Genomic DNA, 72,089 nt, shown 5'->3' with positions numbered 1-72,089 from the left:
TCTCATCTCTGTTCGCCTGGCTGTTGACTATATAAAAAAACTAACGGAGTAACGCACCATGTAGTAACGGTAACTGAGTTACTGAATTTAAAAAGTAATGCGTTAGAGCAGTGGTTCCCAAACTTTTTGTGCCCAAGGCACACCAAAGGACAAGTAAAAATCTCAAGGCACACCTATTGTGCAAAATAGCCCTTATAACACGTGTTATCACTCATATCATGTAAAATATCTGTAAATGTGCATAATTATTTACTAATGCCAAATAAAATGTGACAAAGACAACTATATTACTCATGAAATATTTATTAACGAAATATTTCAGAAATTAATTTGAAACTTTATCAAATTAGGCTTCATCAAAGCAGCAACACACTCATTTAAACCAAACAGGTCACAAAATAAAAAATGAGGCAAAGGAAACTCAGCAGAAATTCAGCACAGAGAACTGTCAATGCAAGGAAGCTGCATTGTCCATGGTCCTGAACTACAAATTATAAATGTAACATTTCAGCAATCAGCATTGAAACATGTGCTATTGTAAATATGTTTGCCGACTTACAAATTAGTGAGATACATGTGCCTGTCGGGGCGCGCAGATTTTTTTAATCCTTGGTGGCACTGAGGAGAGGGGCACTCGCAAGTCCTGTTCAACAGAGAGCCGTGACCTCCTGTTGTTCTTCATGTAAATCAGAGAAGAGAACGCCAACTCCAGAGATGGGGTCGTTACTAAAAAAATGTAATATATTACATATTACTTTAAAAAAAGTAATATATTACACTACTTCGTTACTATCTACATAAAGTAACTCGTTATTTTACTCATTACTTTACTCGCCGAGCACGTACGAACTGCACATGCGTGAGTGGCAATAACTTTCCTTACCAGCAGGCGGCGGTAGTGTGTATTTGTCATTCAAAACAGGCAACAACCGGAAGACAGAGAAGAAGGACAGATTACGTGATATAAACAAACAACAAATAGCGTGTGCGGTAGCTTCACCTTAGCATGTGTTCTTTGCAGGTGTTTGTTGAGGTTTGACGTGGTGTTTACAGCAGTGGTTAACAGCTTCTGGCCTGGACACAGTTTGCACCTCACCGTCACATTCCTGTCTATTCTTCGGACGAACTCAAAATAATGGGCATACCTCCACCACCCCTCGAAAGTTATCGCTGACTCAGCCATGTTTATGCAGCACTGCACGTGGAGATGTGGACGCACAAGTCGCGCAGATTACGTACATATAAACCTACAAAGTACTGATATAGTAAATAAAAAAATAATTATTTTTGTGTAGTTTTATATTGCAATAATAACGTATGGTTGTGACAAAATCCCACGGCACACCCAGACTTGCCTCACGGCACACCAGTGTGCCGCGGCACACCGTTTGGGAACCACTGCGTTAGAGTACTAGTTACTGCCCAAAATAACGGCGTTACAGTGGTAGCTATGGCGAGTTCACACAACACACAGCTAGAAGACCCACCTGCTTCTTTTAAATCAGGTGTGTGGGAACATTTCGAGTTCCCTGTGGACTACAACAATGATGGGGTGCGAGTTGTGGATCGGACGAGGACGGTGTGTCGGCGTTGTTCGACAGCGGTGCGGTATGTTATGGTAACACGTCAAACATGCTCAATCATGTCTCAGTCCCCAGCTAGAGGGTTTTCTTGACGGCAGGTGACATAGTTACCACCAACAGATCTGCCCTCACTACTGACAACGTAGACAAACTCATATTTTTGAAGAAAAACTTGAAATAGAGTAAAGCTTGAGTACCTTTATTTAGGCATAATGGCCTCACACACTCACAAGTTAATTACACATGTTAGACATTGCTCCTAAAGGTACATATTTTATTTTGTTTTATATTTATCATTGTATTTATTTTATATTTTGACATCAGGAGATGTTATAAAGTTCTGTATTGCCTTTTATTGATTGTGATTGAAACACTTTCTTATTATTTATTTTAATATTTTCAAGACATTCTTTTTAGTTGTACAGCTTATTTAACCTTTTTGTTTGACATCAGCCAATATAAATAATATGGCCTTCTGAGTGTGTGTGTTACTGTTTGTGGTTTGTTTTTAACTGTGTAATACATAATGATTCCAAATGTTAGAGTTCCTTATTTTCATACCAAAACGTGCACTACTGTTAAAAATAAATAACAGCAAAAAAAATTATGCATTTGGGACTTTTTGTTGTTGTACCGAACCCGTACCGAACCGTGACCCCCAAACCGAGGTATGAACCGAACCGTGACTTCTGTGAACCGTTACACCCCTAGTATGTTAGCATTTACAGTAGTTTGAGGTCTTGCATTTGTCCTTAGGCTTTAACTGTTGGTAGTGGTTTCAAAGAACTGTTAATGTCTACATGACATAATAAATATAAGGATTATTATTATTATTATTATTATGAATTGCTTTCAGCCAGCTATCTCTCTGTCCTTTCTGTACAGAGGACATTACCATGGTCTTTGACCAGACTTGCAGCACAGGCAGATGAGGTGTACCATTCAACTTGATCAAACTACTGCCTCATAAACAGTTGGTGCAGCGTCATCACTTGGTGTAGGGCAGGGGTATTCAACTAAAATTCAACGAGGTCCAGTTAGAGAAAATCTCCCCATGCAAAGGTCCGGAACATCAAAATGTCTAAGTTGCTTTATGAATTAGTGTGATATATATTGAAGTGACCTGTAGCTTTATCAACGACTGCATGTAATCAACTACTGACTGCCAATCAAATAAAGAAAGTACAATTCAAAAACAACAATATTTATTGTCAATTAACATTACTTAAATACTGTGGATATGTGTAATGTTCCTCTCGGGCTGCATTTACAAATAAAATAGAGAAAATAAATAAAATAGCTTTTGAAAATATGTGCATCTTAAAAGTGCTTAATTTTAGATAAATAAAATAAAGTGTAGCAGCAGCTGAAATAGAACTGCGATCATTCATTTCAAGTGTTATATTTTTTGACTCTATAGCTTAGGGCTCCAAAAAGCTGGCAGGAGTTGTTAGGGTTGTTTATCTGACCAGACGGGGGTGACAGTATCACCTTCCACCTCCACACCCACTGTCCTCAGACACTGTACAGTATCTCCTCATTATGTCAGGTCTGATATGCAAAGTAGCCCCAGGAACCACTGTAGCATGACAGAGGCAGACAGGGGCAATGTTTGTGTGTTTGTGCACAAGCAAGGCTGTCCTCCTCTGTCTGTATTTGTGTGTCTGGATGGGCTCCCCAGCCAGTGGCAGCTCTTTAGCTATGATTTTACATAGAGAGGGTATCGAGTTCGGCATCACCACCCCAAGCAGATTAACACACACCTTATCCTCCTCTTGCAGGCTCAGCCTCAAGTGCAGGCTCAATATGGAAATGTAGTCAAATGGCCAACTGGCATCAGCGACAGGATAAGAGACTACAGAGACTTGGTAGACAGGGTGATTTTCCTGCAATAACCATTTAGGCTTCATTTCTTTTAGAATGTAGGCTGTGTTGGTTTACTGGAAGAAAAGTGCATATATGTGTGTGTGTAAACAATGACACATATACGTGTTTAATTTGGACAGCCCTGTTTATTGCATATGTGTATGTGCATATGAGGGTGTGTATGTTTGTGCTTGATGCAGAATCAGTGAGTGAGAAAACAGAAAGCTCACCCAGGCATTTGGCTGCAGTCCTAATTGGCTGTGTGCTGTTGACAAGATGCTGACAGAGCACATCGCAACGACAGGTACTCTGTTTCTCTCCGTTTCATCTTCTGGGTTTGTGAAAGTATTTCCTTGGAGGAATTCCCCACTCTACTCATTTCAAGGCATGAAAAAAGTGCTGCCAAGTTACAAAGCTTGTTTTTCTTGTGTTTGGATACAATAGAAAGGGAATGCGGAGGCTGGAGATAGCCCAGCCTTAATGAGAGTGTTCTCTGCCTCTTATCTGGCCTGGGTGTTTCCTGCTCAGTGACCTGCTTGACTACCTAATGTATGTTAGAGGCATGTTACTACTGGAATTTCTTTTGTGTATAATATACTTATATATACTCGCCTGCTAATTAGCTTCACACTTAAATAGAAAAATACAAACGCCTTGGGTTCTATAACCAATAGTACCACCCTTCATAATGGCACACTTGAATCACTCACACAGGGCTTTTGATGGACAGCAAGCACCACTGGGATTCAAGTGAAAGAGGGGGAGGTGCAGTAAAGCAACAACTGAAATGAACCATGTCTAAAGACGGTAAAGATAGCTGCCTCGGGCTGCTTTTATCCAACACTTTGATGGCTCACAATGATATCAGTTCATGCACTTTTTCTACTCATAATTCACAAATACATTTACTTAATACGAGGTCCCTTCAGCTGACCTTTCCTATTGTGTACACTTGATGTGAATTTATGTCACAAGACAATTTTTACCGATATTACAAATCACAATTAAGCCTCAGGGGGCTTTACGATCTGTAAAGTTATTTAACAGGGGGGATGGCAGGAACCTCAGGAAGAGCAACTAAGGAGGAATCCCTCTTGAAAGACGGAAGGACGTGCAATAGATTGTGTGCGTACAGAATAGTCCTGATAAACATAATCAAAAATAGAATATAGACACTATATTAGGCCTCCATAGCTGAAGCCTGTGTTAAAAGAAAGAAAAAAAGGCAAAGAGAGAAATAGTAGTGCTTGTGTAACACAAACAAAAAAGGGGTTATTGAAAAATGCAATGTTTTTTTACACGTCAAGTTCATATTAATATTATTTATTATTAATATTAAGTTTATATAATTCTCATGTGCATCTACTAGCAGGGGCGGACTGGGACTAAAAATCAGCCTGTGAAACTCGACCGGCCGACCGGTCGAGCAATCAGCAATAGATATGAAAGACCTGATTTTGGCTATGTTTAGTAGATGTAAGAAGGTGGACCTGGAAATATCCTTAATAAAATGAGTGAAAAGGTAGGGTTTATTTATTAATTTGGGACTGATTGCTTCATAGGTAGATACATTATAATTGTATTAGTACATTTTTAAAGTAAAATCTATTTCATGAATTAATGTTTAAGAGAGAAGATCATAGGGCCGAGAATGTACTCTAAATGTCCTCATGAGCAAATATAGATGTTGTATTACTGAAACATAAACGTTATCTTACATTTTGTTTTTAAATGTACAGTTTATGTATGACAATTAATAGATGAAATATAACATGCTAATTTTCTTTAATTATGTCTGAAGGCTTATTAGTTTTTGTTAGCACTCTAAACTAATCTTGTAATCATGTCCAACATTATACCTGCACATTCAATCCTTACAGAGTCATAGCTTGTAGACTCTTTGTCTTGTTGGTAAGTTATTCACAACAATAATAGCTAAAATACAATAAATGATGGATTAAATAATAGTTTATCACGGCCTGAAAATAAAATGCTGAATTTCCTTATGATCAAAATATACAGGATGTACTATGACACCAGAACATATTGAAGGAGAAGGAGAGGAGAGAAACATCTGAGGCTTGTGGTGAACCCAGCATTGAGAGTTGCTGAAGCGTTAATAATTCCCTGGAAGGAGAGTTTAAAAGTTGAAAGTGCTGTGAGGCTGAGTGCAGGCAGGGAGGCAGACCAGCGTCAGAGACCCATCAGGGTTGACCCCGCATTTTAAAGTACAGTCTCTTTCTCCTTTCTTGCTGTTATGCCTGCCTATTTAATGTTACATCACTTCTTCTCTTTCTTACACTCTCTTTCACTAAGCCTTAGCCCCTCTTGACATGTTACGTTTATAAGTGAAGCCCACCTTTGTCAGATAGGATGTACTTTTTTGACGATTCAAAGCTTTCATTTGGGTTTTTAGCAGTTCATTTACTGACTATAAGAGAGGAAATAGCTTGAGAGATTTAAGTTAATCTCATGTTTCTTTACATAGAGTAATAATGAATAATTCATTTGAACAACACTCTGAGCTGTTACTGCGAACCCAACGGATCTAATAGCATAATGTTGTTGGTGATTTTTTGCTTTTCTTTTTTTTTAAGATATGTGTTTTTTAGGTTTTCATTTGGAAATCTAGCAGCGATAAATATGGCATCTGCTCATGATATAGAACAAATTATTCAGTGTGAAATGTGTGTGTGCCATGAAAGAAAACATAAAGAAGAAGGGAAATTGGGTAAATAACATGAATTAAGCATTTAGCATTAGTAATCACCAGTGTTTTGTATTCCCTCCATTCTGAAACTCTGTTGTGTGTCTACCACACATGCTTTAAATAGGTTTGCACCATAGAGCTCCTAGATTTAAATAGATGTGGCCATAAACAATGGCTTACACAAGTTATACTACACCATCTTTGCATGTTTTCCATTGAGGTTGGCCTCACTCTAGTCCAGCGTTTCTCAAAGTGTGGGGCGCAGAGATGTGATAGGTGGGTCGAGAAATACAAAATATATTGTTTGTTTTTTATTAAAAATAAAAAAATAATTTTCTTTTTTCTTTTTTTTCACACTGGTGGAATATAAAAACAACGGCCCGGGGTGCAAAACGCATCAATGAAAGCGACCCTCTACCACACAAAACAACACCTGTAAATAACCCAATTTGTGTTCTTTGAAATTGAAAAGGATATTGCATTGTGTTTGTTACTTTCGTTGCAGTTGTATGTCTTAAGTGTAATTTGGCATGCTTTTATTTTGAAGGCGAGTTTACGCTGTTGACAGTTGTTGTTGCTATGGAAACAAGAAACGTTTCACAGCGGGCGGAACTTGTCATAAAGTCTGCGATAATAAAGCCCACCCATTTAGAGGGAAGATATGATTGGTCAATTGTACTGTCATTTGACATTACTCTCTCGTTTAGTTACTATAGCTGGCCCTCTGTGAATTCATAGCTGGCCGTCCAATCAGCTCCTGTCTTCACCTCGCAGAGACGAGCTTCTTTCATTTAACCCTTCACATTCAAACAGAAACTGAATAGGCAGATTCAAAGGATTTATTTCTTTGGAAATAAATACAATTAAATTGAGTTATTTTTGGTAAAACTAATGACAAATATTACTAAAAACATATTTAAAAAAATTATATAAAGAAAAATATAATTTGTTTTAATGTTTTTAAATATTATTTTGTAGAATATCTTAGGCCCTCAGAGACAGGCTTGCCACTGGTAAAAATCTCTCATACACACATGTGAAACGCTCTCACAGACACACACAACAGCGTTGCAGTCGGGAAGAAAAGCAATGTGGAACGAGAGAGCAAGAGAGAGAGCGAGAGAGAGAGCACACCTTTATCTATTTAATAAAGTTGTAAAAAATAAAGTAAGAAATCATTCCAATGTGTACTATAGGACAGTAAAAAGTTTAAAAGGGGAGGGATTAGTCAAATATGCATAAATAAAGAATGCTAACTAGGTAACATAAGATAAGAATAAACAAGTTTAAATGATTTGTTGTGATCATATTCTAAAGATGTTTGGATTATTGAAAAGTATACAGCTCCCTTTCATCTGAGTGTTGAGTGCTCCCATAAATTCATGTTGTGCTCAAAGTAGGGCTGCTCGATTATGGCAAAAATCATAATCTCGATTATTTGGGTCAATAATTGATATCACGATTATTAAAAACGATAACTTTGAAAACATCAATTTATTGAAGAAAATAATTTGAAAAGTATGTTTTTAACAGTTGATTACCCTGAACTTTAAGTATAATTCAACTGAAAAACCTATTTTAAAAAAATAAAATCGATTTATTTCGATTATGTTGTTTTCATAATCGTTGCAAGCCAAAATCGTAATTGCGATTAAAATACGATTAATTGCGCAGCCCTAGCTCAAAGTGCACCAGATTGATGCATTTAACTTCAACATTTAAAAAAAAATCTTCCTGGGGGTGCATATCCCCGGACCCCCCTAGAGGAGGTGACATCCACCACCAAATAAAGCAGGTTAAAATAATTTAATTGAATACATTTGATTTTAGTAAACACTGAAAACAGGTCCCACAGACCCAAACAGCACACAAAGGTTAAAGGTAGCATATAATAATGTTAAAATGTGCTAAAAATATACACTGCAAAAAAACAAAAAAGAGGAGTAAAAGTAGCTCACGACTTGTTTTATTTTTTGAAAGTAGCCCTCGCCCTAAAAAAGGTTGGTGACCCCTGTTATAGAACGATACATTTGACAATTTTAAGCTTGGCCTACCATTTTATTGGAGCGATGAGGAACAGGTGGGGCTTGAAAAGGCCCACCTGTTCAAAGTGGGGAATGACAGAAAAAGTTTGAGAACCACTGCTCTAGTCACAACAGCTCGTTATCTTCTATATGACAATGCTTCTGACAGCATGAACATCATCTTTATGATGAGGCCTGCTGATGATTCCACTAGTTATTCAAGAATAATGAATGGAAATTGTGAAGAATCACAGTTTTCTAAAGATGAATGAGATTACTTAACTTGTGTCCAATCTCCAAAGTATTCCTTCACTTTCCCAAACGAAAAATAATTGCAACAAATATTGATATGTGAGTTAAAACTAGAGAATGTTTGCCATTTTTGCTTAGAAAAATGCAAGGAATCAGAGTAGATACAATTGTTTTAAGCCAAGCTCGCAGCATGGATGTCGGGGAAGCAATGTCGGTCCACCACTTGGTAACCTGACATATATCATAACAACTATTACATTGGTGTCATTACATTTTGCAGAGCCATTTATGGTTCTAACAAGATGAATCCAAATTAATTTGGTGATCCTCTGACTTTTCCTCTTGTTTCTTTACGAAGCTGCCAATTGTGGTATTTAGTGTAATGTTTCGATAATGTTTTGTAATATTCAAGTCCCCTTTAGCATGGGTTGCAACTTATGATTCTTTGACCTTTCATCTCCCACCATAAGCTGTACTTTGTGTTTAAATGCTAGCATGCTAACATAATTCACTAATGGCAAACCTGGTAAACATCAGCATGTTAGCCTTGTCAAAGTTAGCATGTGACGTTTGGCATGATGACAAAGCACAGCTGTGCTAAGTGCAGCCTTAAAAGCTTGTTGATTGATAGTTGCAGGTTAATCAACGGATTGTTTCATCTCTCTTGTACAGTAACACATATTAATGCTGACACTGCTGAAAATGATTAAAGCTCAAGGAATGCTTTCCAGCAGCACCAAACAAATTAACTGTTAAGAACAGTAGATTATAGGCTAGGTAGGAAGTACACTTTTTACACATCCAGTCAATATGTTGAAACCGTCCTCTGACCCATGCCCTCAGAAATACATCTTAGATAAACCAATTAGATTAATGACAACTTGAGACAGTATATCGTTGATTTCCAAATGTAACCTTTTGTCTCACCCACATTTGACTTAAACACCAAACCAAATGGCCAGCTGTGAGCTGAGCCACGCTGCCAGGGGATCACAGAATACAGCAGTAATACGAGGGTCCTCATCACTGTCTGGGCCCATAGGTTCGACCTCGTCACGACTCTCAAAAGCTACCATCAGATGGACTGTCATCTCCTCTTATCATCAAGAGCCTCTGCCTCCGTACTGTTGAAGCTACTGTATCAACTTGCTAACTGTGAAGTTGAAAGGCAGGTGTTGAACACGTGGTGCGCGGAGCCAAGCGAGGACATGATGGGAAGCACTGACTCATGAACACGAGGGGGAACGAAGTGTGAATTTGTCCAAGTGCTGCGACGCCTTCCCAAATCAACTCATTGGGTTGTGCAGAGGTCAGTCTCGCTGCAAATCTAGCATGTGAGCGCTTTATAGGCAGATATAAATAAAGAGAAGAAGCAGCTTTTGAAATATGGATTCATCACAAATAATTCACTTACACATTTGAATTTCATCTTGCTTCTGAAATGTGACACACAAATTATCCTGTGTTAGGAAGGAGGAGCTCATAATGAAGAGGAGAAGACCACAGTATTCCAGACCGCGTAAACATGAAAGCATGTAGGTGGAAGTCTGCGCGTTTGCACGTGCGTACGTTTCGACATTTGGATGTGTGTGGGCGGGCAGTGTGTCAGAGAAAGACAGAGAAATAGAGAGATAGCAGCACCACCATGCATGCATACTGTACTGCACTGGTGTACTTGTGTGTTTTCGCACGATGGGGATTTCTCGGCGCTGATCTCAGCAAATTCTGTTGCGTCTCCAGCAGTGTTGGTGACATGAATATTCATGAGGTCCTCTTGTCTTTGGTAAAAGCCTTGTGTTGTTGCACAGGGGCTTGCCGGAGGGACGGTCAGTGGGGGTGCAGGCTTTTTGTGTGCACCGCTGAGGTGATTCCATGTTTCATAGCAGGCTCACCTCGTGGCGTCTGGGGGACCTGGGGGAGGTCGTGTCACTCAAAACCGTGCAGGAAGCATTTACATTTTGCATACAAGCGTTGCCTCTATCAAGCTTACAATGAAAATATATGGACAATTATGTGTTCTACATTTCACCTGTTACCTGATTTATACCTCATGTACACGTGTGGGTAATTATTTCTGCTTTACATTTGAAAAAGCCAACACGTGTTGAAAAGCAGCCCTCGAGCGCTGAGTTTATGAATAAGTCAATAGAATTTCCTGTCCAGCAGTGGCTCCATTTGCGTCAGTCCAGCCCACCGCTTCTAGCTGTTTTTTCCTCTAACACACAGATATGCAACCATCACCCCTTTGGCTTAACAGGCCTACTTTCACCTCCGGCTGCAACAGCACCGGTATGCCTGCGTCTTCCATTCTTATGTAACCCTCAGAAGGAGGGCGAGCAGAGGAGCAGGCTCTTTATGTGCTGGCTTCATTGAGCCTCAGAGATGCCCGGGGGGGGGCATGTTAAGCCCCGCAGACTGCGCACTGAAACATACATAAAGACATAGCGCCCTCCGAGCAAAGCTCCACCTAACCCATTCATCCACATGCATGTTTTAAGCAGAATAGGCTGATGTGTTTGCATTTTCTTTGGAAGGCAACGCTCTGTTCCCTTTATCTGTCAGCGGGCTAATGCAGCGGGATGGGGAAGGGGGGGAAAAGGGCTTTTATTGTGAAATGGGTGCAAACTTGAATGGGATGGAGACTACATAAGCAGGAAGAGGCAGTTAAAAGAAAGGAGGCACTAATGGAATTTCCTATCATCCAGCCATTTTCAAGACAAATCTGCTTTATATAGCAACACATTTGCTCTGCTTCCGAGGCAATTTTAACCGTAGACAGTCTCATGTAACTATGTTTTATTGTTGCATTATAGTAATTGGAGTGTGCACTTCCAAAAAGGATGAGATTCCAGTTCCAGTGGGGTTATTAAGAGTACACCTGCCCTCATTAATGTTACATGGGGTCGGTCAGGGTTAACCATACCTGCTCATTTGCTTCAGGTGTCATGTGTAAGACAATATAGCAATAGTGTGAGCTGAATTGGAAAATATTTTTCAATAAGATGCGAGTATGAAGGTTTGGGTGCAGTGCTGAGAATCCTCAGTAAATAGCAGAAATCAACACTTTTAAAATTATTTTGTAGATGATCTATCCTTTAAAAAGCTAGTTTAGCTTATCAATGTGAGCATTTGCAATAACTTAGTCTAAAATCTTGGAGCTCAGATGACAATTTAAAGACTTTGCTTTGGAAACAGTGGACTTATAGTGATCTTCACTGAAAAGAAATGGCTCTTGCTATTTTCAAGCACACATTGACATAGATTTAAAGGAAATATGAACACTTCGTTTTTATAAAACCCATTTTCTTCTAGGAGAAGCACATACATGTTAAAAATTGTCATAAGTTGCTATATTGCTTTAAATGAACTTAATACAATTCAATTTATTTTTCTAATTTTAAATCAGGAACTATCTTACTATACTGTATATGAGTGCACATTTCCATTACTACCAACAACTAGAGCTTCAATGCCTACATCTTCTGGTGTCATTTTATGTTGTTTGCGGCCCTTCATACTTCTGGGTCTCATTATCCCAGTTATGTGTCGGTGACCCTGGTCCTGCCGGGTGCCAGGTACTGTCCCGGGCTCTGTGGCATTTGTTTGCCCCTCTCACTCGATGCCCCTCTCCTGAGGCTGACGGAGCCTCTAAACGTTGGCCTGTAGCTGCTCCGGCCCTGAGCTGAGTGCTAACCACAGCCCGGTGAGTTCACCTGCCCTCACCAAGCTCCAACCCCCTTTATTATTCATCAGCCATCTCCGGTGACCTCCCATAAACATTCTGTTATCATTTAGGATCCAATATCTCATTAGTGGTCCATTCAGCTGCCTCAAATATTGCTTTTGTGACTTCAGCGGGACACCACCCGCTGCACTCTCTCAACCGATTGATCCTTGGCCGTCTGTCATTCGCCAGTCGGGGCCGGGCAAGCCGTTTTGATTGGCCGGCGTCAGAGAGGCTACCCACGGGTGCTCCGGCGGAAATTATTATGTGTGAAATTCATAATTTGATAAAGGATTGATTCGAAAATAATATGCTACAGTACAAGTACTCCTGTGTCCAGGGCCGGACTGGGACAATAAGTCAGGCCGGGAATTATACACCCAGCCAGGCCACTACCAGTTTTTTGTGCCATTTTGCTGGATTTATTTGTTAATTTTTACAGCGTTGCTGCCCGTAGTGATAGCCCTCTAAATCTACTACACAAAAATAAACATATGGACATGGGTTACTATTTTAAAAAATGTGCAAATCTATTTAGGAACCTATGTGAACATATTTTAAGTGGGGGTGGACCTCAAATCCTATGGGGGGGTCCGGGGGCATGCTCCCCCGGTAAGATTTTTTTTTAAATGTTGGACTTAAATGCATCAATCTGGTGCATTTTGAGGGGGAAATAAAGAGACTACACCCATATGAAACATAACTGTATACATTTAAATAATCATAAAATCATAAGAACATGGCCATAACCAATAAAATACCATATCCAAAATGAAAAAACATTGAAACTTGTTTATTTATTTGTTTTTGGTTCATTTATAGTTGTGAGTGTGTCTGTGCTCCTGAACCAGCCTCACCTGTCTCCCTCTTCTCCCTCCTGCTCCTCTTTGAGGCAGAAGCAAAGACTAGTTTTAGCTCTCAACAAGTTTTAATAGTTTATCTTGTCTTTTTTCACCTAGTTAATGTTTTTTTTATTATTATTCATGCATATTTTACTAATCACTCCCCCCTCAAATGGAAATATGTGTTTACATAAATGGTGACCAAACCGTTTGAGACCCACAGAGATAACTTAGACTAAGTTAACTATCTAAACACTCAGAGAGTCCTTTACCTCACCTGAGCTGTAGTTATCAGTCTCTCAGTCTGACTGGAGAGGACTCTCCCCCCACCTTGTTCTTGAAAAAGCTCCTTATATCCGTTAGCGCAGCTAGCTAGCACCAGATGCTAACAACAACAATACACGTAACCGGTGCGTGCGCTTTGTCTCACTCGCTCGCGCCACACATACACTAACTAACACACACCCTCCCGAGCTTGAATGACATACAGAGACCAATCGAGGGCATTAGTATGATCTGTATGAAATAGTGATGGGAATTCCGGCTCTTCTTGGTGAGCCGGATCATTTGGCTCGGCTCACCAAGAAGAGCCGGCTCTTTCGGCTCCCAAACGGCTCTTCAGTTTACCACATATTATACCTTTTAATTAAATCAAATGTAGCCCTGTTTTGACTAATGATTTATATGTGTACACACATATATCACTTAAATTATTCAATACATCCTTTGTACTGAAGTATTCAAAAGTAAAAATGACATGTTTAATATAAATGATTTGCTGTGGCCAAATGTTTTCATTGCATTTACAGACCCGTGTAACTCTCTGATACCACCCAATGAATGCACTGACTTGCTTGTCGAACCACGCTACACAAAACAGATAGCAACACCTATAAAAACTATTTAAAAAAAGGGGCTACTGTATCGACATTTTAAAATTATATTTAAAGAAAAGGCCCTGACAAAACAGCAGGGCTCTATTTCAGTAACTATTAGCTATAGAAAAAAAGACAGCAACAACTGACATCAAATCTTTGCTGAGCCTAAGGATAATCATAAATAAATAACATAGTGAAAATAAATATATTGCAATGCTCAAAACACGGAGCAGCTGTAGCGCGGAGATCATCATCATCATTCTGTCTTGTATTACTTAAAGTGGACCTATCATGCTATATTTGAACAATATATTGTAGGGCCATATCTATATAAAGTATATGATTCTGTGAGCTGCAGCTGACCACGCTCCCCTGCAGGAGAGGGGAGCATGCTCTGAGATCAGCTGCTGGGCTGTCAGAAGAGGGGGAGAAAAAGAGATCTCCCTCCTCCGTGTTTTATTCTTATTGAAGTAAGAAGAGAAGTAATGGGGCAGAAACCCTCCTTTTTACGCAGCGGTCCAGACATAGACATCAAACGGCGACACATATTCAGTTGCCAGTTACTTTGGCATTAGGGCAGGGATATCTAGATACTTTCCAAAGTTTGACATAATGAATTGTGCTACTTTTAAAGCAAGCAACGATGTTTTCAAATCTGTAATCAAAAAGCTCCTCAAAAACACTCTCGAAGCAGTTCCTGCCGTTGCTACGTTAGTTCAAACAGTAACAACGGACTATTTTTCTTAGCGGATGCATGTCAATTTGAATACATACAACTCAATAAATCAATAAAATCATTTTCTAAATCCATAAAAGCATTTCAATTAATATTGGGAGTCATGTCGTTAATTTGTTGAGAATGCGGCCATGTAATAAGCGGGATAATGTGCACATTGCATAATGTGCCTTCATGCCGATCTAGATCCCTCCGCAAAAAAATAAATCCGGCTAGTTCGCGGGCGCGAGCCGGCTCCCGTCGTTCACTTAAAAGAGCCGGCTCTTAGAGCCGGCTCGTTCGCGACCGACACATCACTAGTATGAAAGTGGCCATGTCGGCAGGCCACATCATACAGCCAGTCACACTCTGTGAGGCAGAGTCAGACCCACATTTGCGCAGCGTTGCGTTCACAATACATACATAACAAAAAAATCCTCAGGCCAGCAGGCCACTTAACAGGCCAGGCCATCGGGAAACCTCCCGGTCCTCCCGATGGCCAGTCCGGGCCTGCCTGTGTCTCTGTGTTTCATTCAAGCTCTGCTCTGTGTATGTGTGTGGCACGAGCCATTTTGTGTGCGTGCACGAGCGAGAGAGAGAGAGAGAGAGAGAGAGCGCGCACCTGTACCAGAGATCTTTGTGGTTAGCATCTGGTGCTAGCTATGCTAACGGATATAACAAGCTTTTTCAACAACAATTGTGGAGGGAGAACTCTCTCCTGTCAGACTGAGAGTCTCAGATACCCTCAGCTCAGGTGAAGTAAAGGACTCTCTCAGTGTTTAGTTAACTTTAGTCTAAGTTATCTCAGTGGGTCTCAAAACGGTTTGGTCACGATTAATGTAAATAAGTATTTGAGGCACACGTTTATATGATCATTATAGGCAGGGCTGCCAACATTTGAGTTCAGCTTGGAGTGAGATTTGTTTTGGTTAACCGAAAAAAGAAACGTTCATGTGTACAGTGTTACAAATGTATTGAAGATGTACAAACTATGGTTTCCCATTAATGTACCGGGCGCTACAGTGGAATACGCACATACACAGTGTACCCGCGACTCTTACAATGAAGGCTCGATAATCAGCTCACAGCATATGACATGGCATATAGGTGTAAGCAGAGGTAAAGTGCTATTTTACAAGTGGGGGGGGGGGGGGGGGATCCTCACCTCACCTCACCTCCTCACCTCCTCACCTCCTCTAGGGGGGTCTGGGGGCATGCTCATATTTTTTAAATATTGAAGTTAAATCTGAGTTAAATGCATCAACCTGGTGCATTTTGAGAGCAAAATGAATGTATGGATACATCTCTCAACACCCATATGAAACAGAACTGTAAACAGATTTCCTTTTTCTTTATGGATATTTTACAAATAACTCACCTTTTAAACTGTATTCTTGTTTTACTGTCATATAGTATTTCATAACTGTTTTTCATTTATTCTCATAAATGGTGACCAAACCGTTTGAGACCCACTGAGGTAACTGGACTAAAGTTAACTATCTAAACAGAGAGTCCCTTACCTCACTGAGCTGAAGTTATCTCTCAGTCTGACAGGACAGAGCTCTCCCTTTCCTTGTTTTAGAAACAGCTTCTAATATCCGTTAAGCTAACCAGATGCTAACAACAACAATGCAAATAGTGAGTTTGGTAGAAATATACTGTATAATAGTAAAGTTATTTAAGATGATGCCATATTTATTGAAGATTTTACATTATAAATATTCCCCAAAATTATTAAAAAGCATATTCTTCCAAACTCCTCTGCTGTAGTATGACACACAGGAGACTATTGATGTGTGTAGTGAGTTTGGTGGTAATAAGCTGTATAATAGTGATTGAATATTATTGTATTCTCTTTTTTCGGAGTTGCACTTTGCAGACGGTCCCTGAGCACTCGTTTCTTCTCCGGCTGCAGATAGAGACCAATGTAATGTGTCCAACTCGGAGGACGGCGCGTATTGTCAACCTTACCACGGTACTTAGGAGACGTCATTTGTGTCTGAATAACGTTTTGTTCATGAGTTATTGATCCGTGAAATCAGAATCTCCCAATATCGTTCCAACTTTACTGAACTACACCCCCAGGCTATCTGTACATCCAGAAGCCCCGCTCCCTGGGCCGTGGCGGTGGATTGGCTGTTATCCACCGAGCCGGCATCCTGGTTAAAGAACTCTCAGTACCTACTACCACCTCATTGGAGTGTGTTGTCTTCAAACTGGCTGGGTCTGCTCCGCTCCAGGTTGCCCTCATTTACCGCCCACCTAAAGCTTCCACTACCTTCCTGTCTGAGCTGTCTGAGTTACTCACCTCTCTCTGCTCCATGTCTCCATCAACTCTCCTGCTCGGTGATTTTAACATCCACGTGGACTCGAGTAACTGCACATTCGCTGCTGAATTCCTCTCACTTTTGGACTGCTTCAACATCAAGCAACATGTCCAGGGCCCCACCCACATCAAAGGCCACACGCTGGATCTGGTGTGCTCTACCGGTTCCCCGCCACCCGACCTACAGCGCCTCGACCTGGCTGTATCTGACCACCACGCCATCCTCTTCACTGTTCCGGTCTCCCTGCCCAGGCAGCATCTTAAACGCACCATCATGTTTAGGAACATTAAGACTGTGAGTGCACCGGCCCTATCCGACCTGATAGCTACCCACATGGCCTCGGGTCCCTCCGACTCCACCGTGGACGGCCTGGTAGCCCACTACAACACTGCCCTATCCCTCAGTTTCAACTCTCTCGCCCCCATTAAAACCCGGACTGTTTCCTTCACCCGCCCTGCGCCCTGGTTCACCACTGAACTCCGCCATTTGAAGGCCTCTGGTCGCCAGCTGGAGAGGCTCTCCAAAAAAACTGGCCTCACAGTCCACCTCCTGGCCTTTCGTGAGCATATCAAAACATATAAGGAAGCTCTCTCCCATGCCAAGACTCACTACTACTCCTGTCTCATTGGTGCTCAGCAAAGCAACCCCAGAAGACTGTTCTCCACCATCAACCACCTACTACGGCCCCCTGACGCCCCTCAGCCCTCAGGGGCTCCTGATCTGTGCTCCAAATTCCTTGACTTCTTCCAGGCGAAAGTCGAGGCCATCCATCAGCAGCTCCTGGTGACTGGCCCTTCCCCCCTACCTGCACCTCAGCCACCTGGTAATGCACCCCAAGCGCCGCGCCTCTCCCACTCCAACCTCTCCTCCTTCTCCCCTGTGGATGCTCTCCAAGTGGCCAAACTGGTCAGCTCGGCCAAGACCTCCACCTGCTCCCTGGACCCCATGCCCACAGCCCTGGTCAAGGACTGCCTACCCACCCTCTGTCCCTACATGGTGGTCATCATCAACGCTTCTCTGGCTCCTGGTATAGTCCCCACCAGCTTCAAACTGGCCTCAGTCACCCCCATACTCAAAAAACCTGGCCTGGACCCCGACGACCTCCAGAACCACCGGCCGATCTCCAACCTTCCCTTCCTCAGCAAAACTCTGGAAAGAGTGGTCGCCAGCCAACTCCATCAGTACCTGTCCAACAATGAGCTCTATGAGCCCTTCCAATCCGGCTTCAGACAGCAACACAGCACTGAGACCGCCCTCATCAAGATCACCAACGATCTCCTCATTGCTGCTGACTCTGGCCGCCTCAGCATCCTCATCCTCCTGGACCTCTCTGCAGCATTTGACACCATCTCTCACAACATCCTCCTCACCCGCCTCTCAGACCTCCTAGGTGTCACTGGCACAGCGCTGTCCTGGTTGACATCCTACCTCCACAACAGGAAACAGTTTGTCTCCATCAGTGGCTCAAACTCAGCCCCGGCCCCAGTCCACCACGGTGTACCCCAGGGCTCTGTGCTTGGCCCCCTCCTGTTCACCATTTACATGCTCCCCCTCGGCCAGATCATCCGACATCATGGACTCAACTTCCACTGCTACGCTGATGATACCCAATTGTATCTCAGCACCACTCCATCCTCCCAGCTCCCCCCTCAGTCTCTCATCAACTGCCTGCATGACATCAAAGCATGGATGTCATGCAACTATCTGAAACTAAACAGCATGAAAACAGAGCTCATGGTTGTGGCACCCAAGGCCCTGCTCCAGAAGGTTGGTGACTTCGTCCTTGAGGTTGACGGCTGCTCCATCTCCCCATCTCCTGAAGCCCGCAACCTGGGTGTCATCCTCGACTCCACCCTTTCCTTCCATTCCCACGTCAAATCTGTGACCAAATCGGCCTTTTATCACCTGAGGAACATTGCCAGACTCCGACCGTCACTCTCGGAGTCGGTTGCCGAAACCCTAGTCCATGCATTTGTCACCACCCGCTTGGACTACTGCAATGGTGTCCTGTTCGGGGTTCCCAACAAAACCCTGGACAGGCTCCAGTATGTCCAAAACTGTGCTGCTAGGGTACTCACGCACACAAAACCGTGGCAGCACATCACTCCCACCCTCATCCACCTACACTGGTTGCCGGTCAAGTCCCGCATATCCTACAAAATCCTCCTCCTTACCTACAAATCCCTCCATGCCCTTGCCCCCCAGTACCTATCGGACATCCTTCACCCACATGCCCCACCCCGGAACCTGCGGTCCTCAGACTCTGGCCTGCTTACCACCCCCCGCACCAAACTGCGAACCTACGGGGACAGAGCCTTCAGTGTGGCAGCCCCCACCCTCTGGAACGCTCTCCCTGCGGAGATACGCAACATCCCCACACTTGAAGCCTTCAAAAGGGCTCTCAAGTCCCATCTGTTTGCCAAGGCTTTCGGCCCCTAAATCGATCTGTTGTTCTGTTTGTCTGTCTTTTGTTTTGTTATGTTTGTCTTTGCACTATTACTTGTGAAGCGACCTTGGGTCCCCTGAAAGGCGCTATAGAAATCGAAGCTATTATTATTATTATAGAAGACCGTCTCATTTCGTAGACCGCTCGGTTTGCTGTTCCTTCACTTTATTTTTATATACATTTATTTTGGACGAAGATTTAGCGTGAGGAAAGGCAAGTGTGGCGTGAGTGCGTGAGATATGGGTTAATTGCGTGACTCACACGCTCAATGCGTGAGTGTTGGCAGCCCTGGTTTTATGCATGAATTTTAGCTAGCTATTTCAATTGTCCATTACTTTTAGCTAATGATTTTTGAATTAACTTTAAGCTAACGTTGGCTATTTCAACAGCACTACGGTTAGCTATTGTTTTAATTATGTTTCAATTGATTTTAGCTTTCTTTAATTAAAAATGTGTCCATGACTTAAGGCTTACTATTGTTTAATTTACAGTAATTGTTGGCTAATTGTTTGAGTAGTGTGTCCATACTTGCATCTCTAACTATTTTTATTTTTGCTGTTAGCTAACATTAGCTTTTTTAATAATTTATCCATTACTTTTGACTAGTTATTTATTTTGGTTATCCATTACTTGTAGCTACTTTTATTGACCATTTAACATAACTATCACTTATAGTTATAAAAAAATACCTAAGAGCATAAAGGAAAAACAGGTATGAAATACTATATGACAGTAAAACAAGAATACAGTTTAAAGGGGGAGTGATTTGTAAAATATCCATAAATAAAAATAAAATCTGTTTACAGTTCTGTTTCATATGGGTGTTGAGAGATGTATCCATAGATCTCTTCATTTTGCTCTCAAAGTGCACCAGATTGAGGCTTTTAACTTCAATATTTAAAAAAAAAAATCTTCCCGGGGGAGCATGCCCCCGGACCCCCCTAGGAGGTTAGGTCCACACCCCACTTATAAAAAAATAGCACTTTACCCCTGCTTACACCTATATGCCGTGAGCTGATTATCGAGCCTTCATTATAACAGTCCCTGTTATAACACTGTGTGTGTGCGTGTGGGGAGTGTTGCAGTAGAAAATTCCACTGTAGTGCCCGGGACATTAATGGGAAACCCTAAATGTTTGAGCAGGTTCAGTACCAACCACATCATAAAGTACGCGGACGATACAACAGTGGTGGGACTCATCAGGGACAACAACGAACAGGCCTACAGGGAGGAGGTGAAACATCTGACAGACTGGTGTAACACCAACAACCTGATCCTGAATGTCGATAAAACAAAAGAGATCATTGTCGACTTCAGGAACAAAAAGCACTGTCACCCACCACTCCACATCAACGGCACAGCAGTGAAGACTACAGACAGCACCAAGTTCCTGGGGGTGCATATCACAAGCAGTCTGACCTGGTCCACTCACACGACATCACTATTTAAGAAGGCACAGCAGCGCCTACACTTCCTGCACAGCTCCCCCCTCCCATCCTCACCACATTCTACAGAGGAACCATAGAGAGCGTGCTGACCAGCGGCATCTCCATCTGGTCGAGAGACTGCTACGCCAAAGACTGGAAGTCTCTGCAAAGAGTGGTCAGGACAGCAGAGAAGATCATCGGCGTTTCTCTCCCTCCCATCAGAGACACCGCTCAGAAACGCTGCCTGACAAAAGCCCAGAACATTTTGAAAGACCCCACTCATCCTCACCATGCTCTGTTCTCCCTGCTGCCCTCCGGCAAGAGGTTCCGCAGCATTAAGAGCAAAACAGCCAGATTCTGCAATAGCTTTTTCCCCCAAGCCATCAGACTGCTGAACAGCAAGTAGACCAGTAACATAAAGATTATATTACGCTGTGTAAAGAGCACATATTTGTTATATAGTATGTCTATTTTATTTATATGTATAGTAAGTCTTTATATTTTAAACGCACACTTTATCTTTAATTTTATCAGCACCACGTCACTATTATTTATTTATATGTACAATTTTAGCAAGTTTTTATATTGTCCTGTTCCTGTAAGCCAGTACAACGAAATTTCGTTTTAATAGTACACTCTGTGTCTCGTTGAAATGGCAATAAAGTATGTCTATGTCTTATCGATCCGGTCCTTTAACATTACTTTTATCGGTTCTATTGGAGAAAAAAATAAGGTAAACTAACTAAACAAATTGTGAACAAAACTAACATTGCTTTTTATTTAAATAAAATAAATAATATTTCACATCAAAAGAAACAACAATGTTTTAACAAATCGTATTAAATAATCTGATGACAGAACTGTAAACAGAATAGCTGAAACTTTAACAAAATAAATAACTCAGTTACCTCTAATCATTAACCCATGTTTGTATAACTGAGTTAACTCCGTGTGTTGCTGCTAGCATACATAACACCTGACGTGGAAACGTTACTCGTGGATGGGGCTACAGAGCTACTAGAAAGACAGTCGAACCCGGTGCATTCCTCCGTCTGAATGTGGAGCACTTTTGCTAAATGTTTAGACAAATTGCTCGTGTTACCGCCCTTACATGCTAAACTCTTATTCCACTTTAGGCAACGAGCATTGTCCACATCGAGACGAGTAAAGTTGAACCACACCTCGGAGCGCGTTCTCTCCGCCATCTCCTCCGTGTGTGAGAGAGATCTCTTGTCTGGATTGGAAAGATCTAAAATACTAAAAATAATCAGACGCATTTTGCTGTCTTTTTGCATGTTAGAAACGGAGTTGGCGAGACTTAAACTGCAATATAATGTTTGTGTAGCAATAATACATACAACATATATCGGGGGCCACAGGTTGTTTATCCTTGACAGTCGCACAGTGGGCACACACTGAGTGTTTTCATATTCAGCAAATGTGTACACGCTAAACTGCAGACCTCAAGAAGAAATAATACTTTCATTCACTCACGGCAAAAGTTACTTTACTTACTATAAAAACTCACGGTAAAAAAATGCACTCCCTATTCCATTGTCATGAAGGTGGACTCTAACTATATCCAGAATAAGTTTAATTGGATCCAGGCTAGAAACATGTTTATTTCTGCTGTAAAGTTGGGCATTTTAACATGGGGTCGATGGGAATTGCTCCTTTTTGCATCCATCCCCTGTTGGCCACTAGATGAACTGCAGTTTGTGGCACTTCCTTCTGGGCTTCCCGGCTCTGCGCTATGAAGCGCTGATTGGCTGTGGGTGGGCCAGACGTGCATGTGGGTGGGCCCAGGCCCTCCCGGGCCCACCCACAGCTACGCCACTGCTCCTGGGTATAAGTATTGCATACTTTTGGAGTGCCTATCTACCTAGACCTGCATGTACTGGATTATGATTATTTGGTGTATACACAAATGATAGTGCACTTATTTTTGTAGCTTTAACTATGAACAGAGAATTATAACAGCCTAAGATATCCCTCAAAAAGATATCCATTACAAAATGATTCTGTCTACCTTTTATGTTTCTTATTGTCTGCTTTTGCTGTACAGATTCAAGGATACTTGAATACACTGCTTACATCGTATTTGTGTCTGAGTATAGACCATCAAATCTTATCTTTAAGGTATGAAGCTTTACGTTTGTGGATGTAAAGGGTTCATTCATTCCACCAAACAATGATGTACTTCACAGCGTACTGAGTCACAAGATGTATCTTACACACTGCACATTATATATACATAAACTCCCCAAAACAGTGATTTCCCCCCCTATTTTAATGTTGGGTAGCAAGGCCCTTATTTGTCTTGATGTCAGCTAGGACTGAGTCTTTATTAGAAGCTCTATTCTCTTCCACTGTGTTTTCAAAAAACAAGCCAGAGAGGCTGCTAATTAAAGGCCAGGCTGCTGTTTGCATTTAACCAAAGTATCCTCCTCCTCCGCAAGGCAGTAATTAGGGAGAGGGAATGAAAGAGAGCAAGACAAGGGATGAAGAAGTGACTGACTCTGCTCAGCACAAGGCACTGTATAGTATTGAGGGTTTAATGAAGAATGTATGATGTTATGTATTGTGTCAAATCAACTTGAACATCATTGGGTTTTTTGATCGACTTTATGGTAGTGGATTGAGTATATTCTTTATTTTGGACTAGTAATGCTACAAACTATATACTGTACCTAACTTTTAAATAACATGGGGTTTCCTTGGTCCAATCTCGGAACCACGCTATTGGTCTGAATTACGATTTAGCCTCTAGTAGAAACAGCCAATATTTTGTAGGTTCTGGTGTATCCAGCATAAAATACAACAACAGATATCCAGGCAAATATATCCTTTTTTGTGTGCTGGTTATTGTTTCCATTTGGATAGTAACAAAGGAAACAAGCGAATTAAAAAGCTAGCGCCAGACGATTGCAGCAATTGCATTCCGCCTCTTTTGACATGCATTTTATTCTGCAAAGGATTGTTTAAAAGCTTAACAGGATCCACTGCTATGTATGTCAGGATACATTTAAGACATGTGTCAAAGATATGTGTGTAAAATGTGTGGTTTTGTAACAATAAGGAAAATAACGCCTCTCATTTTGAGTGCTTTTAAAGTTTCATAAATTTCCAGGGTAATGAAAGTGTCAGATTAATCACTTTTTGTCCAACCAAAGGCAATGTTTAATATAAAGCAAACCACTTAGGGAGTTGTTTTTAATGCCACCTTGTGTTGTTGTTTTTGACCCCATTGACTTCCCTTTGCAATAATGCGTCTGTTTCCATTTGCTTAAACGATCTAAGAATGAGCCAAGGTCTGACAGGCCTCCCGAGCTCGGTATGACTCATATACATTTCTCGATATTCTAAAACCATCGCTTTAAATCCTAGGCGAAGGCTCATCAAAGGAGGAGGGTGGCATAACTATTTATATCAAGGTAATTCTCTGTTCTGAATCAGCCCCTGCTCATCACTGCAGCAGGGGCACATTTATGTGGGGAGATGGAGATCATCTCCTTTTGGCTGGGGAAACCATGCTCTCGCTGTTTCCAGTGGACAGGAGGCCTCAGCTGGCCAATGAGAGTGGACTGCCAGCCGCCCACCTGGTGACTAGGCCTCTGTGTGGGTGGACACGGCGGAGAGGACACTGCTGCTTTCCAGCCTTGTCTCTGTGGTTGCATCTACAGACACATTTGTTTTCATATGCATAAGGCCTTAAAACAAGTCTCTGGGGTTCCAATTATTGTATTTATTTATAAGCAAATAATTGTCAACCATTTGAATTTGATGGGTTGAAGCTTTATTTCTGACAAAATAATCAAAGATTAGATTTTCGGGATCAGATTCTGTATTGGAATCAGTTTTTGATCTGTATTAATGCCTATTATGCCCCTTTCACACCAGCGCTTTTTCAGCTCCGGCTCGGAGCCTGAAAAGCGCCGGTTTTTCCTGTTCACACCGCAGCGGCGCCGGCTCTTAGCTCCGGAATCGGGTTCACTTCCAGCTCCAAAAAATTGTCGGTCTAGAGCAGTGTTTCTCAAACTTTTTCATACCAAGGACCACTTAACCAATAAAAAAACACTCGCGGACCACCTAACTCCACAAATATCCCAAATCACATCGTTTTTCTAGAACAGATTACAAATCGCCTGAAAATGGTACGAACAGGTGGCAACATGTGTGACGAAGGTGTTGCGCTGGGCTATATCATGCAATAGAAAGTGAAACTTAAGCTCGCTCCATTGCGGAGATATTCCCGCGAGAGTGCGGAAAACTTAAATGTATTTATTTATTTCAAATGTGAAATGTTACCAATATACTCACGGACCACTAGGGGGCGCTCACGGACCACCAGTGGTCCGCGGACCACACTTTGAGAAGCACTGGTCTAGAGGCAAGAGCTTCGGAGCTAAGAGGTGGCGTCGCTTACGTCTCTCTTACGTCGAGGCGTGCAGGAAACTAAACCCTCCTCCCCTGAACATGGGTCGACTGTCATGCCTGCCTACAAGCAGTAGTGCTTATAAACACACTTTATAAAGTCAGGCAACACTAACTAGGCTTCGTGTGATTCTGTTTATTTGTACCTTACTTTGACCATCCGTTCATTTGTATTGATCATTGTGGAGAGAGGCAGACGTTTTGTTTTGTATTATAGGCTATAATAACAGTGCTGGAATAACCAGTGCTGGAATTGGGCCGGTACTCACCGGTACGCAGTACCGGCACTTCTGGTTCTGACCCATGGAGTACCGGCACTTCTTGCTCAGTACCGGCATGCTGGCGGTACTCCGGTACTCATGCACCGTGCCAGTACTCAACACTCTCCCGCCGTTCTTATTATACATCCATATATATATATATATACAGCCGCCCGGTACTCAGTAGATGCGTCATGAGGTGCCGAACGGACATTCTCATCGCTCTAACCGCTGGAGTTTCACAGCGGCTGTCAGCTGTTTACTCCTGTCATTCAAACAGAACGTGCTGGAGAGGGGGCGGGGCTTATCTTCTCCATGTAAATACTGTGGTGGAAACGACTATGTCAAAATTAACCTATTTGACCGTGATTTAATAGTAATACACGTTTCAAAATAATAATAATAATAATAATAATAATAATAATGCCGAAGTAACAACATACTGAAAACTGTTAGTAAAACCATGTTTTAATTCTTTACAATGTACATACCTAGATGCACGTGTGTTGTGTTTATGCAGTGCAACTCCCACCCAGTGGGTGGCTATGTAGAGTGATAGAACAGAGCAGGCACGCCCCCGAGAGAAGGAAAGCAAGTCACGTCACAAATTAGCATTTCTAAAATGTTAGCGTGGATTAATAAAAGTGCAAAAAGACAGCGGTTGTTGCCGGAAGAAACTTCAAATACAGAGAATGCTGTGCCTGTGTTGGAAATTGTGTCTGATGGGGAGCTTTCTTTGGTTGATCCTCCTGCTCCAAGTTCTAGTGCATTAGCATTAGCACTAGCTCCGCCGCCTCCTCCAGAGCCTCTAACGTTAGCTGCTGCTGGCACAACTGCCACCACCAACACCGGGCAAAGCGATGCACCTGACTGCTGGACAACGGACCAGGTGCAATATTTTTTGCAAGACCAATGCATGGCTCCTTCTTAAAGATAAGAAGCTAGGATGTCGGATATGCAGAGATGTCAAATCTTTGGGAATACACACTGGACAAGGACTGAAACTGTCAACTGAATGGGGTGAGTGTGCAGTGTCTCATTTCGGTGTTGACAAGGGCAAACAACAAGCTAGCCTGAGAAAAAAAATCAAAGAACATAAAGAATCACAAGCCCATGTAAAAGCTGCTGACATCCTTACATCTGCTTCACGTGAAACTATTCAACATCAAGTGCAGTCTATGCATAAATCTGAATTAGACACCACTATCAGAGTTTTTCGAACGGCATATAAAATTGGCAAACATAGCCGGCCATTCACAGACATGCCAATTGATTTGAATGTACAGAAACTGAATGGGCTGAACGTGGGCAGGGTTTTGCACTCCAATAAAACCTGTGGCGAAATCATCGACCACATAGCTCATGAGCTGAAGAAAAAAATGGCAAAAGACATTACAGAAAACCAAAGAAAACTCTGTATTTTGGTCGATGAATCTACCACTATTAGTGGTAAAACGGTGCTTGTTGTGTGTCTACGCTCAGCATTAGCTGATGCTGAGCCCGAAACGTTTTTTTGGGAGCTGATCGAGTTGGATGGAACAACGGCTGATGACATCACAAAGGCGTTAATGGAGTGTCTTGGAAGAGATTTTAACAAGGACTTTTTAGGTCAGTGTTTCGTTTCTTTTGCATGTGATGGGGCTTCAGTCATGCTAGGGAAGAGAACAGGCGTTGCTACCCAGTTGTGTAGTAAATTCCCAAGCCTGTTTGTGTGGCACTGCTCCAATCATCGTCTAGAGCTGGCAGTTGGGGATGTGGTCAAGGAGGTCTCAGGGCTCAATCATTTCCAGATCTTTTTTGACAAACTCTATTCCTTGTTCCATGCCTCCCCCAAAAATCAGAGGCAGTTAGCGCAGTGTGCGCAAGCAGTCGGACAGCGTCTCCTGGTGATAGGGCGTGTTTTGTCCATCCGCTGGGTGGCTTCAAGTGAAAGGAGCGTCAGAGCAGTCTGGGAAAACTACCGAGTGCTTCATGATCACTTCACAAATGCTGCAAACGACACGAGCAGGGATTCCAGAGACAGAGCAAAGTACAAGGGCCTGGATGATGTGCTCACATCTGCAACGTTTGTCAGCAATCTGGTACTGATGTACGATGCGCTCACAGAGCTCAGAGACCTCTCTCGGCAACTCCAAAAAAGAGAGATGACACTGCCTACAGCAGATAGGCTCTTAACTCGAGAAATACGAGTTTTTGAATCCATGGTCACCATGCCTGGCCCACACATGACTACAGTTCATACAGCTCTAGCTGAGAAGTCCTTCAAGGGTGTTGCCCTGCGTGAGAATGGCAGGCTTGTACAGATTCATGCAGGTCAGTTTTTCCGCAGTATGGTAGAGAATCTGAGACACAGAATGACTTCCACAACCTCCTCTCATGTCAGCACAAGAGAAATCCCATTACATGGCCGGGAGGCCCGGGACAATCAGCTAATCCAGGACATGAAAGTTATCCATCCTGGAAGTTGGCCTGAAGAGGAGTTAGACGTACAGTATGGGGACGTAGAGGTGCTACGTTTGTGCGAAGTGCTGAAAGTGGACAGAAGAGAGACTGTTCAGGGCTTTCGCGAATACAAGGAAACCAGGGCATCCCGTACACCTGCTGCCATGGAGCCTCTACTGAAAGCAGTCCGAACCATCGCTGTCTCCACTAGTGAGTGTGAGCGGGCATTCAGCTGCATGAACGATATCCTTACTGCAAAAAGGAATGCTCTCTCTGTCAGCCGACTGTCCAGCCTGGTTTTCATTAAATGTAATGGACCATCACTAGGACAGTTCAATCCGGAACAGTATGTGAGGTCCTGGCTGGCAAAGGGAAGGAGAAGTGCTGATGAAAGAGCCTGTCCAGCTCCAGCCCCTGATACTGATGTCCCCAAGGCCTTCTGGAGCCTTTTCTAACAATGTGAAGTATATTGCAAAGCAGCTCACCCAGTGAGAAGACTTTTGGCATAATGTGCCGATTTGTACAGATCCTGGAGATAGAAGGACTTCAGACCAACCAGGGAGTTATCTGATCAGCTTGGTGTTCAATGTAACTCTTTACCATGGCTCAGACTTTGTTACTTGCAGTTACAGTTTCTCATTTTAGATTGTGCAAATTTTGCATTTGTTTTTACATGTTCTTTGTTCATGCTCTTTATCATTTTTCTGAGTTGGAAAGTTAGATTGCATCATAGTTTACTTTATACATATTTGTATTCTTCAGTGGTGAAGTATATTGCAAAGCAGCTCAGCCATGTGAGAAGACTTTTGGCACTTTTTCGTTTTTCGTTTTCTGAGTTGGAAAGTTAGATTGCATTCAAAATGTACAGAAATACTTAATTTTGTTAAATCTTTTTATAAAAAATGCTTCTGACCAGAGCTTTGTTTCCTTGTCATTAATGTTGAACACCACCAGAGGGGCTCTCACCTGAAAGGTCTCTGCTTCATGTGTCTTCAGCAGAAGATCTAGACTTTGATTGCTATATTTTCAGTTAATATTGACCTTACTGAGCTTTAGCCATATCCGCTGCCTATCATAAAAAATGTTAAGTACAGTGAACCTTTCTAAAATATACAGTAGTAAAGAGACAAACCCACCAGCATTATAGTAGCCAAATTCTTGTTTGTGGGCTGTATATATAAAATTGACTTGAAAAAGTTGCTGATTTTAGAGTATTGGCACCTTTTTCATTCCAATTCAAGCACTGATTATAGCAGCTATCGGATGGAATCAATACATGGGCTGCACAGGTTGTCGTGTCCGACTATCACAAGTAGAATCATAATAAAAATACGCCAGTAAAATGTGCCTGTAGAAAACGGTTTATGCCACAATACAAATACTGGTTGTAGTGATGGTGTTGAAAGTAAAGATATATATGTGAAGGAAACTATATTCTTAAGAGGGACTGATGAAAATGAAATTATTGACACAGTTAAAAACTTAAGAGTAAAAGGTCTACAGACTCTCATGATATTGACATGTATACAGTTAAAAACATTATTGAATGTATAGCCAAACCACTAACTCACATCTGTAATCAGTCAATACAAACCGGTGTATTTCCAAATAAAATGAAAACTGCTAAAGTCATACCAATACATAAATCTGGAGATAAACATGTACTGTCAAACTATAGACCAATTTCATTGCTCTCACAGTTTTCTAAAATACTGGAAACAAATCTACTATACAAGACTAAATGACTTCATCACCAAACATTACAGACTCTATGAACAACAATATGGTTTCAGAGCAAACAGAACTACATAATTTTCAGTTATAGAATGTATGGAACACATTACTAAGGCAATAGAAAAGAAAGAATATGCAATAGGGATATTTCTGGACCTTAAAAAAGCATTTGACACGGTTGACCATGAATTATTAATTAAAAAACTACAGAGATATGGCATTAGAGGTGTTGCACTATCATGGCTATCCAGCTACCTACATAACAGGGAACAGTACATTGAACTACAAAGCCAGAAATCACAACTACTGCAGGTTACATATGGGGTGCCTCAGGGCTCAGTCTTGGGGCCATTACTATTTATTCTGTATATTAACAATATATGTGAAGTATCAAAAATTATTAAAACCATTCTTTTTGCAGACGACACAAGTCTACTCTGCTGTGGGGACGATTTAGAACAGCTATTGGTCACAATGGAGAAGGAACTGAGCAGGATGAAGATCTGGTTTGACCAAAATAAATTAACATTGAACGCAAGCAAAACCAAACTCATAATATTTGGGAATCGATCGACCAATACAGAGAAGAAACTCACTATAAATGGCGTCCAATTAGAAAGAGTATCGGAAATAAAATTCCTTGGAGTAATCATAGACAATAAATTAAGTTGGAAACCACATATAAGCTATATCAAAGCCAACATTTCCAAATCAATAGCAATTCTGAATAAAGCCAAATACCTAATTAATCAAGCTTCTTTGTTTATGCTGTACTGCTCCTTCATACTTCCATACATGATGTATTGTGTGGAAGTTTGGGGGAACACATATAAAACAAATACACATCCTATCTTCATCCTGCAAAAAAGAGCCATACGAGTTATACATAAAACTATGTACAGAGAACCAACAAATAAATTGTTCATCAAACTAAAAACACTAAAACTACAAGACCTGGTTGACTATAAAACTATTCAAATTATGTTCAAAGCCGCAAATCAACAATTACCTCATAATATCCAGGGACTTTTCACACGGAGAGAAAGCATGCACATGTTGAGAGGAAACTGCATTTTCAAAAAACCACCTCAATCTCATCAAAAGGTGTTAGTCTGTGGAATAACTGTAATGATGCACTGAAATATTGTACAAGTCTATCTAAACTGAAAGTATTATTTAGGAGCCAAATCATGAATGGTTATGAACAGGACCTGTAAAATCCCATTTGTTGTTATTTCTTGTAATTATAAAAGTAATTTCTTTCTGACTGTTTTGTAAAAAAACAAATTAACAAGACAAACATGTCGCTGATGACGATGACCTAATGTTTTATTTATAAGAAAAATATATGCTAGAGGGGGTAGGACCAGAAACGTTTTTTTAAGCTTCTTCTTGCCCCTGTTGAACATGACTATCATAACATGACTAAAGAGACTATCTGAGAATTATTATTTTTTTGTTGTTGTTATTATTTGTTTTTTTGTACTTTGTTATAATTATTAATTTGAGTGAGAAAAAAAAAAAGGAAAAAATAGAATATATATATATTATTGTTGTATGTTTTTGTTTCTGACATGTTCAATAAACTGACTTAAAAAAAAAACGTTATATTTTGCTTGACACATGAGTATTGAAAACGGTACGTGGTCATTTGAAGTCTTGGCCCTTTCCTAACCTGCAAATAGTCACCTCCCATTTCTGCTTCAGGCCTGATGCTTTATACATGACAAGTGTTGCTCTCCGGCAATGCTATTGTGCAGAAAAGACTTAGTGTGGTGTTGAGTCCAAGGCTTTTTCACTTGCTGACAGTTGGCTCCCTGTCAATCAACAGAGCTGTGGATGAGCCTGCGATGAAGGCTGGCTGACCGACCCATCCTGGAAACGAATGCTCTGCCATTCCCACACTGTCGCCTGTCAGCACCTTTCACATACAATATTATACAAATGCAGAGCCTCTCCATTCCCATCACATTTCTCCCCGCTGTCTCTTCCAGTTACCCCTTGACAGCAGGTTTTCTCTTTTTTTTTTACCCCCACAGCACAAAATGCGGCCCACGGCTCGTCACAGCGGGACAGAAAAAGTCTGACTCGACTTTCTCTGCGCTCTGATATACTGTCAATGCAGGGCGAACTGACAGAAAGAGAGAGGGAGGGAAAGACGGAGAAGTAGTTGGGGCTGAGGGGTTATACAATACAACCAACAAATAAAGGACCCAAGCATAAACCAGGCTGTCACAACACGTTGTTTGGTTAATTTAATTGTTCCTGGCAGCCCTGAGAGAGTGCAGACCCTTTTAAGTTTAGCTTTATTGAATTATTAAATCAAAAAAGGAGGACGTAAAACATTTAAGGGAACATTCTCCAGACTGAGGGAGGAGGAACTCATGCTGTGGCTCCGACTGTACGCTCTATAACAAGACTTGAAACAAGATTACTTCTGAAAATTGCATTACGAACTGCGTCAGCGTAGATTGCCGTGTCTACATTACCTAAAACCTCAGCCTATTCCTGTAATGACTTCCTTTGTGTCAAGGTACATTTGAGCCGGTTGTGTTCTGTTCAGACGGTGCGTATATTGATCGTGAATAATTGAGCAGTTAGTCATGTAGATTGTTATATGAGTGTGTGCATGAGTTGATAAATGTTTATGCGCGTGCTTCGAGGCGGGAGAGGGTAGAAGTTGGATTTGGATGCCAGGCCAAATCAATCTGTTGTCAGCTCTCACTTTCATTTGTGGATACTGTTGCACATTTTCCATTGCGTACTAATATGTAATTCATAGTATACGTCCATCAAGGTCGAGGGTGTGTTTCAGCATCATCCGTCGTGCCCATGGGGGCTTGGAGTAACAGCCTTCCCTCGCTTGTCCTTGCCCTGTCTCATCTGCAATGCCTCTCCCAACACCACTGCATTATCTTGCATTTGCATCGAATTGCCTCTGCATTGCCTCCGCAGGAGTGGCCCTCTTTTCACTACCCCCCCCTACTTCCCCTTTCTTCTCTTGCCTTTTTATATCTCCTTCCCCTTTCCCACTCCGTCATCTCTCTCTCCAATGTCAGGGTGGTTCAAATCTGCAGGGACTTGGCAGGACCGGGGCGGGGCGGGACCACTCGGGAGGTCTGCAGCAGTAGTAGTAGTAGTAGTAGTGTTTGATGGGAAGGTTGCGGTGTGCAGCAGCACTTGGGTATTGACAGGGAATATGCAATGAACCCAGGAAAGATTACGTTGCGGTAAAAAAAAAAGAGGGGGGCGAAATACATCAGAGGGAGGAAATCCCTTGCAGGAGGATCCCAGCTCAGCGCTTTCTCTCTGACAACCCCCACCCTCCTTCCATCCTTCTGCTTCATTTTCCTCACACTCCCCCCTTTTTCCATATTCCCCCTCTGCATCTCTTTCCTGTCTCTTTGGATTGGTCCCCCCTGCATTGATCTTTCTCGCTATTTCTCACTCTTTTTTTTTTCTTCCCCCCCAGTTTCTTTTTTTCTCCCAGCCCTATTGGTAGAGCTGCTGATGCAATCCAGTGCCACTAAGTCCCCCTCCCCTCAGGTCTGCTCATGTGTATGGAGTGTGTGCATACATGTGAGTGGGTGTATTTGCTTTTTGCATGTGTGTGCATTCGTGCATCAGTAGGCAAGCACAGGACATTTCTAGCTTTACTGGCTCTTCGTCACTTTGACAATGTTTCCCAACCCTCGCAGTACAATATATATTTCCAATGAATGGAAGTGAACTCCCATGCCGAAAATTGCCCCTACAATGCTGATAATGGCGGCTGCAAATGGGACCCGATGTAGCAAACAGGTCCATGGGGACCGGTGCCTTCACCCTGGGGGCCCAGTGTTGATTTACAGGGTCTCTCAGCCTCGGACCACAACCAGCTGACTGCACTCTTGAGGCTCAATAGGGAGCAAGCTGTTCTGCCAGGCCGTTATTAAAGGCTGTTTGCATTGCCTGCTGTTTTTTTCATTAACAGGAATCTTATATCATCGCCTCTGAATATTGCATGAGGTTCAGGGAGGCTTGGTTGTCGTGACACCGCCGTAATATTTCACAACAATCAAAGATGGATGAGCCTATTCTTCTAAGGTAAATAGAGGAAGGCCTGGCGCCGGTGAGGAAAAGCCCAAAGACGTTGACGGGGACACTGACGCACCATAAAGGAGGGTGGAGGAAGAAGTAAAGGAACGAGAAGAGTGATTGGAGTCCATAAAAATGAAAATGCAGTGTAAGACAAATGGAGCAGGCAGAGACGAGAGAGCTGGACAAATGAGGGGGAAAGAGAGAGGGAGAGGACAAGGGAGGGAGACAGAGCGAGAAATCAAGATGGAGGGAATGACAGAGTGGGGGGGATAAAAAAAAAAAAAGAACGAGAGATGGGCTATTAGAGGTTGAGAGAAAGAGTTAGTGAGAGACCCACGCTGCTCCGAGTAATTGAAAAGGCACTGGGACTGATTTAGAGGGGAGCTAAACTGGGTTTGTTGGGATGATGGTGGTGGTGGGGAGGGGGTGACACGCTGCATTGCAGAGTACGAGGAGCAATAAGAGCCAAACCCCCTGCAGTGCTTCGCTCCACCACCTCTACAGTCGTCATTAGCGCAACACGGTGAAAACAACCCTCCAAGGCCCATAATAAGCAGTGAGGCTGTACAAACATTATGGCTAAATCCATGCAGGCTAATTACTGTAGGTGCTTCTGCTTTTTGGTATTAATAATACAGTGAAATAAAGAACAGCAAAGCATGGCTTTATAGGTACAGATTTGGCGACGGAGTGGGAGAAATGTTCTGGTGTCCGTGTCGCCCCAGGTGATGCCCATACTTGCGTGAAATACAAAGACATTTTCAAGTAGATTATTGTGTACTTGTGTTCAGGCAAAGCATGAGTGCCAAAGTGTGAAGATTAAGCCTTTAAAACAAATATTCTCTGCCGTACTTTATTACCGCCCTTCTGACACTGGACCATTTATTTTAGCGAGATTTGGTCCATTTCTTTAAAAATGTGGACACCTTCAGCTTCACAACCACTAGAAAGAATCACATGCTTGTTTAGCTCACTATAACAACATCCAAAATGCATTAAGCTGGTGCTAATGGACTTAGGGTGTGTGTGTGTGTGTGCGCGTGTGCGTGTGCGTGTGTGCGCGCGTGTTAGAAAGTGCCAGAAGCTTCCCCATATTGATGTTGCTCCTGGCTCAGCTCACCACGTCCACTTCCTTAACTTGCTAAATACTGCTGGACACTAACAAACAAACAGGGCTCCATGTCTGTGCACACATGTCCTGTCTGCACACACACACACATGTAGGATACACACCCTCTCACACAAGGACATACACACTCCTGCTTTATGTCACAGGCCTGTCTCATACGTGTGCCTGTTCTTTCCAGGGGCGCTGATACGTGATACCTCAGCCCAGTCAATCCTTCTCGCATTACTGCCTCCACAGTGTGCTGCTTCATTTACACGTGAAATATTGATGTTCCTAATTTAACCCCCAGGGTGCTCAAGTGTCCCTTCCTTCTTACCAGAGAGGAGGGGAGGCCTTTTCTGGGAGTCTCATCCAAACCACCACCTTTCAGTCTCGGGATTGGTTGACAGGGTGCATTTGGGTTGTGGCTTATTGGTTGGTTGTTGCATTTAACAGCAGTCACAAACCTACCAGCAGAGTCATATAAAAAGTGGGTTTGTCCTTGGGTTGTGGGCCCACCTGTTCTCTGGGTGCATGTGTGAGCTTGTGATTGTAGGGTTGGTATGTACTTTTACTGCAGGGTGGCCAACTTTGGGTACCTGGTTGGAGTGAGATTTTTATATCCTGGGTTTAATTACACATATGCGCAGTTGCGCACTAAATGACAGCTATCGTGTCAGTAGCGGGACCATAGCATATATATATACAATATATACAAATACACAATATTGGACACAGACTATAAAGGGCACAAAGTTTCATTCACTAATGAAAGTCAAACACATGTTTGTTTCCACTGTTTTATTGTGTGCCTGTCGCGATAAACAATTAATTGACTTATCGTACGATAAATAAAAATGAACTCGATAAATTGCCATTTACATGAGGATGTGACTAGCAGTTTGAAAGGATGTACTTGAATTATTATTATATATTATCATTATTTCAGTGGTCTAAAATGGTCAGACGACGGTGCCGACAATATTATCGTTTATTGCAATAATTTCCGGGAAAATGTATCCAACAAAATTAATTATCGTGAGAGGCCTATACATGAAACACACACACACAAACAAATCTACAGACTTACTCCAAACTGCCAAATATATTAATTAACACACTCTCACTCTCATATACTCTTTGACTCTATTTTGGCCTAGTGCAGGGGTCGGCAACCCGCGGCCCTTTAAGCCCTCTGCTCTGGCTCCCTTGAGCTTAGACAAAAATAAGAAGGAAATAAAATAAAAGTATTTGTAGGACTATTTATATTTTGTTGCATGGTTGAAAATGTTTCGTATCTTGTATTTTGAGGTGATACTGTGACACATAAATAAAAAACAAAACGGTTTTAATTAGGTCAACTAAAATATGCGTCACATCCTGCTACGGTCCCGCACGAGCGCCTTTTCTTGGAGGCGAATAACCTGACCCCCGGCTCGATGAGCGAACTATGGATAAATCAAAGAAAAGTACCGGAGGAACACAGGATTTAATTCTGTGTGGACAGAGTTATCTGCTTTCACAGCAAACGATGCTGGTTTACCGGTATGTTTGATATGTAGAGAGAAGTGGTCAAAGGTGCTGCAGCCTTTACGTATCGAGGAACAACAAGGGAGAGGAAGACAGCTGACGATCTTCAGTCATAATTCAATGGGGTATGTAATTTATTTCAGAAAACACTTTTTGTTATATTCCATGGAATGCTCTTAACGTCCCGATAGCAATGAATATATTAAATGCTTTGACAATAAATACATACAAAAATTAATCTCTGGAAGCCGTAGCGCTGTAAAAAGCACGACCAATCATCTGAGCCGGCCTGGCTAAAATAACTGGATGGCCTAACTGCCTGTCAGCCTTCCATCTGTGCACAAACTTATCTCGTGCCCTCATTGGTCATGTGCGCGTTCGTGTGTGTTGGAGGAGGGACTCTGTAAGAAAGCCAGAAGGAAGAGGCATATTTTTTCCGGTGTGTACGTTCAAATTCTAGCGCACTCGAGCTGGTTTCTCCATTCTTACCTACCCTACCTTTAACTCTTTTTAGGGTGCAGCTATATGTTTTATTTATTTCAAAGTGGGCCCATTTTAATAATATTGTTTTCCCCTTCAAATGTGCAGAGGACTCCCCAAGTGCTGTGTTTAATTTATTTTAAAGTAGGCCTGTGTATTATTTTTAATTCTCCTTATAAGAGTTATTTGTTTCTTATTAGAGGTTAACAGTTTTATATCATGTAATAAATAGCCTAATAAATGCAAAAAAACTAGTTTTTGTCTGATATAACAATAAAAAACTATGAAATATGTTTTGCGGTTCCAGACAAAAAAATGTTTTGGAAAAAGGAGCAAAATGGCTCTTTTGGTCAAAAAGGTTGCAGACCCCTGTCCTAGTGGAACAATACGCAGCAGACTTTTACTTTATCATTTCTACTGGATCTTAGATCATCTACGCATGCGCAATACAGGTCGGGGATTGACCAACCGGCTCCCGCTGCTCTGCTGTCTGTTAACGTTGTAAGAGTGGTGGGGGCGGGGAGGGAGTGGATCGAAAGCTTGAGCAGCTGTCAACTCAACATTGTAAATAACCAACCAAAAACGATCGCCGGTTCATCTTGTTTTTGGCGTGAGAATAGTTTGGGCAGCGTGAGATTGAGAGTGAAAGCGTGTGTCACACGCCAGATGCGTGAGAGTTGGCAACCCTGTTTTAATGTAGGCCTATGCCTACTGTATGCCTGTCAGAACATGCATAATTTGAATAAGTAATGGCTGTAGTTGTTGGGTGAACTCCATGATGTCCTTCAGAAGCTTAGATAGTACTCTGCCATGCAATGCATATTCAAATTAATATGTAGTGAAACTAACATGTTAAACGTACATGTTAAACATGACGTAAAAATCATTCTTCTTTTTCTAGATTTTAATTTAGTTGTAGAAATGTATATTTGTAAAGCCGCTATTACTTAGAGGTGTCACATGTGCCCATCTCATCATTTTCACATTAGCCGAGCCCCCTGCCTCCCTTGGCAGGGCTCAACAGAAACCACATTGTGACCAGCTAGCTAGCCCTTCTTAGCGATAGCAAGTTCAACAGTATTAACTAATTCCAACTAAACCAACTAGCTGCTGCTCAAAATAACCCAGTTCAAAGACAGGAAATGCTGCTTGTATTTAGTTTAACAGGCGCACAGCTGCCATCAAATGAACTAGCTAACTAGTTAAGTTGTGAGCTTCTTTTTAGCAACAAATTGAAGAGGCTGTGTTGACAGTTGGAGCTAACTGAAAAATTAAACTACTGTTGTGATTCTAACGACTTAATTACATACAAAGACACACCCTTTTGTGAAGAGAAAAAAGGCAGTTTTTATTGTTGTATGATGGTTAGCTATCTCGTTTTGGTACACAAGCCAACTAGCTAGCTAGCTGGCTAAAAAGCTCTGGCTCTCAGCTGATCGCTGGCCAAGATAAACATTCAAATGTTTTTTTTTATTTGCACATAAAAAATGTCACATTTAGTAGTGTAGTAGTCATAGTGTAGTGCCAATTCAGTGGCTGTTTAAATGTGTCTTTTATTTGTTTCCTGTTAAATTAGGAAATGAAAAGCAACGTGAAGCAAAAAAGTATACAACAAAATCACTTTTGTTCGAATAATTAACTGAATTAATTTGCAACATATTGATTAATTTGTACATCTCACTTTATTTATTCATAGGACTGTTTATTTAATTATGTCTTAAATGTTAAACACATTAGGGATAAAAAAAAGAGCTCTGCTATTTTCCCTCCTATGTTCATTTCCAGGTTTGACCACCTGCCTAGTTGAGGTAGCTTAGAACAGCAGAGCTTCAGGGCCAGCTGTCAATCAACTTCACAACTGCTCCTATTGGCTCTTCTGGTGCTGCAGGGAGGGGCGAGGAAAGCTGAGTGCATTAGTTTCAGAAATAAAAGGGCTGTAATTAGAAGATGAGAAACATACTTCCCAGTTACTGGCAGCATTTGGGCAGGGCTTCCCCTCCTGCTTATCACATTTTCCTCCACTGAACCTCGGTTTATCTGATTAATAATAAGGCAAGGCTCATTCCACAGTTGGTAAATGGCATCAAATTTAAAACAGATCAAAAATAATGAGTGTATGAGGAATACAGTGTGTTTAGTGTTTTTCCCTGAAAGCAGAAACCCACCCTATCTCTGTGTTAAAAGGATAAGGTGTGTACTGTATGCTTATGTTTAGAGCTCTGATTAGGGGAAGTGCTTCCTTCCACGCTGTAGGTGGGCGGAGAGCTTTCTCAGGCTATCTTTGCTCCTTTCTAAACATGGTCAAATTACAGTCCAAATATAGTAAACTTGACTTTTTAAGACATGAAGGTAGTGCAGTGTCATGGCAGAGACCTTGCTGTGCTCTACTCTGTGTGTCGTTTAAAAAGTGCATACGGCAGTAGCATTGTGGCCTGGTTTGCCTTACTAGGACAAGCCGACATGGAGACATCAGCAGAAGCAGGAGGGTTTATTCAAACTCCCACTTGCCTTTTAAAAAATAAAAAAAAACATCCCAGTTACAGCATGTTCCTGTTGCCTAGCAACCCGCTGGGACTTGAGAGAAGAGAAGCGTCATAGATGTGTTTGTATATTCACTGCTGAGCGCGAGAGCAAACACTCTGCTGCCTCTCCCTCCCCCTGTGTGTGAGCAGCTCACTCTCTCCACAACCGCACTGCCATGTAATGGAGCACAGAATTACACACCGCAAGTCCTCTTCTGCTAAACATCACCCAATGACACTGCACATGGTGGAGAGGACTAGGCTAGTAATCCTCTATTATTGACACATTTCTCCAGTTGGTAAAACACAAGACAATTGTTACAATAGCGATAATTTGTACAGATCATGCATAAGAGAAATGACATAAGACGTGATAAAGTTCATGGTCTTTTATTTGAAAAAAAAAAATAAAGACTAGCATGTACAACTTGGAATGAATGTAAACTGAACTCAGACGAACAGTTGCGAAGAGCGGTGCGCTGACACTCGGAACAGCATGCACTGCGAACACAGTACACCCATCACTATGCTCTTGTCTGAGTCGAGAAACAGAAGAAGAAAAAAGAAAAGTGAAGGCCAGTGATTCTCTCTTGCAAGAAACAGACGCTCCATCTCAGCGAAAGAAAAAGAAACAGAAAGCTCACCGTAAGACTCTTTAAGTCCCCCCTCGTTTAAGAAGGGCGGGACGCACAACTACTAAGATGGCCGTCCAAATAACATAACAAAAACAAAAGAACATGCCAAACATTTGAAAATGTATTTTTTGTACATTGTTTTTTTCTCTTTATCTAGCATACAATTAAGTCCCATTCCACTTTAACGCTTGAGTTAGAACCTGGTAAACTCTCATCTTAACAGTACAGGGTTCCTCTCCAAATACAAAAAAACTGTACCAAACCAACAAGAGGACAGCTTATAGTGGAATCAGCACGCTCTGGTAGCCCGGAGGAGGGATGGGGGGGCGGGGGTTAGTGCTCCGGTCTCAAGCTGCATGCATGAAGAACAGAAAACAGAGAGAGAAAGAAGAGATGGCCAGCCCAGACATTTACCACTATGGAACTGGAAGTAGTTCGCCAAGTGCTTTTGTTTTAGTCTGAAGGTCGTAGTTACAGGGTTCCTTGATATTATTATTTTACTTGTTAAGTACTGATGCTAAACTGATCTCCAGGGGGGAGGGGACAGGATCACTAACCATCATTTTCATGCAGATATTTTTTGTATATTTTTATATTTTCCTGTGTGGACAGAAGGATATTTTATTTCAACATTCAATTATTTTCTATACAGAAACAGTATGAATAAATGAACATTTTTTTTCCAAGAGGTAAGTAAAACATTTTGATTTTTTTTTTCCTTTTTTTTTTTCTTCTAAGAGGGGACAGGACGGGGCGGGCAAGCTTCACTTTGCAGTCATCATCTGTACAAACTCTGCAGAGAGAGAGAAAGAGAGAAGACAAAAGACAATGAGGACATTGGGTTTAAGGCTTTGGCACAGCCCGTTGCCAGTAAGAGCACTCACCTGCTAAATTATTAAATGCTTTATTAATTTTTTTGTCAACTTAGGCAGGTTCAGAACACACATCCTAATTAGTGTCCCCTTTCCAAACGGCTTCCATGTTCATCTCATTAAACCCGGTTGATTCAAAAGCTTACAGTTTCGTAGAGCATGCACGCCGCACATATAAAATAAATAAATAAGAGAAGGCTTTCATTGTCTGACTACTTATTCTGTCTGCGGTACAATGGGAGTATAGAAGTGGGGCACTTTTCAGACAAAACTTATGGACTGTTCATAATATATCAACAGCCTTCTAGAAAATGAGCGCAGTCTCTCGTGTAATGTGCCAAGGGAGCGAAAGTAGGGGGAAGGGAGAAGGCAACAAGAGAAGAAAGAGTGAAAAGGCTCCTAGCACACTGATGATAATTCAGAAGGATGGCTTTCTCCCATCTCATCAGGCTCCATCTATAGCCCCTATCTAATAACTGATATTATGTGTGGCTGGTTTGTCTCGCAGGCGCCCTCAGAGAAATACACAGCTTGGAAAATGAAGAGCTCTGGTCCCCCTGTTTAATAAAAGCTTACACTGTGGCCTAGAAACTAAAGCTATTTGTGCACCGTGACACTTTACTTTGTTTTTTACGACTGTCTTCAATTTACCTTCATAGTTGACCTGTCCGTCTCCATCGATGTCTGCTTCTCTGATCATCTCGTCCACCTCCTCGTCCGTTAGCTTCTCCCCCAGGTTCGTCATGACGTGACGGAGCTCTGCGGCGCTGATATAGCCGTTTCCATCCTGGAAACATGCGGCATGGGATTACATTTGTGAAACCAAAAATCCTATCTGACTAATTTCCACCGGGGTGAGAAATGAGGAGACCCTGAGGGCCCTTGGGTGTTAATTGAGCAGGATGTTGGAAACGGATTACTTGGGTAAATCTCTTTATCATAATTACCACATAATTAAATTAACGAGGAAACAAAGCTAAAACTTTACTTTGCAAAGAATGGAAACTATTCACATATATTACATAACAATGTCCCTTTAATATACTCTTATAAGATTTATTTACCTTATCGAATACCCGGAAAGCCTCGCGGATCTCCTCCTCGCTGTCTGTGTCCTTCATTTTTCTGGCCATCATGGTCAGGAACTCGGGGAAGTCGATGGTTCCATTACCTGCAGTGGGTGACCAATGAGGCACATTTAATCAGCAAAAATGGCAATTACTTAAAAAGCGAACTCGGATAAGTAGAGATAATGTGACCCGGCATTTAGCTGATGAAAAGCAACCAAGTGAAAAATATTCCGAGAGGATTTAGTGCTCATTAATTACTCCGGTCCTCTTTTTTCTTGTCGTGTATTTGACACTAGTGTTTATCGCATTACTATACTGGCCATGAGGGGAGCGGCGCTAAAATAGTTTTCGTATACACCTTCCTTCCTGTGATAAACAGCTACCACAGGCTGAGGGGAGGAGGGAGGGCGGGTGTTCCTCAGGGAAGCCCTTGGAAGATGTTGCTTATGTTATACACAGCTCAGCAGGATTGCAGGGGGGACCCATGGCCAGTCATCCATAATGTAGACGTATAGTTTACAGTGCAGCTTGGCCCTAAGGAGCCTGGATAAATCAAAGGATCTCTCCTGGTGTTCCTGGCTGCAGGGAAAGGGAGCAGGGGAGCTTCTATGCAGATGCACCATCCCATCCTTTTTTGTGTCCCTTTTTTCCTCTAACATTTTGCACTGAGTTGTGGTGGTGCTAATGGCAGCTCGCTGTGCTGGTGGTTGCGTGTGTGTGTGCGACCGGATCAATATCCATGTTACTGTTGTCAAGACGGGATTACCAGGGGATCAGACCCTCCTGACAGAAGAAGGATCTATGAGGAACTCAGCAGCTCACTAACAGCAACCACAGGGAGGGAGGGTGTGGGTAAACCCTGCATGTATGTAGAACTGGAAATGGGAGTGAGTATCTCTGTGAGTATCTCTGTGTATAATAATTAAAATCCGAACAAAAACAATTGTCAGGGGATTGAAGAGAAGGTCAGGGACACCGAGGGCAAAGCACCCGGGAGGATTAGCCCCGGGTGGGACTGATGGGGGCAGAGGGATTGTACGCAGATTAACCAATGGTGGCGCATGCCTCACAGAGCTACATAGAGGCAGAATAAGAGAGCGAGAATGGATGTGGTGTGTGGAACGAGTAAAAAGGGATGCAGTAATGTGATGGGGCAGATGGTGATCTCATAGCCCGGGGGTAACAATCTAAGGACCTGTTATCTAACACACAGAGACAGCCAGCAGCACCGAGGGAACACATGCTGCCACTGGGGGTTGGAGCAGGGGTGGGTGAGGGATTGTCCCAGTCTTGTAAAAAGGGCAGGACTGCAACCATCATCCGGGGGGGGGGGGGATGGAAGCAAGGAGGGATGAAGATAGGGAGGAAAAGAGAGAAAATGGTGGGAGGGAATGAGAGAGAATAAAGCGAGGGAGGGAGTGGGCGGGCGGTAGTGAGGGAGCTGTGAAGAGGAGAGAATATAAGGAGTGAACCGAGTGGGAGATGGGTGCGATTACACATAAGAGGCGCTGACGCAAACTATAGAAGGCTTAGGCATCTCTGCGCACTTGTGCGTGTGGTCATCGCTTTCCCTGCATCACAAAGCCAACTTCCATCCCTGAGATGGGAATGAAGCGCAGGGTTGTGTAACGATGACTTGCTGTGACTAAAGCTAATACTTTTGTCATACACCCATATTTATCTTTTGACACATTTCAGCTCGGTGGGGTCTGTTACATACTGAAATGTGGAAGGCAGTGTATTATTTGAAGCAGCTGTGGTTTTCTGTGGAAGATAAACAGCAGGAATGCCATTCGATACTGTAACCCCAACTGCTCATAAATTACGCCTCGGCTTTTACAATCAAATCACCCGCGAGACTATTTCTTTCAGCGGCTCCCTGTCTGTCTGCCTTCCATCTGCTCATTTTTATTCATTGTAATTCCTTGCCACAGCCTCCTTGTTTGGTAAATAAAGCTGATTTTCAATGGGCCAGCTGACATCCCATGGCTGCCGATTGTTGGTACTGGATGTGCAGAGCGAAGAGAGGCCTTATGTAACCACTTTTATTTTCCATTACTAGCTTCATTGCTGTCTGACCTAGATTGCATCAGCCAAGGGAGGCAGAGGCTGAACAAGGGGATGTTAGTGATGGTGTGTGTGCTCTTGGGTGAAACTTAGGGGGAGGGGGGCTGAGGATGTTGGGAGGGCGTTTCAATAAAAAAGAGGCAGCCAAGTTGCGATGCAATTGATTCCTCCTTTACCTCGAGCACCGCTGAGGTAAAGGTCCACTGACGGCTCACATCCTCGACTCCACAGCCCAAGGACGCTGAGCACGGGAAGTACAGGCCAACTGCTCTGACTCCTCTCTCTTTTTCTCCTGCCTTTTATTCTCTCGATCACTCTCTTATCACAATGCCTTTTGGAGACAGTGGAGGTTAAAGACTCAGTGAAGAATCTGACGCTGACAGCCTTTCTGACACTTAGCCTGCTCCACTCACCAGCAGTGAAAGCATCTCCTGCGCACACATCTCCCTGACTTTGTCAACTCTGATGGAGCTGAACACACAGTGACTAAACTGCTGACAGAGTCACACGTCATCCGAGGATAAAGCTGGCCAGACAGTTGGTGTGGACAGTTGGTAGGAAAGGGGGAGGGAGGTGGGCATCGGCACCGCTGATGTGTTTCTAGATGGGGCTGTAATGGATGCTATTCGTAATCCCTTATGCATTTGTAACAGAGGTTTTATCACAGAAGTCATGCAACATGGAATTAGGGTCCTATTCCACGAAAACGACTGGCATTAATGGGTAAATCGCCCAAAGAACAGTGCCACACGGTATTGAACTAAAACTGTAATCATTTCACTGATTTAAAAATGGGTTTGTTTGCTGGAAAGGTTAAACTTGATAGGAACTGACTCACCTTATAAACCTAAATGTCAAACCATTCCTACAATAGATTTTGTTAAATGTGATTACAGTTATTCATCTTTTTACATTTTACCTCAAATTAAAGCATTATGTATATCCAGTGACAGATTTTCACCTACTTAAATAAATAATGATTCAAAATATCATGCTGTCTTTAAAAAGTCATTTCTGATGATTTAGTCCAATTTTATTTGTATGATTTAGCAGAAAATATGAGTATCAGCACTGTATATCTCTAGGTGTTAAATAATATGAACTACTGAAGCAGTGTGTGACAGTGTGTGTGACAGTGTATGACATCTGACAAGGTAGGTAGTTCTGATTGTTAACCTCTTTTGGACCAGTCAAGAGAAACCTACTAGCATTATTTTCAAATTTGAAGCCTGATATGAATTGATTAAGAATGACTCATGTCAGTAATGAATAACTCCCAACTGTTGGTACATGACTAAATCAAGCATGTTTACTGACCGTCAGCGTCCACCTCGTTGATCATGTCCTGCAGTTCGGCCTCTGTTGGGTTCTGGCCCAGCGACCTCATGACTGTGCCCAGCTCTTTGGTGGTGATGGTGCCGTCGCCATCCTTGTCGAATAAGGAGAAAGCCTCCTTGAACTCTGTGGGGAATGGAGTTAAGAATGAGCCGTTAGATATCCGTTACGCTGCGGTTACAAAATAGGGTTATGTTAGGACGCTGAAGTGGGGTAGAAAAGGTTAATCAGTCCCTTACTAAAAGTGGCCGTGTTGACTAAATCCATGCTTGTTTCTTAACTGACCCAGAGGTAAGGTTGTAAATAAGCTGAGCTCTAAAAACACACAGTCTTATCTCCTACTGTGAAAAACGTAACAATGGTGCATCATTTTGAAAGCTGAGTGAATTTACTGTAGTAACTGTCTGCACCGGCTTGTACAAGCGTGCTTCTAAATATAAATATTTCCATATCCATAAAAAGCCATCAAGGGAGACGCAGGCAATATTGAGCATCAGCCTTGGAGCCTTAGCAGAAGCTAATTAGCCACAGAGGGGGTTTGACTGAGAGGAAACTGTGTAGACTCCAATTTTAGTACAAGGGCCACATCATTTATTTATCAAGAATTTCAAGGTGCCTTAGTGATTGAAACTTCTCATGAGCTCGCCTGGAAAACTGTTCAGTGTGTTTTCCTCCTGACTCATGACATCCTGTAAATGCTTTTTCCGTTTATTTCCCTTTCATTTTGAAAAGCTAATGATCTACCAAGGGAGGGCGGCTGCTTAATTTCATGCTCTCTATATGTGAGGTGGAAGCAATCAGAACAGCTAATGAGATGTATTATCTTGGTCATGTGACAAAGATACTGTATGGAATAAGATAATGTGGATATGTGAAGGCAAGACTTGGGTATGAGGGACAAATCTTAGGAGAACAAATCTTTCTGTTCTTACCTGCGATCTGCTCCTCTGTTAGTTGGTCAGCCTGTGGTAGAAAAAAAAGGGAGAGGGTTACAAACAATGAAGTTTCTCGACAAGGCAGCTATTGCAAATGCTGAACTGTTGCGTCATTACATTCCTCATCGTCCCCACTCAACCACAACCACGTGGCTCGACACTGGTCAGTGTTTAGGGGTCTGCTGGCCTCGGTGTTTGAATCTGACAGGGTTAACCAATGAAAATAACCTAAATGAATTACTAGCCCCATTAGCTAGCAACAAATGCTAGCATTGGAGCGTCAACAAGTTAAGAGTATGCTTCGATGTCACTTTCTTAAATGTATTTTCAAAAATGTTTGTATCTATTCAGACTCAAAACCATTTGTCCCTGTATTATTTTAGAATCTATTGGATTCCACATTGACTCTAGGCAGACGTTGATTTGTTTTAAAACCAAGTCCGATGCTAACTATGAGTTATCAGACTCAGCTAAATTAACCGAAGCCTTATCAAGATGCCTCGTAAAGCTACCACATTAAAGAGTTCCACAATGGAATTGCACAAAATTAAATTTCCGGCTGATGAGTGGCTCTATGGGATTGACTCACACGAAAAGTAGGCTACAGCATGGCGGTTCACCCAAGCTTGGCAGAGGGATGCTGTAATAAAAACGGATGAAGTGTTGTCTCCAGACCAGAATGGACTGTTTAGGCGGGGTTGTTTCGGGACATATCAGCATGGGAGCGTTTTCCACGGTCATGCTGACCAACAGGAAAAACGGCCTGCTGGGTTGGCGCAGATTGGTTCCCCTCCCAGCCTGTTCCCCTTCACTAGCTGGGGCTTTGCGACGGCTGATAGTGACTCACACAAGCTTTAAATGGCTTGCAGGCGAGCATCCACTGCCAGGCCTTTTGCATAGAAGTATCAAGCTTCTTTGTGAAGCTGTTTTCAGACCCTCAGCAGTAAAGTTTGAATACAAAGCTTGAGGGGCAAATAAATCCCACAGGTACCCCTTATATTGTAAAACGACAGTTTCTTTAATTATTATGGTTAGCAGACCACACTTGGCAGCAAAGGAACACACACAGATAAACATTAGCAGTTGCAGATGTGCACATAAGGTCACACACAAACATGTGTGCAGTCCAGCTTAAGGTGCATTTTTCCTCAACACCAACACTTTCCATCCCCATGTTTCCTGTGAGTTAGTCATAGAACCAGTTTGCCTCAAAGAAAATTCATCCATCACATTGGTGTGTTTGAACAAGCAATGCAGCTGTGGATACTGCCAAGAAAACCTTCAATGCCCATGGCTATGGAAATCAGAGCCTTGTAAAATCTATGTTTGGAAGTGAGGGTATTTTATTCTGTAAATCTAGGTAGTAAATCGAATTTCTTGCTCAATTACTGGATTGGGTTGGACTGGATAAGATTTAGCAGATGACACACTGCGAGCTGACCTTTAACATGTCAAAAACAAAAGCCTCTGCTGAAGGCTAACGTAGCAGCAGCCAAAGGATGGATTGATCCAGCACAGCGAGGGTTTTCACGGATAACATCAGTGGCGCTCATACAATTAGCTGACATGATTCAATGCTTTTCTTCTCCCTCAATTCACCCTTTTCCTTTCTCCATTTCCACCGTGAGAATCGGGAAAATGTCAAGAGACAAAGCCGTTCTCCCGATGCTAAAATGCCACCCAGCTCGACCAATATTCTCATCCTCGTCTGTGTTTTGTGTTGCCTCTATCTTTTGTACATTTCTCAATCTTCTTCTGTTGATATCTCCATTCCTATCTTCCCCTTAGTCATCCTCTTTGTCATGCTTTGTCGTTCCTGTTGCCTCTCTCTGTCCCCTGCTGTCTCTCTAAGTGGACTGGGTGTGGGGTTTGGTGACTCAGTGCTATGGATCCTCCCCTGGCTTAGGCCCAAGCTGTTGGGGCCTCACGGTGCTGCTGCACCACCAGACCAGCTACCGGCCCATCCCTTCATCTTTCTTCCTACTTTCCCTGGCACTTTGGCCTACACCAACTCCTCCTCTAGACCTTTCCCCTCTGCGTGTTTCTCTCACCAGATATATGACATACTGTGCAGAGGAAACTCCCTGTGATTCACCATCCACACTGTCCTTTGGACATGGCTTTTCACTGCCAGGCTTATGACAGCTTGTAGAGGAACCGGAGTGTGAGTGTTTGGGGATTGTAGGGGACGGGGGGACGGGGGGGGCACTGCTGGCAGCAGTTTGCTGGCACGAGTGGGTCAACCGCTCGCACTGTTGCCCGGGAAGCCGGCCCCAGCAATTCGCTCCAAACAGAACTGTGGGAGGCAGTGAGAAATATATGGTGCTCTCAGTTGATACCCTTGTATAAACATACTGCATGGTTCACTGTTCACACTGGTTTCATTTGATAGGTGGTGAAAAAGGGTGTAAGAGAACGCTAATCTTCTTCCTAATAACCCTGTTGTCGGCGCTGTAGATAGTTTTCAAATTGCTCATTTTATGAACTCATGAGCCAGAATGTTGTAGATGTTCTTCTATTTCCTTTACCCACTTAGTCATTATATCCACATTACTGATGATTTTTTTAAATCTCATTGTGTAAATATTTTTGTGAAAGCGCCAATGGTTAATCGACATTATCGCCAAATCGATAAAAAGGTTGTGATATTACATGTTTCCCATATTGCCAAGCCCTATAATAATCTTTCCCTTTTAGATTCCAGATACATAAATCCCGATATAGGTTCTTTATAGTCACCAAGCAAAAGATGCACAACCGGCTGTCACCATGACAGAGGGTGTGACACACACAAACACACAATAGCACACACACGCTTCCATTCATTCTAACACAAAGAGTTAGTGTGGGACGCACACTTCCTTTCTATTTCTATAGCAGCACTGAGCTCGACATAGCCCTGAACGCCTCTTGTCTTTGAGGCTGGACAAAAGACAATGAGGCCTCGGGGCCCGGGCTGTGTCTGGAGGGGAGGAGGGGAGGCGAAAAGATGGGTGTAAACAACACCAGCCTCCCCACACCCTGCGGACAAGGCCGGTCCACCATATGGCCTGATGGGGGTGGGTGGCTGGATACCCCTCCGCACCACAGACAGCACTTTATCGCTCAGAGACACTGGGCACATGGGGCATGGCTAGGTGTTTCCGTCAAGCATATTCATTATTCATTGCAGCGGATTGGATGTCCTTCAAGTTACTAAACATGCATCAGCAAACAACAGTGTAACAGGAATGTGATAGGTTCCTAGCAAGGTCCGAATACTTATTCGATACTTCCACCTCAATGGGGGAGACTGTTTCCACTTCAATGGCCATATTGTTGCAGACAGGGGGCTTACGCGTGTGGATTAAACTTTTCAGAGATGCTGATACGCAGACTAACTCCACAACAATCACGCTTTACACTCCAATTACTGTGCCGCGTTGCAACGTGAAACTGTATCGCAGCTCGATGCCATATATGGGATATTTGATCACAGTAGAGGGGGGGAAATAGTTGTACAGTTTCTTGACTCCCTTGGGCCATTAATGATCTATCAGGCTTGATAATCAATGGGTTGAAGGCCTCTTTTACACGTGCAGATTTTCTTCTCATGTGACGTAGCTCTGTTCCATTAGCTGCTTGCAGATGTCAGTGTTGGTGTGAAAGTGTGCCTCAATCATCTGGTGAAATGTGTTAGAATTTTGTGGTGCACATTTTGCAAGTCACTGAGGCCTATTGAAACATTGCGGTTTCTCTTGACTTCCTGCTGAAATAGTTACCTTTTAAAAATTGACTAACTTCCCAGCTGTTGATGTTTTGTGGTGGCAAGTGCCAGAAAGAGCTTCTCGGACAACTCGCCTACATTTGCATAACATCGACATTTGCAAAGAGGAAACCAAATCAGGCGACATAACACAGATAGAAAACCAAGCCCAAGATAAACCCCTCAGAGGCTGCAGTGAAGGCGGAACTGCGTCCCATATCGTTTTATTAGTACACTTTAATGGCCACGCGTAACATTGCAATTATGGTCAGTTTCCGTTGCGGAACACTGACAAGATACAACAGTGCCATTCCCCTATCACCGCACGGCTCAGCTCGAGATCCAAGATGGTGCAACATAGAAAAAGAGGAAGCCAAACGCAGCATGCTCAGTTTTTTTCATGACGAGAGGAGGCGTCAGTTGCGGGTTCACCGTGTTCAGCCGGCGGAAACAGAATAAAACATGGATATCTCTCGAACATACGTCTTGAGATGTGTCGGCTTTGATGTGAAAATGTCAGCGCGTGGCTCTAATAACGTTAGGTAGGCTTCCCAACACGCTCGTGCTACTAAGTCGGAGTGTTAAATGCACCCTAATGCCTTTATGACTGCAGAATTACGCTGTAATGACCCAGAATAGCTTACTACAAAATGCAATCCAACAATTAATTCGAGCTGCACCATGCAGCCGTGAAGCAGCTTCTTGGCCCGACCAACCAAATACAATAATGCTGTATGAATTGCGCAGTTATGAGGAAATACTGTCCCGTTAATGAAGGTGAACATCATTTCACGCATATATCACTAAAAACGAAGCAAGTAAGACTATAATATTGCGTCACATTATCCCAATGCAATGGCTAAAAAACATCAAATGCAGTTTACGGGTGTTTTCCGTCTCTTCTACGCATACACATCGCTTGTAAGCGGAATCAATGAGTGAATAGCGAATGAAAAGACAGACCAAGTTTACACTTGTAGTAAGTAAGTATGCTATTAAAACACATTTTCTCTCTGCACACAATGAATGACAATACATACCATGTCGGATGGGTTGTGTGCTTGTTGGTCTGTGGAGGCAGAGTGTGGTCGTTCCTTAGATGGAGTTCCACTGGCGGGTTAGGAAGTGTATATTGGCCGTGGCCAGAATGGGGATTGCCTGTGTATCCCTCCGCCACACTAGCACTGATCACTCACTTCCTTGTTTCAACTCAGGGTTGCTGCAGCGGCGCAGGCCTCCAGCAGGAGACATGCCAATCACCGGGCTAAAAAACGCCTGCAGTGCACGGAGTGCACCCGTACACTCATGTTACTACTTCATGTAGTCGATATTTGGTTAATTATGGCTAAAGTCATCACAAGGCCTTTTTCAATATCGATAATGCATAAAAATACACCAAACACATAGTAGCCTACAAATTGATATCAAACATATTATGTAATAATGTCTTTTTTAGGTTAAGTTGTATTGCTTAGTTTACCACTGGCCTCCATCTGAGAGACAGTGCCATAGTTGTTTGAGAATAAGGTCCTTTAAAGATAGCATTAATGTTTGTTTCGATTTCACTTTTATACAAATGCATATTTGCTCTACTTAATCACCAACTGGAGGCCATTTTCTGGCTTTTTTTATCAGCTTTTCTGTGTTTTGTGCACTATTTGTGTGTGTGTTTTCTAGGCCCCTTGAAGAGTTTTTAGGGCCAGTTAGATTCAGTAGAATGAAGCTGCAAAATGAAGTTAAGACCAAATACTTATTGTGGTATTCTGGTTTTAGATATAAACCAGAATTAACTTTGAGTGGGCAAACAAAATATATTGCTCAATCACTATCTTCATCATCCTATATGTAAATATCCAGAGCATACTAAACATGTTTAGTAACTGGCCTTTTTTCATTGGGATAATCTCTTTCATGGCTAAATAAATCAAAACCAATATGTTACAAATGTGAAAGATGGTGCACTTTTGGCAACTGATAATATACTTGAGAAAATAAGAATATTGCACAAACTAAAGTTTACATCTGGCAATATCCACCAGAGACTCATTTTACAGTTTATTTGTAATTGTATAGCCATTTGTAGCAAATGTGAACACCGTCCATAATCAAACTCATGGGCTTAAAAAGAAAACGCAGACTGTGCCTTTAAATTGGAGCCTATACATTTTAGAATTCTCAACTTCACTGAATATAATTAACACAAATAATATCAAATCTCCAAATGTGCATTAACTACAATGCATTCACCCTATTATTTCAGAAAGAGAGTTAGATTCTCCCAACACGGAGTACTAGTTTTCATCCGCGGAAGGATATCTCTAGTGTAGGAAGCAGCCCGGCTGACACTGGAGAGTCTGCTCTGCCGTTGTGTGATGTCATTTCTGATTGGCCGCTGCAGACCTGCAATATTATACTCCATGTGTCGGCCGCATCGATTGGCTACACGGGACCTGCATTGCACCAGGCAGTGGCACTTGATGAAAATGTAATAAATATAAATAAAGGAAACTTAAAAACCGTCCAACTATTCAACGCCGTGTTCACAACGCTTTATAAATGTGTGACATTATTTTTAATTTATTTGATCGAGACGGGTGGAAAATGCGACAGCTTTTCATTGGTGAGGGGTGAATGTTTGATAGTCTCGATATGGGAAGTGCGCAGATTTACTATTGGCTACTACAAAGTGTGCAGGCCTACGTGGAATTAACAATGAAGCACGGCGCCTACTTATTTGAGCGGTAGGTAGATACACAACCGGTGGTTTGTTGCATTTGTATGTCGAAAACGAGCAGTCGTGTCATTTACTAAGGATATATATCGGCCTCTACAATGAAAGGTATTTGAATTCGGTTGGTAGAATGACGACGCAGAATTTGGCGAAGCAGATATCATCGCTGTGTTGTCATAATGTACACACATACTGAATAAATCCTCCAGCCTGTGTGAGTGTGTGCAGTCAGTGTATCTGACACAAGCACCACCCAGTGGACAAAGTGTGATAACACACACAATGTATACATAGCCTACTAGTGGTTAGTAACTGTCATTTGATGGCTCCATTCATAGCTTTGTTTCTGTTTTGATTCATAGGATAGAAGACATTCAGACTTAACTAACATTATAAACAGATGTATGTGACATCCTCACCCCCTGTCCTTCACCTACAAAATGTCACTCAAAAAGACATGTTCCCACCACAAAGTAATGCAAAAATGTCCACAAGGAATGACAAAAACACTACAAAGAGACACAAAATGAATACTAAGAACATCTAAACCACCAAGCATAAACAAATGATAACAAATAGACTTAAAAAGGGACAAGAAATTACAACAAAGACACACAAAAGGACAAAATGAACACAAATGAGTAAAATGAGACAAACTAAGAGACATACGTGATCACAAAGTGATACAAAATAAGACTCAAAATGTCTACGAAGACAAACAAAAGGGCAACCATTTGACATACAACAAACACAAATTGTTAAAAAGAGACAACAAATAACTACAGAGGCGTATATTACCACAAAGTAACAGAACAAAAATAAGCACCCATTTCTTCAAAAACTCACAAAATGAAAACAAATTGACTCGAAGCAAACGAAACGGTCAAATAAACACATTACACGCAGAGAAACCAAACGAGACATAAAACCAACAACAAATACACAAAACACAAAAAACGAGACACCACAAAAACAACCCTAGCCATCATGAAGTCTGCGTCCGTGTGCCCATGGACATCATACATTCAAATTCAAGGCTGTAAAACGTTTGTTTGCGTCACTAAAGCTAGACATGTGGAAATGAATAATAAGGTCACTAGTCCACAGTCCCAAACCAATGATTTAAAGTCATCTGTTTTCTTCCATTCTGTTGATTAGTTTACAGATTTCTAATGAGCCATAGATATTTTGAAGGTCGTCTGAAATGAAGGAGAATTGATTTGATTTGCATTAGCATGGTACAACAAAGACCATTGTATGCACATATGTTTTCCCTTTGTATCAAATAGGATGTATTTTCACTGTACAGTTGGAAATAATGATCAATGTGCGCCTTTAAAAAAAAGACTTAGAGACACTGCAGAAATAAATTCATTACCTTAACGCCTTTTTAATGAGAAATATAAAACATAATGAATTGTTCTACAATTATACATTGACCAACACTTCATTATGCTCATAGGTAGTGGATATTACCATTAAATATGTGTTACGAACATATACACACATTTTTATGCATTTTTACAGCTTTACACATAATTGTAAAAGCAATTTATAGTTTTAAAGCATTACATTAAAAAAAAGGACTTTCAAACCCATCACAATTCATATATATATAGTTTATTATAACAAGAATATAATGTAATAGTAAAGTGTATTGTTTGGCAGCATATTTGATAGTGTGCATGCTGCATTACTGCTGATTACGTTAGTGCTGGGGCTTCTTTATGTTCATGTGTCATTAATCATATGAAGTAGGCTTCTCTGTGTGTGCTGTGGACCCCAGGAGGATATAGCTTGCTTGTAGCATATGTGAAAATCTCCATGAACATTTCAGCACAATGGAGCACATTTAAAGAAAAACTCTAACTCAAGTTTTATTTGTCGGGACTTCTTGCTGAATTTGTCCGATGTGTTGCCCTGTTTAACACGAGAAATTAGACATTGCATAAGCAGATTTGTCTCCCAGTCACTAACTCACAACTTTCTTTTTGAATGGCTTGACTCTTGGCAGTCACAGAGGTGGGGGGGATGAGCATTGTATTGTATTTTCCTGCGTCAGGTCACCTTTCCTCGCCTCAAACCCTTGACTGCCAATATAGAAGGTCAATTACATTCAGGTTTCTAAAAGGCATCGTCAGCACAGATGCAACTCTTACAGCAAATCGGTTCATTCAGGATCAGAATACTTTATCCTGGGTAAAATTGGGTTTTGCTCCATTTTAGAATATAAGAATATTCCAGTGCACAAGAAGTAAAGGTACAAATGTGTCATACATAATCCAATGTATAACTACAATAACGCATACTATTGTGTTCAATACAATATTTTCAGCTGTACAATATGCTGGTTTTAGCTATGAAGGTGGAGTACGTCCCAGTGTCAGTATCTTTCTACTTTAAAATATACAAATGGTTTGTTGTAGGATTTGTTAGGCAAACGATCTCCATCCCATACAAATAAAAAGCTTGGTAATTGTGAGTACATTATGCAGTTTGGTATTTCTTTCATGTGTTTTAGTTGATCGTCTCCAAAACGAGGCTTTTATTTGCGTATAAGCTGAGCACAACCTGCACACATCGTGAATAAGCAATCATGTGGATGTGACATTTCAGAGAATGCCAACAGCATGTTCCGCCCTGCCGTATCACCCCCCCCCATCAGTATCTGAGCTCTCCCTTGAGGGGGGGCAGTTTGCCTTGAGCTAACGCTTCATTACAGCACACACACACACACACACCCCTCTTCCTGTTACCCTCCCCGCTTGATTTAAAAACTATTTGTTTTTTTTTTCCTTCTTCCATTTGCTGAATTGTATGAGCTGCAGTTGAAATGCGTGACTGATTTAACGGGGGGGGGGGGGGGGCTGCAGCAGTGGTTCGATGCTTGCTGCATGGGGGCCACTTTCTGCTGAGCACTGAGTTACACATGGCTCCACATCAAGAGGAATTAAATCACCGCCGCTGTTCTCCGCATGTCAGACTGCAGCAAGGGCTGCTCCGAGCGACTTACCTGCGGCGTAATAACCTATATATACAGTCTATGGTAATAACCTAAAGGCCCGTTTGAATGGAAGACTCATCCCCCTGCCAAACATTCATGATCATGTGCGGAAAACAAACCCAAATTCACTTACATTTCTATTCGGCCCCTTTAAACTAAACCCCTTATAGAGGAAAGCATTAGTGCAATGATAGGAGGTACTGTCCGATTAAAATGCAGTGTGTTAAGCAATTCTGTCACACAGATTTAATGATGTCAAACTGTGAGGGTCTTGTATGAAATATTCTACTAATAGTCCGGCAGTGGCTCAGTCAGTAGGGGCGCCGGTTCAAGTCCCCGACCAGACCTAAAAATGGAGTGTGGACTGCTACTTGGAGAGGTCCCTGTTCACCTCCTGCCCTGCCGTGGTGCCCTTGAGCAAGGCACCGGACATCCCCTCACTCCCATTGCGCTGTACAATAGCTGCCCACTGCTCCTAGTACTAGACTCCTGGTACTAGATGGGTTAAATGCAGAGAACGCATGTGTGACCATTAGAGAGGGTTTCATCCCCCCGATTCTATTCTAATGAGTGGAGAATGTTAATTTTTTGAAAGGGGAAAGGATGGGGCAATTCTTTTCCGCCATGTCTCGTAGCTCCGCTCTGAAAATAACACGCATCATCAGGAAGTATGCGATAAAAGCAAGGCAAAAAAACGTGTTAGGATCAATTCCATTTGCAGCCACACAGACTGAACTAATTGAATTATTAATGTGGTCGATTATAAAAGATATTATAGCAGCGATTAACTCAATATACATCTAATGAGAAGCAGACGTCAACAAACAAATGCTCCAAAAATCACAGTGCGAATATTCTTTTGTTATTTTATTCACATAACAGTAACAGGAGAGTGGATTAAAGCCATACAAGACATGCAGAAAATATATCAAAACTCTCTCTAGGGAGGCACACAACTCGGCTGCTGCCTCCTCTCTTTCACACAGCGATAGAGAGAGGGCTTAGGTTGGTGGGGAGAGGGCTAGAGATACATCAGAGTTTTTAGGTTAGAGGTAAAGCCCCTCCGGTGTGCCTTCCTGCTTCTTGTACAGCACGTTCTCCTTGGACTTCTTGAAGTCCTCGTTGGTGACTTTCATACGGCGCTCCCGCAGCGCCATGAGGCCGGCTTCTGTGCAGATGGCCTGGAGACACAGGAAATGAGTTAATACATGTTTTTATATAGAGAAAAAGAAGCCTTAACATTGAGTCAAAATGGTTGTGTAAACTACTCGTGAAGTATTTGACAATGCTGTGAATTGTTTTAGAAACTGTCACAATCCACCAGGATAAATGAAGTATTCTGATGAGAAATGTAAGCAGCATCTTTTGTATCAATGTATATTGTCACTATGTACATTTTTCCAGATGTTCATATTAACATGATTATTTCAGGCTTTCCTATCGCCACCAGAGGACAACCAACCCGACTATGGTAAGTTTCATTTAAGAGATTAAAGAGTTGCTTTACATGTGCTATTGTCTACATTGAAATCAGATCCCAGGCTGTAGGTGCTTTTCATTCAATTATAACAACTTCTCACCTTTTCAATAATTCTAACAGGCATACAGTTCAGATCACGGGTTGAAGTGAACATCTTCCTCTCGGCCCCCAGCGTGTTTTAGAATTCAGAGAGTAATCACTTAAAGCAGGGGTTTCAAACTCAATTTCATCACGGGCCACATCAGCATTATGGTTGCACTCAAAGGGTCCGATTGTAACTTTAAGACTATATAAAAAGGCGTACATAAATATTGAATATATATAAAATAATGTATTATATTACATTATTGCCTCTGCATTGGATTATTATCGGATAGGGGAATAACTTCATAATTAACTACGTCTGAAAGCAGAAGTCTAGGGGAAATAATTCTTTCAGTGAGACTGTCACAATATGATTTTAAAAGAAAAGCCACATTCTGAAAAAAAAGAAGTGACATTTTGAGAAAAAAATCTATTTGAGAAAAAGATTGACATTTTGACAAATGTCAAATTCTGAGAAAAAGTCAAATCTGAGATGCATTGTGGGACATGTAGTTTATGGGCAACATGCTTCTGTGAAGTAGCAAGTAACCGTATAATAAACATTATATTCTTTGCAAGCTCTTGTGGGGTCACATAAAATGAAGTCGCAGGCCTTGAGTTTGACACCCCTGACTTAAAGGGTTATGTGAGAACTAACCCTTTAAGTAATAATATGTATTTGATATTATTGAGGATGTTAAAGAACTACAAAGTAATTTAGCATACAGCACGCTGGAAACCGACTTGTGGTGTAGTTCTGTCAGACGCCACATGAGGGCAGCAGAGCTGAGTCGGTGAGATACTAAGAGTTCAAGCTACAGTAAACTTTGGATCAGATCTTCTTTATTGGAGGACTTAACACAATTACAAATAAGTGTTGATGCTACAATAACTTAGCAAATCAGCGCCTTCATTGCATTTTGCTGCTGAGCCAGTGTGAGATGGCTTGCTGCTAAAGACCTTTTCAAAATCACACAATCAATAAATGGTCACAAGCAAGCAGGGGCAAATTAAGAAAGCAGGTCCGGTGCCAGCATGCACCCTCGCTTAATCCACATGTTAAGACTCCCACAGACTCTGTTAGTAACACATGTGGGGGTAAAGAAACAACTCAAAAGAAAAATAATCAACTCACTTGAACCACCAGCTCTACCCATCATGCAGTGCGTGTCATAATGTTTAATTTGCCCACCCATGTGTTTTTAAGATCCTTTCTGATGTGAATAAAGAAGTGAGAAGTCGAGCTGCCAGTAGATTTTCTTACCTTAATGTCCGCTCCTGATAGGTCGTCCTTAGCCAGGATGAGGTCATCCAGGGTGACATCATCTGCTACCGTCATGCGGCTGGTGTGAATATTGAAGATCCTCCTCTTGGTCTTCTCATCGGGGAGGGGGAACTCGATCTTACGGTCGATTCTCCCTGAGGAGGAGGACGAGGTACAGTTTAGTCAAGCGTTTTAAGGTAGATTTGGCAACAGCTATAAATGAACTAATAATTAACTGTTAATACGTACACATGTCATATAACTAAAGACGTTTTTTTAATTAGCAGAATTTTCAAACTAAAACATGTTTGTTGCTAAAGTAAATACAAATCTGGTAGTGACCACCTGCGGCACGGATCTAGGTTTCAAAGAGCAGTTGCAAAAGAGGAAGATGAGAAGCAGCATTTCCTGCCAGGACTCAGCGGTGTGAAAGCATTTCCCGTATCAGACATACTGTAGATGTCAAAATCAAAACAGATTCAGTCACTGACCGGGTCTGATGAGGGCGGGGTCCAGGGTTTCTATCCTATTGGTGGCCATGATGACTTTGACGTCTCCCCGCGAGTCGAAGCCGTCCAGCTGATTGAGCAGCTCCAGCATGGTCCTCTGGATCTCCCTCTCTCCACCAGAGTTAGAGTCGTACCTGCACAACAGACAGGAAGTACACATTTATATTCAGATCCAACCAGGCTGATTAGTGCCAAGTCAGCCAAGGTCCTACCCAACAATGAATCTTTACTTTTAGCTGCTGGTGAAAAACAAATAGAGTGGTGCAGTTTGGATATTCTTTGGCATCTGGTCCTAAAACCGTCTTCTCTTGTTCAGGTTTACATAATGCCCACCTGGATAACACTCTTGCAAAGTACATATTGAAAAGGTACAAACTGCAGTTGATTAGGATTACATCATTAAGCTCATGTTTAGTTCTATGATGAAGTACTGAGCTGTTAATGTGCTGTTAATGTGCTGACTCAAAATAAAACTGTTCCATCAACACCTTGTCACCCACGTGTGACTCCCAAACACCAAAAGGTGATGCATCACTCCCACTCTGATGCTCTCTGTCTCTCACGTTGTCACACTAAAATAGGTTAAAGAAGACGTCTGCATACCGCTTGGTTCCGATGGCGTCGATCTCATCGATGAAGACGATGGAGGGCGCGTGCTCCTCTGCCACCCTGAACAGCTCTCGGACCAGCTTGGGCCCGTCTCCCAGGTACTTCTGGATCAGCTCGGAGCCCACCACGCGCAGGAAGGTGGCCGACGTCTGATTGGCTACGGCCTTGGCGAGCAGAGTCTTACCTGGTAATTGCACAAAACAACATACAGTCATTCTTTGCTACATTCTCAAGTGTACCTTAAGCAATACAAGAACTATCAGAATATTCTATTTTTCCCAGGCACAATTGGGTTTTGGGACAGTTACTCCATTTTAAAAACAACATCAAATGAAAGATAACTCAAAGAAATACAACATTTATATAAAAATAAGTAGTCAAAGTAAAATGCCCAATGGAAGATAAAATATTAACAATTGAATTAAAGATATGTTTATAACTATAAGAAATTAAATTGTTATGTTCAATAAAATAGAGAAACGGAATTAATACAAACAAAAGAAGTTAAAGTAAAATGTCCAATAAAAAGAATTGGGACACTGTTACCTAAATTCCAGGTGTTATCAATTATTGTCAGGGTAACACAATGACATTGCATTTTTAAAGATATTCAAATCTATCTGCGGTATCCATTGAGACACTTTCAGTAAAAGCTTCTGGTATGTTGTAAAGTCAAATGTAACCTTTACTTTACTAAGTGTATTTCCAATTGACATTCAGAATGTTATACACAGTGGTCATGATGTGCATTATTATGAAAGAGTTTCAGGACAAACGGGAGAAAAAGATTAAAAAACAACAGCAAGAAGTTAGATAAATCCCCACATTGTCACATCCTTGAAGCAGTGTTCAGTAGCAGGACGTGTTCAGTAGCAGGACGTGTTCAGTAGCAGGACGTGTTCAGTAGCAGGACGTGTTCAGTAGCAGGACGTGTTCAGTAGCAGGACGTGTTCAGTAGCAGGACGTGTTCAGTAGCAGGACGTGGTCAGTAGCAGGACGTGGTCAGTAGCAGGACGTGTTCAGTAGCAGGACGTGGTCAGTAGCAGGACGTGGTCAGTAGCAGGACGTGTTCAGTAGCAGGACGTGTTCAGTAGCAGGACGTGTTCAGTAGCAGGACGTGTTCAGTAGCAGGACGTGTTCAGTAGCAGGACGTGTTCAGTAGCAGGACGTGGTCAGTAGCAGGACGTGTTCAGTAGCAGGACGTGTTCAGTAGCAGGACGTGTTCAGTAGCAGGACGTGGTCAGTAGCAGGACGTGGTCAGTAGCAGGACGTGGTCAGTAGCAGGACGTGGTCAGTAGCAGGACGTGTTCAGTAGCAGGACGTGTTCAGTAGCAGGACGTGGTCAGTAGCAGGGACGTGGTCAGTAGCAGGACGTGGTTCAGTAGCAGGACGTGTCAGTAGCAGGACGTGGTCAGTAGCAGGACGTGGTCAGTAGCAGGACGTGGTCAGTAGCAGGGACGTGTTCAGTAGCAGGACGTGGTCAGTAGCAGGACGTGGTCAGTAGCAGGACGTGGTCAGTAGCAGGACGTGGTCAGTAGCAGGACGTGGTCAGTAGCAGGACGTGGTCAGTAGCAGGACGTGGTCAGTAGCAGGACGTGGTCAGTAGCAGGACGTGGTCAGTAGCAGGACGTGTTCAGTAGCAGGACGTGGTCAGTAGCAGGACGTGGTCAGTAGCAGGACGTGGTCAGTAGCAGGACGTGGTCAGTAGCAGGACGTGGTCAGTAGCAGGACGTGGTCAGTAGCAGGACGTGGTCAGTAGCAGGACGTGGTCAGTAGCAGGACGTGGTCAGTAGCAGGACGTGGTCCAGTAGCAGGACGTGGTCAGTAGCAGGACGTGGTCAGTAGCAGGACGGTTCAGTAGCAGGACGTGTCAGTAGCAGGACGTGGTCAGTAGCAGGACGTGGTCAGTAGCAGGACGTGGTCAGTAGGCAGGACGTGGTCAGTAGCAGGACGTGGTCAGTAGCAGGACGTGGTCAGTAGCAGGACGTGGTCAGTAGCAGGACGTGGTCAGTAGCAGGACGTGGTCAAGTAGCAGGACGTGGTCAGTAGCAGGACGTGGTCAGTAGCAGGACGTGGTCAGTAGCAGGACGTGGTCAGTAGCAGGACGTGGTCAGTAGCAGGACGTGGTCAGTAGCAGGACGTGGTCAGTAGCAGGACGTGGTCAGTAGCAGGACGTGGTCAGTAGCAGGACGTGGTCAGTAGCAGGACGTGGTCAGTAGCAGGACGTGGTCAGTAGCAGGACGTGGTCAGTAGCAGGACGTGGTCAGTAGCAGGACGTGGTCAGTAGCAGACGTGTTCAGTAGCAGGACGTGGTCAGTAGCAGGACGTGGTCAGTAGCAGGACGTGGTCAGTAGCAGGACGTGGTTCAGTAGCAGGACGTGGTCAGTAGCAGGACGTGGTCAGTAGCAGTGGTGTGGACGTGTCAGTAGCAGGACGTGGTCCAGTAGCAGGACGTGGTCAGTAGCAGGACGTGTTCAGTAGCAGGACGTGGTCAGTAGCAGGACGTGGTCAGTAGCAGGACGTGGTCAGTAGCAGGACGTGGTCAGTAGCAGGACGTGGTCAGTAGCAGGACGTGGTCAGTAGCAGGACGTGGTCAGTAGCAGGACGTGGTCAGTAGCAGGACGTGGTCAGTAGCAATTAAAATCCTCATACATATAAAATGATCTAATTAAAGGCGTCTCTGTAGCTCACACTGAGCAGGATGCAACAACTTTAACAGTGTGGATGTGAGGAGTGACGCTCATGATTTGTCAACAGGACCTCAGTTTACAGCTACCGACTACCAATTATTATTTATATATTCAGCCTAAAAACACATATTGGGCTTCCTGCCATTTCAATATTGCAATTCTGAGAAAAGGTTCTGGAATACTGTCTTATATGCAAGTTATAAATACATCTCATTCTCACATGGACAGACTAAAGAATACATTCTTTATAGGCGCTTTCACACCGCAGTACTTTTCCTAGTAGTTCTTGAAATGTTGCGTTCACACCAAAACAATCCGGGACTAGAACTTAGTTCTTGAGAACCTTTTCACCCCATTTTTATCCCTGCTAGAGAACAGGTACTTTCGTGGGAGAAAAAGGTTCCCATTTCTGATTGGCTGGGCGGATTGCAAACCACGCCCCGTAAAACTCGGGAAAGTTTTGTGAAGCTGCCATTTTATTTGCTGGCATTAGCATTATTAGCATTAGCCCCACGTATCAACGGAGAGAGACTAACTTATGGCAACACAAAATAAAACATGGGAGCGGTGGAGATGAGGAGGTGTCGGCGTTCTGGCGATTTACTCGGAAGGCTTCAGTAGAAGCTGCTGGGAGTCCCAGCAGCTTCTACTGAAGCCAGTCCCCAACTCCGGGGACTTCCGGCCGGGGACTTTGGGCGGCAGTATACGCCGTGAAGTGGTTTGCGGCCTGCCAGTAAAACCAAAGCAGAAGAAGAAGAAGTGACGTCAGCGGCTTCATTTGCGTAATCTTCCCTCAGGGAACTTATTCCGGTGTGAACGCGATCTGTACTTAGTTCATGAGGACTAAAGAGTTCTGATGAACTAAGTACGGCAAAGTACTTGGTGTGAAAGCGCCTAATGTCTTCCCACAGCTACAGGAGGCTAGTAACAGTCTCTCAGCTTCCCTGCTGTGGTGCCCTTTAAAATCACTCCCTGATGATCAAACTCATCTAACTCAGAGGTAAATTGACCTTTATCTCTGGATTCACTTGAAAAATACGTATGTGACTGAACCTGAAACTAAAGTCATAAAGCATGGTCCCAGCATCTGGTCCCACATATATTTCCATCATGTTCCTACTCTATGGTGGAAAGAAGATGAAAAACATTTGTCAATCTCTTCTCTCTGTTTGAGAGCCACTGCCGTTGCCATGTTTAATGAAAGCACCCACCTGTGCCAGGTGGTCCGTACAGGATGACACCCTTGGGAGGCTTTATGCCCATCTCTTCATAATACTCTGGATGTGTGAGAGGCAGCTCCACTGACTCCTATGAAAATCAACAACAAAAAATACACTGTAAAAAGTTACATACATAAACAATTACATCTTATAGGATGTAATGTAAATGTGCTCAATTTGGCTTATCATTAAAAGTGGTTGCAAGTGATGTGAACAAATCACTGGGAAAGCTACAAAGGACATTAAACATATTATTGTCATTATTTAATTGTGTCAGGGTTGCTAACTCGGGGCCAGTGTATATCACAGCAGATGGAAGTGTTTGTACCTTGATCTCCTGGATCTGAGCGTCCAGTCCTCCGATGTCAGCGTAGGTTTCTTGTGGGGCCTTCTCCACCTTCATCACTGTCACCAGGGGATCAGTGTCATCCATCAGCACACCAATCACAGCATGGACCTACGAGTGATACACAAACACAGGTCAATTATTAATTGTGGCACAGTTAAGAGTTGGCAGAAACAACACAAAGTTATCTTGAAATGCATTTACAAAAGGGTAAACCTGAAATTAAAACTATCTGAATTGTACCTTGTGATTGAGCAGGACGGAGCAGCCAGGCTCCAGCAGATCTTTATCCACAAAGGAGAGGATGCTGACATAGTGCTCTGATCCCACCGAGGTGGAAACGATGGCGTGGTTGTCATCGATGATTTCCTCCAGAGTGCCCACGGACATAGGGGTTCCTCGCAGGTCGTCCACCTTTGACCTCTCCTCCTATAGAATAGATACGACCAGGATTATCAAAAGTTAAATGGTAGGAAAAATGAAGATTCGTTCTCCTCAGTGACTTGACCACAGATAAATCAGTATAAAAAGTTAAATAGGGTAATGTTCCTATATTTCTCCTAAAAATCATAGCACAAAAGCAATAGAGATATGTAGAACAATAACTGACCTCCTGTTTCTCTTCCAGAGGCTTCATCTGCTCCTGGTTTCTGATGAACTCCTCCTCCATCAGCAGGTAATCTTTGATCCGCTCCTGCTTCAGCAGCTTAAGACGGCATTGAGTGTGAGGAGTGACTGAAAGACAAACAAAAAGGTCAGCATATGTAGCGTTAGCAAAAAATAAAACATAAACACCAGATTCATCCAACCAAAAACGTGATGTTTCACAGAGCCTCTTCAGCTTGAATGCTGTCAATATCATGACCTCTTGTAACATTTTGTTCTCTTTTATATTGCCAAATAAGGAGTTTTAAATTGTATACCAATCTGAGTATCCTTAGTTGTATCCGGTGAGCTTAAATCGCATTAGGAAGGAGACCTTAGAGCTCAAGACTTCTTATGAAATACAGCTCAAACAAAAACAGACCACCAGACAGATAGAAACACGTCTTCACATGTCTATTAGGGCTGTGCAATTTAATCGATCCTGCGATATATATCGATATTTTGTTTCCCGAGAAAGTATCGATATTTCAGCCACGGGTATCGATACATTAAGTCCCATTCAAATCCCCCGTGTTCCGCCTGGCACTCTGCTCGCTGCCCATTCCCCCCTGTTCGCTTTGCATGAAGAGCGATTACGTCAGCCAGCCGAGCCGCTAGCGTCGCTGTAGAGCATTTCTAGATACACAGACGCACCTTCGTGCTTAAAAGCAGATGTGTGGGAGCACTTCGGCTTTAAAAAGAAGGAAAGCGACAATTTAGATAAAACTATGGCGGTTTGCAAGCTGTGTCACACAAACGTGAAATACCACTAACCTACGAACCCACCTACAATGTCACCACCCGGACAAGGTAATGCTAACTGAGGAACTCAAGAAGCTGCGGCCGCGGCGTGACCCAAAACAAACCGTGCTGGTAAGCTAAAAATGCTGTAAAAGAATCTGTTCAGAACAGGCCACCTGCTGCACCTTTTAATTCTCCATTCTCCATTGTGATACTGCACTTTATGTACTTACGTTTCAAAGGCATGTCAGCTATAGTTTGCACTGTTTCAATAAATGAAACACATTTTCTCACCACATCTTTTGATTCATTTTGTCCAGCATTTGCAAGCTGTAGACTCTCTGTCTAGTCAGAGCCATATCTTGTATAATTGATGCTTTCAGTTTTCAGTTGAATTAATTCAATCCAAGTCAATGGAACACTCACAAGATGTCACCAAAATCACAGTCCCTTTAAAATCTTTCAGAAAATGATGTAAGTGTATCGAATTATATTGAATCGAATCGTATCGTTGGCTGAATATCGTGATATATATCGTATTGTGAGCTGAATATCGTGTATCGTATCGTGAGATTAGTGTATCGCTACAGCCCTAATGTCTATGTCTTTGCAGTTCCTTACCTAATGGTAGTTTACTGGCAGCATCTGGTCCCTTGGTCTTCTTCTTTCTCTTGCCAACTCTTGTGGGAATTGGAGGCTCATACTTCTTTTTCTTATCCTTCAGTTGGGACAAAGTGGGATGATGACAAATGTCAGAAAAGGATATAGCCAGAATCTCATCACCTACAGCCAAACATGTATTGTTTGACATAATGGCACAAACAACCATTGTTAGAACAAAAGCTTTTTTTTCCTTCTAAATAAGGCCTTTAGTAGACCAGGGTGGCTTGTCAGACAATACGATCTTATGCAAAACAAAATGTCCTATAATTAATCTTAAATATTTAATAAATAAATAAACACAAGGCAATTACTTTATTGAGAATCATATATCACAGCACTAACTGTCAATTTAGACCATCAAAAATAAATTACCCAAACGTGTCAATATGCAAAATGTTAAAATACAATTTGGGTTTTTAAAATTTGAAATGTAATGTCACGACTAACTCGTTTAGTTCAGAGGCCACACGAAGGATAATATGTGGCTAGCAAAACAAAACGGTCAGACACTAAACTAGCAGAAGCTGTGTCATCCTCACCTTGTCATCCTTCTTGCCTCCCCCCGGTCCGTGGCCTCCACTCTGGCTTTGACCCTAAAAGAATATCAGATATATGTTAAAGACAGCTGAAAAGAAAAATATCCACCATTGCATTTTGGCCTTTCTGGTTAGTTAGACATTTCCCTTCATAGCTCATTAGCTTAGCTGTTTACAGTAAAGTTAGCTTACGTCGCCGTTAACATTACCTGCTGAGGATAGCTGAATTCAACACGTTCGCTTGTATTACTATAGAAACAATATTTAACACTGTCATCCACAAAAAACCTCATAAACTTGAAAGAAGTCGCGAAAAGCTACTCGTTACCATATGAATGACTATGCTAATAGTAGCTAGGATAACGAGTGCTTCAAACCGAGAAAAATAAGCTAATGTTGCTAGCTTTAAGCTCTACCCTACTCTCAATTATATACAAGTTGTTAGTTCACGAGACATAAAGCCGTCTAAAACGACACGACAGCACGAATGTTAACGTTTCAAGTACCATGATTTAAAGTTGTATTGGCGAATATGATGTTTATGTAAAATAAATATACGAGCCGAAGAGAAAATTGCTTGCTCACTTACCATTGTTAGTTGTCGCTCTGAAGTGACGTCACTCGGTACGGCAACACAAACGGCCAAACATCTCCGGGAAAGAGAAGACACCTATGACTGGAATGAACGGTCCACTTTTTTAAGCCTTATTTAAAAAAATACTTTAATGGGTTACTTCCTTTAAATTAAAACAAAACGTATTCGGCTGGGATTTTTCAACACAACCTTTGTATTGCACTAAACTGTAATCCTCCCTACTAGTACAAATGTTTAATATGATGATAGCGTACCATTTTGTCTACAACTTAAACTGCTTCTATTGTTGTCTGTTGTATGTACAGACTTCAAAGCTCAACTCATTAAAATAGCACACTTTGTCGGTTGAATTAGTTTGCCTTCACATTTTATTAAACTAAGTTTGATAAAATAATTTGTGGGTTGTTATGGTCAAATCTGACATTATGGCACATTGTAGCTGATGACTAGTGAACCATAATCATGAGTCCATGTGCAAATGCATACTACCAGCTGATTTCCATAGTTTATTGTATGCCACTAAAATAGGCAAAATAATCTACATGGTTTATGCCATAAACACGTAGGTGGAAAAGACATAAACTACAAGGAAGACTTTCATATTGAACTTTATTTACATCCTCAGTACTGCACAAGATCGTGACATGGGTGTTGGACAGTGAAGAGGATGGGAAAGAGCTGCAGAAATAATTGTCTTGATTTTTGTTTTTGTACAAATGAGCCTGTCACTGTGCATATGCTTGGTTTGATTGCCACCATGTGCCACATGGATGTAACCCCCTCAGATTTCAGGGACAATTTAATTGGCTTGCTTGCTTGCTGTTTGCCCTCCCCTGTCACAGTCATGCCGATGATCAATCAATAATTATGCCCACAACATGACAACGCATTCCAGCAATTCCAATTATTCATAGGTAATTAGCTAATTGGGCAAGGTTTTCACTTGTTGCTAGCTAATCCCACTGGTCGGACATGTCTGTGTATGTGCAAAGCCATTACCTGACCCAAATGGTTGCATATATTACACATTATATAATACGTGTAATATATAAACTTGTGTTTTTCCCCAAAAAATGTATCAGTCATAGTAAGGAAAATACACTCACTTTCATTTATTCTCAAATGTCTACACAGTATGGTCACACATGCATCTTCACTTCTGTACACAGAGTTTTCACACCTATTGTGAACATCATCATAAAATACCCACCTTTGAAAGGATTTACCTCTAAACCTTGCATTCCTGAGACAACCTCTGCAGAAGAGCATAATAAAACCACATAACTGTTCCATCAGACTGAGCATCAAATTGTCTCCAATGCAAAGGGTCTGAACGCAGTGTCAGTAATTCTCTGGGAGTTGCCTTAACTCAGACTACAGCTTTGACAAAGAGTCTTTGTATGTCTGCATCTGTCCGAGTCTGGTCTGCACGTCTGTAGCACACACGCACTTGTGCACACATACAGAATAACAGGAACACACAAGCATCTGTTCAAAGCTATAATTATCTGTGTGAGCACCGCTTCTCTGTGATTTTGTGTGTGTGCATCATGCATCTGCGTTGACAATAGCTAAGCAACATCATTGCAGTTTGTGTATCAGAATATTCTTTCCTATCTCCATAGCAAAAAATGGAGGCTGCAAAATTCAGGTTATTTTTGTCAGTGTTCTTACAGTTTATAAGATATTACATTGAAGTGGTTAGGGATTGTAATCAAGCGTTTGCTAACTAAGCTAACATTTGCAAAATAAGTTGCTGTCTCTGGCTTACTTTTCAATGTTTCCAGCATTAAACAACAATTGTTAAAGAAAATATTCTTGTAGAAGACTTGACAAACATGATATTGTGCTTAAAGACTGGGGCTAAAGCTGCATGCATGGCTCGAGTGTACAAACTTCCTCTAAAGAGAAAAGCATATCTTGCAGCATCCAGGAAGAGCTATAAGGTGGAGAATGACCACAGTGGAATTAGTGCTCATTAGCTGTTCTCAAGGGGCAACCTCCTTGTCCAAAGAGTCAAGGCTTACTTCAGTCAAAATAATTCCTAATGGGTTTATGGTCTCGATTGCTAGTTTTGGTGATACCATTTAGAGTTAAAAAGAAAAAAAGAGTAAAAAGGACAAGTGCAGGGTATGCCTTAGGGAGCTTCTGCATGGTGTCCCTAACACTGCGTTGCTACCAAGCTTTTGTTTCAGCGTTCAGTTGTACACTACTTTAGTAATTGGCTTTTCACTTTTTGGGGAAAGTGTATTTTCTGTTAAACATGTATTTTTGCAAGTCAAAAGGAACTGATATCACAGAATTTCACATACACCTTGCTAATCAAACTAGCTTGCTAGAGCTAACGTTAGCTTTTGAAAAATGCTCACAAAAAACAACAATGCTCACAAAAAAACAAGATGCCCCCATTTAAATGACCAAACTCGAGGCTTCTTTTATACAATATAAGGCTTTTTGGCATTGGAGTTGCTCCTCTATTGCATAAGCTAGTTTGGTTATGCTCATGACATTAAGCTTACATTAGAGCAGATGAAAACTTTGTTTAAAAACACCTTCAAGCACCCTTTTTTTTGTGTTTTTTGTTTGGGAAAAGTTACACAAAGACACTATTACTAGACTCAGAAAATAACACTGCTCTAGCAAGTTGAGACATCCAAAGCTTCAAAGGTTAGCTGTGCATATTATAGTACCAATTCCTTATTAAAAAAAACTCCATATGGGGAAATGGTTGTAACAAATATTCACTTACATTGTTTTTCTTTTTTATTATACAAATACATTCTTCAATCTTCACACTGCATATTATTAATGCTGTGTGCCATCTGAATCCGACCTCCTTCTTCTTTCATCATCATCCAAGAAATCTATGCAGACCCCCGTACAAAAATATAGCACATGCTTTCTGTGCAGGTTTGCTTGATTATCAATGTATCAACAAAAACATTGCTGTCTGCTTTTGTTCAGACACTTCTTACACAATTCAGATTCCAAAAGATGTTGACGTCAGATGTGGAGCACAAGTATTCTCAACCTGTAATTTCCTCTCAGATGTATGAAATTGCAGTTAATGATATAGTGTAGCTGATTTCAGGTTTCGGTCCATCAGTGGCATGTTTTGAACAGTCCGTCCATTTTAGTAACTGCATCTGCGGTGAACCTAGACTACAGGAAAAACATAAACCTTACACTGTTGTGCTAAAATGAAAAAGAATAACCCCTGGAGCTACCTTTTTCGACACATTATATTACTGCTAACCTCCTGGGACTGTAAGACAACATCAGAGTGTGAAAATGTCCTTCTATCTGCGTCTGTGCCTGGAGAAAGTGCTGCAAACCAAAAAGTAAACATCAGTCTAACATATTAGGTTTCATCTCAGTCGCAAAACATCACCCATTCAGCTGAAGATAATAGGTCTGTTTATTTTATAATAAGGTTCTCCTGGGATTTTTTCTTCTTCTATTTGTCGTTATAATTAATTTAACCATTGCCAATATGGAGGCTATTGAATGGCATATAAAAAGGCTTTGAAACATTTGTTTGAGTTAACGAGAGTGGCATTGCAATTCTAATTGTAAAATGATGCATTCAGGATCAAAACATCAAATTAGCCGTTAATTCAGCTTTTCCTTTCTACATTTCACCCAGCTTCATGTAATTACTACTGTTAGACACAAAATCAAGCAACACCCATTTTATTAAAGCAATATTTATGTCATTATGGATGTGGGTAGAGCCATAGTGAGTATTGAGTAAGTACGATATGCAGTGTTGGGACTAACGCCAGGGCCGGCCCTCGGCATAGGCAGTATAGGCGAATGCTAAGGGCGCATCAACCCATAGGGGGCGCCGAAAATGTAAAAAAAAAAAAAAGTTAGAATATTTTTTTTTTTTCATAACAACACAATTTCCCGATTTTGGATCAACAAAGTACATCTTATTATCTTATACTAACAGAACTACGCCTATATTGCGTACAGCGCTCATAAACTATGGCACACACCCCCCCCCCCCCCAAAAATCAAGTTGAACTACCCCAGTCCCAGTAAAAACCAGAGGTTTATGTGAAATTGTTCTTTTTTTTAAATAATGGTTTTAGTGTGCAATTATAGGTTTTAATTTTGTATTTGTATTCATTTAAAATAAATCAAACTCCCAAAAAACGTGCACAGCTTCTGTGTGCTTTTATTAACATTGGAATTTACATTGTAAGCGGCCGCGGGGGTGAGAGCTTCAGAGAGCTCTCTCCTGAAAGACTGAGAGGCTCTGATAACCTCAGCTCAGTGAGGTAAAGGCACACCTTTATATGATCATTATAGTTATAAAAAAAATAAGAGAATAGGTGAAAAACAGGTATAAAATACTGACGGTACAAAAAAGTTGTTATTAATAAACAAGAATACAGTTTGAAAGGGGAGTGATTTGTAAAATATCCATAAAGAAAAAGAAAATCTGCTTACAGTTCTGTTTCATATGGGTGTTGAGAGATGTATCCATAGATCTCCTAATGTTGCTCTCAAAGTGCACCAGATTGATGCTTTCAACTTCAATATTAAAAAAAAAAGGCTTCCTGGGGGTGCATGCCCCCGGACCCCCTAGAATCATGTTCAAATGGATAGGAAATGGATAGGAAACTAAATACAGTTGCACACATCTTGTGTCAATATCTTTCTGTTTTGGTGGTCATGCCACAACCGTGCACGCGCAAATCATAGTGAGTGTCTGCATTTTGGGGGGGGGCGCCAACTAAAATCTTGCCTAGGGCGGCAAATTGGTCAGGGCCGGCCCTGACTAACGCGTCACACAGTAACGCGTTTTGTGGTAACTAATAGCGTTACCAGTTACATATTCCCATTAAGTAACGACGTTATAGTTACTGTGATTTAAATGGGTGCGTTACTGTGTTACATTATGTGATCTAACTGAACCGA

The 72,089-nt window shown here is 42.1% G+C and overlaps 2 protein-coding genes across 3 annotated transcripts; both read right to left on the bottom strand.

Annotated features, from left to right (window-relative positions):
• Window positions 1-39,758: 39,758 nt before the first annotated feature.
• On the bottom strand, window positions 39,759-51,253 carry LOC117554187 (calmodulin-1). The gene is made up of 6 exons (XM_034228480.1): window positions 51,084-51,253; window positions 46,296-46,326; window positions 45,346-45,489; window positions 41,956-42,062; window positions 41,543-41,678; window positions 39,759-40,812 (listed from the first exon to the last, which is right to left on the bottom strand). Exons 1-6 carry the CDS (start codon window positions 51,084-51,086, stop codon window positions 40,784-40,786), a joined length of 450 nt encoding a protein of 149 aa, XP_034084371.1. The 5' UTR covers window positions 51,087-51,253; the 3' UTR covers window positions 39,759-40,783.
• A 5,377-nt stretch (window positions 51,254-56,630) lies between these two features.
• LOC117554283 (26S proteasome regulatory subunit 4) lies at window positions 56,631-67,253 on the bottom strand. Of its 2 annotated transcripts, none has more exons than XM_034228648.1 (11): window positions 67,155-67,253; window positions 66,569-66,622; window positions 65,988-66,084; window positions 64,591-64,715; window positions 64,224-64,409; window positions 63,963-64,091; window positions 63,626-63,722; window positions 59,719-59,908; window positions 59,098-59,249; window positions 58,607-58,761; window positions 56,631-56,959 (listed from the first exon to the last, which is right to left on the bottom strand). In XM_034228648.1, exons 1-11 carry the CDS (start codon window positions 67,155-67,157, stop codon window positions 56,825-56,827), a joined length of 1,323 nt encoding a protein of 440 aa, XP_034084539.1. In that variant the 5' UTR covers window positions 67,158-67,253; the 3' UTR covers window positions 56,631-56,824. The 2 variants fall into 2 exon arrangements, with proteins under 2 accessions (XP_034084539.1, XP_034084540.1); XM_034228649.1 differs by lacking the exon at window positions 67,155-67,253 and adding an exon at window positions 67,072-67,133.
• Between the last annotated feature and the right edge of the window lie 4,836 nt (window positions 67,254-72,089).

The sequence above is a fragment of the Gymnodraco acuticeps genome, unplaced genomic scaffold (genome assembly GCF_902827175.1).
Source record: "Gymnodraco acuticeps unplaced genomic scaffold, fGymAcu1.1, whole genome shotgun sequence".
In the NCBI taxonomy this organism is placed as follows: domain Eukaryota; kingdom Metazoa; phylum Chordata; class Actinopteri; order Perciformes; family Bathydraconidae; genus Gymnodraco; species Gymnodraco acuticeps.
Note: the sequence above shows the minus strand (reverse complement) of the source record. Positions and strands in the feature narration are given on the sequence as shown.

What these genes read in the sequence shown, in the direction of transcription:
- LOC117554187 (XM_034228480.1), bottom strand. An exon ending in CAACGAGGTGGACGCTGACG is followed by an intron (nt 42,063 to 45,345) that starts GTCAGTAAACAT and finishes CACCCACTGCAG; the next exon opens with GTAATGGAACCATCGACTTC. An exon ending in CTTTCCGGGTATTCGATAAG is followed by an intron (nt 41,679 to 41,955) that starts GTAAATAAATCT and finishes GCATGTTTCCAG; the next exon opens with GATGGAAACGGCTATATCAG.
- LOC117554283 (XM_034228648.1), bottom strand. An exon ending in TGCCAGTAAACTACCATTAG is followed by an intron (nt 64,716 to 65,987) that starts GTAAGGAACTGC and finishes TTTGTCTTTCAG; the next exon opens with TCACTCCTCACACTCAATGC. An exon ending in CTCTGGAAGAGAAACAGGAG is followed by an intron (nt 64,410 to 64,590) that starts GTCAGTTATTGT and finishes TCTATTCTATAG; the next exon opens with GAGGAGAGGTCAAAGGTGGA.